General features: G+C 36.6%; 3 protein-coding genes, 1 long non-coding RNA gene and 1 pseudogene across 4 annotated transcripts; 1 reads left to right on the forward strand and 4 right to left on the reverse strand.

Annotated features, from left to right (window-relative positions):
• Positions 1-10,594: 10,594 nt before the first annotated feature.
• Positions 10,595-13,060, reverse strand: LOC115980347. Its single transcript, XM_031102611.1, has one exon. The coding sequence runs from the start codon at positions 13,058-13,060 to the stop codon at positions 10,595-10,597; it is 2,466 nt and encodes an 821-aa protein (XP_030958471.1).
• Positions 13,061-24,516: 11,456 nt separating this feature from the next.
• LOC115982876 (gametogenetin-like) lies at positions 24,517-27,512 on the reverse strand. The gene is made up of 3 exons (XM_031105613.1): positions 27,381-27,512; positions 25,016-25,423; positions 24,517-24,593 (listed from the first exon to the last, which is right to left on the reverse strand). Exons 2-3 carry the CDS (start codon positions 25,392-25,394, stop codon positions 24,544-24,546), a joined length of 429 nt encoding a protein of 142 aa, XP_030961473.1. The 5' UTR covers positions 25,395-25,423; positions 27,381-27,512; the 3' UTR covers positions 24,517-24,543.
• A 5,965-nt stretch (positions 27,513-33,477) lies between these two features.
• On the forward strand, positions 33,478-37,671 carry LOC115982877 (annotated as a pseudogene).
• Positions 37,672-42,137: 4,466 nt separating this feature from the next.
• On the reverse strand, positions 42,138-42,707 carry LOC115980348 (serine/threonine-protein phosphatase 7 long form homolog). The gene has a single exon (XM_031102612.1). It carries the CDS (start codon positions 42,705-42,707, stop codon positions 42,138-42,140), a length of 570 nt encoding a protein of 189 aa, XP_030958472.1.
• Positions 42,708-42,868: 161 nt separating this feature from the next.
• Positions 42,869-48,287, reverse strand: LOC115982878. The gene is made up of 3 exons (XR_004089761.1): positions 48,170-48,287; positions 43,515-43,621; positions 42,869-42,914 (listed from the first exon to the last, which is right to left on the reverse strand). It is a non-coding gene; the product is annotated as an uncharacterized LOC115982878 (long non-coding RNA).
• Between the last annotated feature and the right edge of the window lie 23,802 nt (positions 48,288-72,089).

The following is a 72,089-nucleotide window of genomic DNA, read 5'->3' on the forward strand; positions in this document are numbered from 1 at the left end:
TAAACCTTATTATTGATTGTGAGGACCATGCACATTATTCGTAATCTAGTTTATTCCCACAGAACGCATAAAAGTCAAATATTCCCACACATGATGTTTTTCAATAAGCACCTAGAACATAACAATAAGCACCTACAACATGATACAGAAAACTTAAAGTAACTTACACGATGTCACCAATATGCATGCATTGCATATTGAACACTAATGCTACTAACATTATTGACTTAACCTAGACATAACACACATACCACATAGGCATTCACTCTGACAGGTAGTCCTCGTAGTTAAGGACATTGTTACGTTCCGTCGGAGTGAGTTGCCGGTTCGTGGCGGCGGCCAGCTCTTCCGCTAGCTGTAGCATGTGATACCTGGACCTACGGAGTATCATAAGATTATTCTCTTTTTTTATTTTTGTCACTGCACGCTCATATTGATGCATATTTTGTCGTGATAGTGTGAGTGAGACACGATCAACAAGAGGCGCTCCGATTCGCACGAGATCATCGTGCAGAGCGTTGGACTCGTTCACACGAAAGTCCCACTCCCGCTACAGTCCGGCATAGTATTCCCTCTCGTCGGAATCTCTCTCCCTCCTATAGTTATCTGGAAAACGAGGTAGCATCCAATTGCGCATTGACATTGGAAAATGTGACTTATGATCGGTATCTGTAGATGTTTTGCAAGGATAGATGTAAATGGGAGTGGGACTTTATATAGGAGTTTTGCAATGGTAGATGTAAATGGGACTAGGACTTTATATAGGAGTTTTGCAAGGGTAAATATCCACGTGGATGTGATTATATGTAAGGGTAAGTATTCACGTGAATAAAGATGATATGTCTCGACATTGTATTGTTTAGTGAGGTGTTGAGGAGCACACACTAACTGCGAACCTGACTTGGCTATACAGTGGCACCTGTTGGTGCACGTGGTTCGCTGAGGCAACTGTTTGATATGGCTATAGCTTATGCTACAGTAGAAGGCAGGTGATGTGTACTGCGAAGGAGGTTGTGTGTTTATTCACGTGAAAACTATTCAGCATTCCTATGCTTCATCTGACATGACTTGACGAGACAGTGCCGAGTTGCATTAAATGTTTCATAAACTTTTCAAGGATGCTCTGCATCATTGAAAACGGTGCATTGCAAAAATCTGCATATTTGTGTATTGACGAGCGTGTAGCTGATATGACTGGATAGGGTTCACGTGAAGACTATTCAGCATTCCTGTGCCTTGTCTGACATGACTTGACGAGACAGTGTCGAGCTGTGTTAAATGTATCATAAACTTTGCAGGAATGCTCTGCATCCTTGAAAACGGTGCATTGCAAAAGGATGCATATCTGTGTGCGCATGTGCGTGTAAGTGATATGACTAGACAGGGTTCAACAGTGTGACGCACTGTTGAGTAGCACATGCAGCACTGCAAAGTGTATAAGTAGAAATGGTGGACAGCTCACCCCCAAAATTAATGCATAAACTTTGAAGGGATGCTCTGTATTTTCACGTGAGTGTGGATGGGTACTTGTGGTCAGGGTTCAACAGTGCTGAGCTATCCATGGTAGCTACACTCACTGTTCCCAATGGTGGTATTTGGCAAGTGGGATTGAAGAAAGTTGATAACAAGATTTGGTTTTGTAATGGTTGGCAGGATTTCGTTGAATACCATTCTATCTGTTATGTTTATTTTCTAGTTTTCAGATGTGAAGGAAAATCAAGCTTCCATGTTCTTATATTTGATAAGACTATCACTGAGATTCAATATCCACTCAATAACAACTGTAAATTGGAAGATCATCAGCTAGAAATAATAGACTTATATGAAGATGATAGAAACATATCCCTTAGCTGATTTGCCCATAAAACATGAAGCCAGACAAAAGTTTGTTACGAAAGTAACAAAAAACTTTCTTCTACATAAAGAGGAAGACAGAATGAGTGGTTGGCCTGGTTTGGATGAGTCTGTATGTAATGTATTTATATAAAGTAGGACAGTAGCAGAACTAAGATACACGGATTCGGGTATATGATACAGCAATTGATGGTGTCATATATATGAATTATTTGTATTATTGAATCGTATGTGTGGTTAGTATGTGTGGTTTGGATGAGTCTGTATGTATTGGATCTATTAAATTTTCCTACAAGTAATGTACAATAAATCTAAGTTGGGTGATGAGTGTTATGTGGGTAACATTCCAATTTACACAGAGAGAATATTGGAAACATCAACATATCTAAGCAGAGGACATTTTCCAACCAAAGCACAAGAATCATATGTAGCAACAAAGAACAACAGGGAAAGAATGAATTACGATTTCATATACACTTAGCTAATCCATTGAAAACATTGCAACATACAAACAGAACAATGTAATAAAGTACCAGTTTCATAGAATGCATGTTGGAAGGGAGTATTATCTTGAACAAATGTGTGTTTTTACACCTCGCCGGTGATGGTCTCAGTTGGGCCCCACTCTACTTCGGCGAGTCCTTACTTTAGGAACCATATGGTTTTTCTGTGAAAGAGTGGTTGGTGTGTGTGGTTTGGAAGAGTCTATATTGTAGAATGTATGAAATTTTCAGTTTAAATTTTCATATGTAGCAACAAAGAACAGCAGGTAAAAAATGATAAACTGATTTCATTTAAACTTAGCGAAAACTAATGAACAATTTCTCTTTAGTAATGCAAAATTTGAACGTACATAATCATCATTTGTCAGACGTTAAGAACAACATTTTGTATTGCACAAAATGTGTAGACATTAACAACAACGTCTAATGTTCGTAGGTAGAAATTTCTGGAAGTCATCATTGCTTGAATCTGAGAAGTCTGAAATATCTCTTTCATCATCTAATGCAGTATTTTCATTAATAGACTTCATGGCTCGCTCTTGCGCCTTCCCCTTTAGATGCTTCCTAGCTTTTTGGATTGCGTGAAAACGGTCTAGTCGCCTTTGCATTTGATTGTTCTCTTGTTCAAGACGCGCAAGTATGTTGGCAGGTTCATCTCTAGGTAACTCGGCTGAGCGTGCCTTAGGAACTCGTAACCCGTGCCATCGACAATACACCTCCAACTCACACCTCTTCTCGTATAGGGTTGACCATGGTGGTTCTGCTACGGTGAACGCTATTGCGGTTGTATCTGTACTTAGTTTTGTGGGTTTGCCGACCATGATGTGTCCGACGCTTCCAAGACTCTCGTACGTGTATATTGGCATATTAATAAAATCCCTCTTCTTTCCGACCCATTTCCCTCCATAGTGGTCTGTGTATGTCTGTAGTTGTTGATCTGCTGGAGCTTCTGATGATCCATATGTTGAAGTAGATCCAAACTTGTTTCGCATTTTACGATTTGACATTGAGACGCTGCGACTCATAGTTTACTCAATCTAGGAATTTAGTGGGAGTAGAAAGAAAGTCATTATTGTGGTGCATTTATAACCTTATTTCATGGTTCAAGCATTACAATCAAAATTTAGTAGAGCTTGTCATGTCAATACAGGCTAGAAAAACACTGTATGAAGAGGGTCATAACTGTTACCAATGTCATGTGTCTAGATTCTTGTGGGGACAACACCAATTTAAATATGAAATTGGTGTCTAATTTTCCTCCATCTATCTAAATTTAACTGGGATCAATTGTAATTACGCTACTATTGCTGATAGAAGTTAGGTGAATTTCCACAGTGCTCCTTTTTTATTAATTTTTTTCCCCCACACCCTTGTATTTTCAGGTTAACCTCTCCTTCTACAATAATCAAAACCCAAGATTGTTCCTCTCCTACTCAACTAACGGTGCATGGTCGCAGTTACCACACTGATTAAGCCACCTTAACATACAGCTCCCCTATTTTTCAATGAATGCTATTTATGTATCTTATATAGGAAGAGGTTCTCCATCTATTCCGATTTTACTTTTCTTTACAACTTTAATGGTCTTGGTTTATGCTCTGCAAAACCAATTCCAACCATTCCTAAGGTTTGATTACTCATTTCTTTAATATGCCTAAACTTTTGTTCCTTTTTGTGAAAAAATTTTGTTGTCTAATTATATAATTTGATTGTTTTTCTATGATTGATGTTGTATGTTTATTTTCCGTTTCGTAACAAGTTGTAAGGAAACTGATAATTTTAATGGTCCTGGTTTATGCTTCCTAAGGTTTGATTACTTCTTCCTTTCATCTGCCTATGCTTTCGTTCGCTGTTGTGAAAAAATTACATTGTTTAATTCTATAAATTATTTGTTTTCCTAGCATTGATGTTGCAAGGAAACTTAGAATTTAACTGCTTCTGGTTTATGCTATGCAGAACGAATTCCAACCATTTCTAAGGTTTGATTACTCTTTTCGTTCATCTGCCTATGCTTTCCTTCCTCTTGGTGAAAAATGTTTATTCTGTAATTATATAATTATTTTGTTTCCTATGATTTATGTTGCATGTATATTTTCTGTTTCATAACAAGTTGCGAGGAAACTGTAGTAGTGTTTGAATTGAAATTGAGAGTTCTGATAATGCATTAATATTTCCATGATGTATTTCAAAAAACTTGTTTATGTACCGAAATTTCAAAACAGATTTGGTTCTACATCTTCTTCTTCCCCTGATTGCGTAATAGTATATTTACAGTTTTATGTGTGTACATGCCCGGTAACTTATATGATAAAGGGTCTTTACACAGCTTATTGTCTCAACAAAGGTCATCATCAATGTTTTTACACTTTATGGAAAACTCTGTTGCCAATTAACTGAGGCTTTTTAACTACTTATTTCCTTACCAAAGGCTACCTCTTTGTTATTGGTCAATTAGTCCTATGCCTTATGTGACAAGTAGTTAGTTGTGATTTTCCATAGTACCTGCTTATTTTGTTAACAAAGGTCAATTTTTTCCCCTGTTTATGTTGTGATTGCAGTGTGGTTAGTATTTAACCCTAATAATGTATAACAAATTTCTTATTCTCTTGAAAAAGGTTAGCTACTTTTTTATTGATACTATTGTTATTATTATTGGTAAATTATATGACTTCTTGTTAATATGATTTTCGTTAGAGCTTTTAACATATTCGTTTTTTATGGTATTGACAAAGTAACAGAACTTTGTATTTTCCCAGTTATTTAATTTTCAAGTAACTAACAAATATGGTGAGTGGTTAGCGGTAATGTTGTGTTACTGGTTCGATAATTATGGAACAAGTATATTATTTGAGATAGTTATGGACGAAGCACGAGCTAGAAGGTCAAAAAGGTGTTTGATTTAAAAAAAAGAAAAAAGAAAAAAAAAGAAAAAAAGAAAAAGAGGTATCTGAACTCAAGTAGAGATGTGTTGTAGAAGTGAAGTGGACCCTGGCAACCTATTTGATGGAGGCATTGTGTTCATCATTGGCCAATTTGGTGTTTGGTTTTAAGGGAATTAGGCTGCTTGAAGTGGTAATTTACACTACTTTTTCCCTAAAGTAATTTACTCTACTCTTATTCCATGGGGAATATGTAAACAAGTTTTCCATGTAATTTACGGTATTTTTTCTTAAAATGTAATTCATGCCACTTTATTTTAGAGGGTATTATTATATTATATATTTGAGATTCAATATTATTTTACCCAATTTAACCCTCACCTAAAGTGGTTGTTATCTAAGAAATTGTTGTAAACATATTTCTTTTGTAACATAAATTATATTTATCATTTGTATAATTCTATGTGAAATTCAATTTACATTTCCTCTTTTATAGACCATTACTTTACTGCTCCATTAACCATGTGCATTTTCTCAGTTTTAAGGGTAATTGATATCTTTAAAATCTAATCTCTTTTTAAGTTTTGTTATGGGGGTGTAGTAAGTGGCTAACCATTATTGATTCCTTCACCGGTGAAATAAGTATATTTCGAATTTCAACTCTTTTTCACTTTTGTTATGGATGTGTAGTAAGTGGGATTTGGGTGAAACGTGTAGTTTTCCTTATTTTCATAAACTTTTAAATAAGGATAGGGTCACACGAATTCCCCACTGTAATCTTAAAATTTTCCCTAAATATAAGGATATGGATGGAGAAGTGGAAACACAAAACAAATCAGTGACCGGAAACAGGAAATGTAGGTATTAATTATGAAAAAAAATCTATATAACGTTCATCGAAAAAGTATAAACGTGTATGAGTACGGCATAGGAAATTTAATCAAATACAACTATAAACCCTAACACTTTCAGCACGCGCATGCTCAAAGTCCCTTCAATTTTTTGGGTAAGGGTTAATTTACAGCATTTATTGTAATTTTGGATTATTATATTTTCCAATAAAAAAATAAATAAATAAAAAAGAATGAAACAAATAAAAAAAACGTATGGGTGTGATGAGTATTATGTGCGGTGAATCACAATGCCGTACTTTTTTTTTGTTTGGAAAATGTAGTAATCCCAAATTGTGAACAATGCTTTAAATTAATCCTTATCCATAAAATTAGGACAACCTCTGTGCACGTGCGTGCTCAGAGGCTAGTATGTGTTTAATCTACTTTTATGATCTCTTTTTATTTTTTTGGTGTAGCCATTGCATAACTAATCGATAATGCATATAACGAGGTAGGTTCCTTTCTGTTATCATTTCAATGATTGTAGTTTTTCTTCAAATATGCATATCAACATTCCAGTTGAAGGAAAAAAAGAAAGAAAGCAAATGATCATTCGATATAAAAGTCATCACACATTGTGAATATGGTCATATTATCATAAAATTAAAACCATGTTTGTGGACCTTGAAGAGTACATATAATAATATACAAATACTTGACAATCACATAAAAAAACTTGAATACAATCTATGGAAGCTACAAATTAGCCCTAAAGCTCCTACACTACAATCCCTACTTCCCCTGTCTGTTATGTATTGCCAAAGGCAATCATCAAGAGTCAGACGGTGGCGGAGGTGGAAAAGCACTGCTGTACTCTGAAAAATCTGCTCTCAACGCAGCAACCTCAGCAATAAGGCCATCTAAAAGCTGTCCATGAGCTGCTTGAGTCGTCATAATGGTCTCCATCATAGCACGAAGAGATAGGGGAGGAGGAACGGTGGGGTCTGCAGCTGTGCTGTGAGCATGTACCCCATCGTCACCAATGTCAGCAACGGTACCTGTAGGATCAACAGGACTCTGCTCAGCATGATCGTCTCCAGTGGTGGACTGTACTCGTGGCCTTTTTGATGACCCAACACTCGGTCCAACACTCCTCTTTTGTGCAGTCCGCTGTTTGAGAAAGGTGGCTCCTATAGGGGCTGTGATGTGGATCAACTCTAGGGAAGGAAAATTCTCTACTCCTACATAGCGTAGAATCCTATAGATGAAAACTGGGAAGAATAGACCATGCTTCTTACTCTTACTCCTATGCGCCCGAACAAGCGTTTCATAGAAAACGGAAGCAAAACAAATGGACGCATCAGTGACGAGGGCATACAAAAAGTAACACCTCTCTCTAGGAATAGTATGGACATGGGAGATGGGGAAGATGTTGTGACAAGCTATCCTAAATAAGATATAATTAAGCTCGGTTAAGTCACTCGAGTTAATTCTTGATGTTGTGAAGGCCAATGTCATTGGTCTTCCGCAAAGAAGAGTCATAACATCAGAGATTTCAGGACGGTTCGAGTATGAGTATGGATAAGTAGGTGTTCTAACACGAGGTACATCAAGAGCATTGGATATATCATTCTTAGTTATGACAAAGTATCGACCTCGAATCCAAGTAGCGAAATCATTATCAGAACGAATTTCGAGATTGGCATAGAACTCTCTAATCAGTGCAACTTGAGGGGGTTGTAAACCTTTACATAGAGACAACCAGTTCCTACACTGTAGATTCCTATGGACAGCAAGTGGTAATTCATCTAGATTGATTTCTCGTTCCGGCCAAATTGTCCAATACTGAATTACATTTTCAAACCTTTGCGCCTGCGTAACCGTTTGAAACGTTGTTTCATCAAACACAATTGCAGGCTTAGATGAGGAGGCAGACACTCTTTTGGCAGGCTTAGATGAGGAGGCAGACACTCTTTTGGCAGGCTTAGATGAGGAGGCAAACACTCTTTTGGCTTTGGTTTTAATGGTTTTAGACTTCTTAGGAGCCATAACTAGGTTGTACAGGTGGGAATGAAAGCACAACAGAAAACCAATATTTAGAACTGCGTTAGAGACACATAAACACAATGTACATATGCATGACAAAAAGACTGCATGATATTGATGCACAATAATACCCAATTTCAGGCAATTATACCCAATTCAACAAAACCCCAAATTCCACGAAGAACAAGATTGGCGAATGAACCAACATGTATACCAAGATGTTAAAATTTTGAATATAAACGATAGAGAACATCTCGCCAACATGCATACACAGCAACCCAACCAGTTCAGATGAAATGAAGCAATACATCAAAATCCTGAAATTCCCAATATGAAGACATGAACTCTAATTTTTCATTTCTCACAAATCATGCGTTCTTTGCAATTAAAGGGTAGAAAACGTGTGTACAACATCCATACAAAAAAACCCATTACCTATTTCATGTCAAAACACCAACACCCATGAAAATCCCCAAATTCCATATTAACACATGAACCCTAAATTGAATGGGCTTGTAGAAATCAGCTATGTTTATGTAATTAAAGGCTACAAATCGTATGAACAACATGCATATGTAAAAACCCATGACCCATTTCAGACCACAACACCCAAAATCATGAAAATCCCCACACTTGCATAGTTCGAAATTTCAGCTTTCACAGGGAGATTAATGCAGGATTTGAAATTAATTTCAATGGGAAGCAAGGGTAAAAGAGTCATACTACAGTTGAGGATCGATGTTTGGAACCCGGGAAGTCGCTTAGGAGCTTGAGGAATCGAGAGCAATCGACTGCTGCTACCGTGGGAGTCCAATGCATCCAACAGCTACTATTTTAGTTCTTTTTATGAAACAACAGGTAACACTGAACTGATATGAGAACCACATAACTCGATAATATAAGAATCGAGGTCCATAGTACTCGCTGAACGAAAAACCGAGTTATATAATTTGGACCGATCGTGCACCAATCAAGTAAGAATCGATTCTTCCAGACAACTTTGGCTGGAGTTGTGATGGATCGCAGATGTACTCGCTTTCTAGGATATCGAGTACTATATGTAACTCGATTATTATATTATCGAGTTACTTATTAACTCGCTTTCTTGGAGAGCGAGTACTTCTGGTTAGATTTTTCAGTCACCAGTTAGTACTCGAACATATTAGAATCGAGTTTTATGTTTTGGACCGATCGTCCACCAATCAAGTAAGAATCGATTCTTCCAGACAACTTTGGCTGGAGTTGTGATGGTGCTAAATGTACTCGATAATAAAATTATCGAGTTAATTAAAGTAACTCGCTTTCACGGATAGCGAGTAATTTCTACTCGAAAATAGTATCATCGAGTTTTATGTTTTGGACCGCTCGTGCACCAATCGGACAACAGTCTGTTTTTTCAGACAATCATGGCTGGACTCATGACTTACTCGATTGGTCGTGTAGCAATCGAATGACAATCGATTCTTACAGTCACATATTGCAACACACTCCTATGCATTTCGATGGGTCGCAGCCAGTTCGACTGATCAATTTTTTCTCCAGTAATACTCGATTTTTGTGAAATCGAGTTATTGATGGAACTCGCTTAATAGAAGATCGAGTAACGTGTTCTTGAGAGACGAATACATGATACTCGAATCTTGAGTTCCCGAGTTATTAATTGTACTCGGTTTTAATATAATCGAGTTTTATAGAACAGCCTTCCACTACATATTACAACTCGGCCTGCATGTTTTTTCCTGTTGCAGCTGGGTCAGTTTTTTACACCAGCAGGTATGTTCTGTTTATTACAATGTCCATGGAGCAACAAGTGGCATGCAACACACTCTTATATTGTTGCTTTTGAGATTGCCCCTGCTATATAAATATGAATGCAACAAAGTTGGAGAAGTTGGAAATCATACTAAAATAGCTTAGTGAAACCCCATTGCAATAACTTCGTTTTTAACTGAATTGTTTGCTTGACCGGCTTAGTAAAACCCCCATCAGTACATAACATTAAAGGCACTAACAAAGTGCATGACTACATAAGTACAAACTTTAATATCAACTTCTAAGCAAAAAATGACCAATATCATTTGTCTTCTCATCATGGGCCTGTTCAACTGGTGACGTTCGGTTGCTTCCAATTAAAGAGGTAGGGATCATCCTGGCTGCGCAACGTATGTCCGTTAGCTCCCATCCACCTTGGCTGCCGTACCTACTGTAAATAGTTAAAAAATGTTATGCACACTGGACTTATATAAGTTATTAACACACAACATAGGCAGAAGAGGAAAAATTTTAATGACTTACGTCGAATACTGTAACAAAAACAACTGAACAACCTCATTTGCCTATACATGCATGAACACCAGTGTTTGTTTCATGACTAGTCCATATACTTACGATGGCAATAGAGAACAAAGACACTACTACTGAGTTCTTAATAGTGCCAATTTATATATGACAAAAGTTGTAGGAGATATATGACCTTTACCTATGATGCAGCTCCACCGCTAGTTGACTCCGCATTTCGAGTAGGACATGTTCTACGGTTGTGCCCCTCTTGGCGACAGAACCCACATCTTGACTTGGGTCCATTCTCGATCCATAGGGAGGTCGGCAACTCCCTATCATTCTCGTCCATCTCATTGCGGATTCGTGTGGACTTTGGCCAACCTTTGTTCCGGATCAGGTGCGGATTGGGCATCACTACTCTAGTTTCTTCAGGATCCGGCCATGCTAATCTGTCTTTCAACGGTTGGAATACCGGTTCATAGCTATGGAACCTATGACTCACGCTATAGCAAGGATCAATAAACAGCTGTGCATCATGCTTATACTTAGCACAAATTGCTATTACGTGTGAACACGGCATCTTGTATGCTTCCCATTTTCCACATGTGCATGTCATACCCCGAAGATCAACCCTATGCGTGTGTCGTCCGCCCCCATTACCTAGAGGATTACCTTGTGTGTCAACCTGATATAACTGCGCTTGTGTGCACATCCGTGTCACCATATGGTCCTTTGCCTTCGTTTGGTTTTTTTCGAACTTCTCCATGGCATACTTGCACCATTGTTGACCCGCTTCCAATTGCTCTAGAGTGAGATTACGACGAGCGTCAAAGTAGGAGTTCAGTTTGAAGAAGGTGTACCTCACCATTGCCGTGATTGGCAAGCTGCGTGCACCTTTCAATACTCCATTAAAACACTCCGATAGGTTGGTTGTCATTGCTCCGTATCGACGCCCTCCGTCGTGTGCAAGTGTCCACTTTTCTTTGTTTTCATTTTCCAAGTACCTGTGTGCAGCCGGTTTGACATTGCGAATTAAATCCAGTGTGGCTTGAAACTTTCTAACTTGATTCGCGCTTGCGGCCCTCCATACCATGTTCTTCAACTCCGGAATTTTCCATTTTGTGTTCACATTGCTAACTACATGGCGGAGGCAATACCGGTGATGGGCCTGGGGAGGCTGCAACCAAGTCATCCTTGTGTCATCAAAGCAAGCTTTTATACCCGAATGTCGGTCAGAGATGATGCAAAGATTTGTCCGGTCCGTAACATATCGTTTCAGGCATGCCAAGAACCATCCCCATGTCTCCTTGCTCTCACTCTCAACAACGGCAAACGCGAGTGGATAAACCTCGTTGTTAGCATCCGTTGCCATTGCTATCAACAACTTCCCCTTGTACTTGCCATAGAGGTGCGTTGCATCGATGCTTATCACCGGCCTACAATACTTGAACCCTTCTATACACGGACCAAAAGCCCAAAAGGCACAGTTAAATGTGCAAGTTCCCGGCACACTACGATGGTCGCACTTCAACTGTGTCACTGTGGTTGGATCTGCATCTTTTAACGCTGCCAGGAACCGAGGCAATTCTGCATATGACTCATCGAAACCACCGTAGATGGCTGCAACGGCTTTCTGTTTTGCATCCCAAACCTTATAGTGAGACGCCCAATGGCCGTGCTTCGCATGAAGAACACTACGTAGGGTTGCTACTGTTCTTGAAATGTCTTCCCGTACGTATGACTCAAGTGTGATGGCAATGAACTTTGAATCCATCATCCTTCCATCATGATCCACTTGGAGTGTCGAGCAAGTGTGGGGACCCTTAGATGTTGTGATCATCCACAGCTTGTGCCTTTTGCTGTAGATAGCTCGAATTGACCATAGACATGCATCGTCTACACACGTTACAACCAGTCTCTCGGGGTCTGACTTCATGTACTTAAATTTTTTATTGAGCCCAACGGAGAACATGGTTAGCGCGTGCTGAACCGCAGCTTTATTATTGAATAGCATCCCCTTGCTCGGTTCGTCCCCCGGTCGCCAACTCAGCAGACCTGTTTCCAGGGAAGGTGATGGGTCATTAATGTCATCCCATGTGTTTGACGTGAACCATTCGGGGTTAGGGTTTAGATTATTTTCTGGTTGTAGTTCATCTAACAATTCTGGATTCTCTACCGGTCCATCGTTATCAATGAACTCCTCATACACATCTCGAGTCTCATCCATTTCGGTTGCCTCGTCCAAGTAGGTTTGGATATCTTCATTTCGGTGAGTATATCCTTCATCCTCATGGGTATGGATAGACCCTAACACTTCGGCGTCTTCAGTATTGTCCATAGCAACCCCATTCCATGGTTGACAGTTGTAGGGCAAAGATGTCTCGGGTGTAACTGACGGGTGCACAACGGTTACAGGAACTGATTCTTGCTCTCCAACTCTACTGCCATATTGCGAACCCCCGTCGACATTGAACCCAACAGTGTGGACAGTTACATACAAGTCAGAACCTATGAATTGCCCTGCCCGCTTTATCACTCCCCACATTATATTTGCATCATTGTCGTATTGTAACGGAATTGAATTGTAGAACACTTGGGTACCTACTAGTTGCTGCGGAGCCCGAAATACAATGGAGATGTTGTGGGTATCCTTGTCTAACCCCATAGTTGACATTATCTTCCGTTTAAGTTTTCTCGTGTGTATCCCACGTTTCACTTCGATAAGCGTCTGCTTTTGGTTCGGACCTCGGTATGATAGCCCGTGCAAATCATTAATATATGCCTCCCCGTCGTAGTAAACATAGAAGTAATGTGGACTCATAACGGACCTAAACCACAAATAGTAATAATTGTATCATGCTGCGTAATGCATAGGCTAACTATACATGCCCTATGTTTGGGTGTTCATGGAGGTAAACAAACCTAAGCAAATTGTGCTAAACATGCTAAAAATTACCAATTTAACATTAATTTGTCTACTCCATCAGACTTCATTTCGATAACGAAAATGTTTGCACAATATATGTGTTTTCATGGTGGCTATTGTTCAACAAATGAGAACTCAAAAGCATTGCAAATAAGCATGAATATTCATACCATGCAATATGGACCACATTTTCAGTGATAAATATACCTCCCATTGAAGACCCACAACAGTCAACTAATTTATGTTCTAAAAAATTGTACCAAATTATTATGTTCAAATACCCCCTATTGAATCCCCACAACATTCATATTATTTGTGTTCTCAAAAATTGTATCACATTATTATGTTCAAATACCCCTATTCAAGACCCACAACAGTCATATTATTTGTGTTCTCAAAAATTGTCCACAACAGTATTATGTTCAGATGTCCCCATTCAAGACCCACAACATTGAAAAAATTCGTGTTGCTCTAAGGGAGATAATTCATAACCATTGAAATAATTCCTAGCATGCAAAAGCATTGCAAATATCAGTTATATAATTCCTAGCATGCAACATGTACCACATTATTATATTCAGATACTTAGCATTGAAGACCCACAACATTGAAATAATTTCTGTTCTCAAAATTTGTACTACATAATTTTGTTTAGATACCCCAATTCAACAGCCACAACAGCAATAAAAAAATATGTGTTGCTGTAAAGTGTTATGAAGTAGTATTTACCTATCAACTGAGATGTTGACAGAACAAAAATGAAGTGCACTTTCTTGAATTAGCGTGCTTTTGTACAGATGGTTAACTGAAGGTGAAAGCTCTCACTAGCTGTGACACAATGGTTGCAAGCACAGACCAGTCCACGTCCAGACTTCAGAACGACAGTGTCAAATATAATTGGTAAGTGGTCCCAGAAAGTTGGGCGGGTGGGGGGTGTGCAATGGTTGGACAGTACTCGGCATTACTAATATCGAGTTACATATAACTCGATTATAAAGAAGCCGAGTACTATTAAAACCGTACACGCCATGAATGTAACTCGTCTCTGACAAAATCGAGTTATATTTAACTCGATATTAGAAATGCCGAGTACTATTAAAACCTACACCTACCAGCTGAACGCACAGTGATTCTGAAATGGAGTTAAATAAAACTCGTCTCTGAGGAGAGCGAGTATTATTTACTTCACCAAACTGGTCGTTAGAGCAGTTGTTTATACTCGCCATTGGGAGGGGCGAGTTATATGTTGTACTCGAGTACAACAGGTATTCCACTTTATATAAGATGACAGCTTCCTCCTATCTTTGTGGATTGGAACCTTGGCAGAGGAAAACATTCAGACAGGGAGAAGAGAAGCCTCCTTCGCTTCTACAGGTAACATGCCCTCCTTTTTTTATACTTGTCATTAAATAATTTACTACTGTACAAACCAAATGCTGATTATGCAACTGTTTGTCAGATCTTTTAACAAGAAACGTCAACGTTGCTGCAGTCCATTGGCACCTGTTGGTAGGGCAACATGGTACATTTTTATCTAATACCTCAGTTTCGAAACTTCATAAGTTCTAACCCCAGCACAACAAATATGGGTTTAACATACAGTGTTGTTGTACAAACTCTTTTAGGGTGGCAGATACTATGTTGTTTTCGTTGGTTGTGCTCCTGGCATATACGACAATTGGGCAGAAGCAAGTAGACAAGTTCATAGATTCGCGAACGCTGAACACAAGTCATACAAGGATCGACGGGAAGCAGAATCTGCATACACGGAGTTCATGCAATGTAATGGTAGGAACGTGCAGTATGGTGCTTCCCAATCGTGGAGATCTCCTACCATGTCGCCATCAAGTTCTGGAATGGCATCTCAAAGCGAAGGAACCAGCTATTGCGATGGAGACGTTAGGAACAGATTGTTGAGGTATCAGTTAAACGTTGCCATTGAGGAGCGTGACCACGCAAGGAGGATTGCAACCTTGAGTAGTAACATGCTAAGTGAAGTGGTAGGCCATGTTATGGGGGAGGACGAAGTTCATGATTCGACACGACAAGGAAGCACGAAATGAAGGTGAAACTATGGCTCTTGCTTGTGGCATTTATGAATCTAGTAAGACTAAATATATAACTATATGTGTTTTTATGACCCCTATGGCTCACGTTTGCAGTACAGATGGGCTAAAGTGTTGTTGAATATCTTTTTTTGTTTCCCTTTTGCTTCCAATTTGGAATATGTCTTAGCCTGTTGGCCTGTAATTGCTTGTATTGTTGTTAACATTGGGTATGTTGTTTTGGGAACTGTACTTGGCTTTGGATAGCCAATAAGTATTTTCTCTATATATTTTTTGCGTAGGAAAAACAAAAAAAAACTTGTATATAATTAAGTTGCGAATATAACGAGCAATAGGTTAGTTGTCATAACGCTAATGTAATATACCCCGTGTCGGTTCTGATTTTGCAGCATGACATTGAGCCATATTGGAACATAAAATCCAGATATGCACACCACCTAGCAATGAAACATGTATGGGCATTTGCCAAACCTGTACGTAATATGCAGTTATTCGACCTTAACATATACAAATGTATATTTCCAAATAAATTTAAACATACTTGGGAAGAAAAAGACCATTTCATTCCGGTCTTCGACAGAACTAATCATTTGACTCAGCGTCAAAGAATGTTGACCATTTTTTCTAAGGACATTTTGCAGATGAGACATGAGGATAAGAATGGACAAAGTCAAATAATATTGTAACTGATAGACTGTAATTGTTTCATGATAATGAGAAGTTAAATTTTATTTTCTCTGTTTTATATGAGGAGAGTTTAAACTTGTACGTAGGTAAGAAAGAGTGGATGAATTTTGTGAAGGTTTTTTTATTTATTGTTTTTATTTCTTATGGATTTATTTTATTTTATTTTCTTTGACCCATCTTTTTTTTTGTAATTGTTCAAAACATCATTGTTGTGATAATTGGATTGAGATAAGAATTGTGCTACGATTATTACAAATTTTTATTTTTCTTTAAATAAAGGTAATTGATTTTTATTTTTTTTTCAATAACGGCAGATGTGTGTGTTCTTTTTTGGTACCACATTATTATAAAATTTTTTTTTATCAGTTATCATAGCAGATGTATTCACAAACAAACGTGTTGTTTTAATGAAATTTTTTTTATAAGTGAATAAAGTAATTTGAATACCATCAGGAGAGTAATCCTATTTTGTAGGCAATATTTTGGTGCAAGTTAGACATATATTTTTACCTTTCATTCAATAGTCATCGAGGTTTGTATATAGACGTTAAGGACATTCACTTAATTAATAAATGGGGACTCCAAATAAGAGAAACCCCTAAACTATTTTAATACATAATCTTAAAAAAACCTCAGGTTCAGTACAAAATGATAAAAACTCGACTAAATACGAAATTTTATAATATTTTATGTTCTGAGATTGCCCCTAATGTTCAGGGAAAGCGCTAAACAACTAATGAAAATGATGAAATACCCTTAATGTAATAAACTTATCTTTATCTCTAATTCATACGAAATGGTTTAAACTCTTAAATTGATAAAAATTGAAAGCAAACAATGTAATGAACAAAATTATGACCTTCTATAAAAAAAACATATGTACCACGGTTAGATTTTGAAAAAACAAACAATAAATAAAAACTATCTCGGCCTGTTCTTTGTTGTTTCAAATTCAAAACATAATAATAATAAAAAAATTGCACTTAACACGTTTGAATTCCACTCCCTCATTGTCGAATAACCTGTTATGTTGCCCATGTATGTACATTCAGAATTCAACCATAAATCAAGTAAAAAAAAATCAAAATAACAACAAATGCAAATACTTCGGCAATTCTTCCACTAAAACAACTAGTAGTCCAAAATGTTCCACAGTCCATACTAAGTAAACAACAATACCATGTCAAAGTTCCATAATAAATAACCAAGTATTCTCCTATTAGATGCCATTTTCAGTTCCATATGAAAAACTAAAACACATAACAGATTAAGATAATAAAAACCCAAAATGATTACATGGCATATGAAAATTATCGTTCATGGCAAAATCCAAGTGCCATATCAACAAGCCTTCAGACATCACTAAGAGACTGGATTAGAAGAGCTGTCTTCCTTGTGCTCATCGTTATTGATCTCCATACTCTTTTTATCTTCACTGACCTCCTCCAATTGTGGTTGTACAAGGTCTACATCAAATGAATTGAAAGAAACATTAAAAACGTATCTATGCATTATAAATCTGAAATTTAAAATCTGTGGGTAATGAAGCAATGTAAGCAATGAATCAATTAAACAAAGAAGTCATGCAAATAGTAGTAAGAAAAAAATGACTGGTAAATTTTTTCTAGTGTATTACATTGGTATGCATGAATATAATTTGTATTACATTGGTATCAACCATACCATCATGCATAATTTTTCATCAGATTATTCCATTTAAATTCTCAGCCAAGATTGTGCACATTCTAGATGTTCTATTTTCATAACTCAAATCCTCCGTCCATATAGCAACTTCAATGCCATTTCAACTTTTCTCTACACCACCTCATCATTAATATTTAAAGTAAACATTTTTGTACTATATGGGAAATCCAGAACCTTTTGGACATATATATTAATTGTTTTTTTAAATCATAAACTTATAACTTTGGATAGCCAACATATAAATAAAAAATGCATTACCTGTAGAAACAGGAATGCTCAATGGCAGTTCCAATTTCTTTCGACATAACTCCGAATGGCGCTTCAAATTATACTGTGCAATTGCTCCGGCAGCAATAAATTTCTTTCCACACTGCTTACATTTGCATGAAGGCCGTTCTTTGCCTTTTGTCGGAAGCATCTCAAAGTCACGCCAATGGCCTGAAGTCCTCCTCTTGTAGACTTTGAGCTCAGTCTTTGCCTTCTTTGGCTCGGGAAGGTCAGACACTTCATCAAATTGGGCATCTAAGTCAGGCTATTTTCCTTTTTTCGTCATGTCAGTACGAATCATCTGATCACTTTCCATCTAGACCAATATAAAGAAAAATTAGTGATAACAAATTCAGTAATTTGAAGAAAAAGTAAGGAGTAACAAATTAATTTCAAATCAACAAAAGGAACAAACAATCTACTATTACTACTAAACAGTCAAACTTCTTAACAATTAGACACAACTGATTTAATTGGCCAAATTTGGACTAAATTTAACCCACGTATACCTCAGCCTGAAAAATTGTGCAAGCATACACAAAGGCCACAGGCCCGAGCCCAGAACACTGGGACTATTACAATAAGTATGTAGACATACTAAAATTCATAATAAATTTTACAATTGTATGACGCGGCATATTGTTCATTATGGATAATAAAAGTAATGTCAATATAATAGTCATACATGAGAATCAATAATAACCTACCAATTTAACATGTGTCAAATTTGTTATATTTGTAACATTACTTTTGTAAGTATTGAATCATATAACTTTAGCACCCTCTAAAGACAAAAAGGGTGAAATTTTAGGTATACAATTTCTGTGTCTCCAGACTTTTATTTTGTTTTACATCACATAATTTAACTGTTATGATCTCTTCTAAATCGATTTACTTATAAAAATTTGTAAGTATACAACCATATTATTGTGCACATTTTGTTAACATCTATTAGCATCTATTAGAATCTTGACACTAATAAAGACAACATCGTTTTAGATAAGGAAAAAAAATGTAATTTTTAGTAACATTAATGGTAAACATGTGTCTGACCACAAGAAAAGAAATAAATTGACATCATTATAATTGTCGAGATTTAAAATCCTAAATGACTAAAAATCAAGAGGAACAATTTAAAGGTGATTAAAAGTACATTTTAGGCACACACAGAAAAGAAAAACAGAGTATTTGGTCTACTACTCCCAATAAATTGCATTATGAGTTATTTATAGAATCATAACTTTTGTGCCACAATTTTGATGTAATAGACTGTTATTTCTAGAATCAAACATTGTGTCCCTACATTTTCGCTGTGACTTTTTTCAACTCAAATTATGTTGCATGACAATAAGATACGTTAACTGAAATGACTCATGCAAGACCCAATTATTTTGAAATCAACATACAAAATAAACGACAAAGTCTGCTATAAGTAGTAAAAAATGGACATGATGATGATTAACACAGTAAACGAAATCTACAATTTAATGAAGCAATTTCATTACTAACTAAACAAAACAAACATTATGATGGACACAAACGAACGGATCTACAAATATTTTGTTTGAAGATGACAGATACAAAGAACCACTTGAAAAGAAATCAGACAGCAAGACCCAGTTATTTTAAAATCAACATCACAAATCTATGGACATTACGATAATGAGTAACACAGCAAACGACATCTACACTTAATGAATCAATTTCACTTCTAACGAAACAAAACAAAAATTATAATGTGTGACTACCAGGACATACCTTGCTGGACTGGATTCGGTGGTTCAAAGCTGAAGAAAAATAACCGGTTGGAATACCGGTTGTCAGGACAAGATAAATCAGAGGGGTCGCCTACGGATTTGAGGGGAATAGCGACTTTGAGCGACATTTGCAGACTAGGGTTTTTGTTTTATAGTTAACAAAAAAATCTGTACTGTACTGTGTACATCAAAGAGGGGCGGTTGGAGTTTTGAGGAGATGGGTATGGAAAATTTACAGAGAGTAATGGTTGACGAAAACGAAGAGGCAGTCTTCAGATTCAGAAGTTCAGAGCGGTGTGAGGGTTCAGTTTCTGGGGGGAAGGTACCTAGACATAGTTATCAAATAAACCAGTAACAATACTCGCTATAGGAAAAGCCGAGTATAAAATGTACTCGATAACTGTAAAAGCGAGTTACATCAAAACTGACCAATCAAATACCAATCCAACACCAATCGATTTGTACAGACAATGGCGGATGGACTGATGGAAGTGTTGGTTTTAAATTAGTACTCGCTTACAATATACTCGAGTAGTAACTAGTATGGTACGCAGGAATTTTCTTACAAAGTACTCGGCTAAAGCATATTCGAGTAATATACTCGATAACTTATTAAGCGAGTTACATAATACTCGTCACCAGTAAAACCGAGTTAGGTCAAAACTGACCGATCACACACCAATCCAACAGCAATCGATTTGTACAGAGAAGATTGGATGGACTGATGGAACTTCTTCGTTTTAAATTAGTACTCGATTACAGTATACTCGAGTACTAATTACTATGGTAAGCAGAATTGTAGCAGAAATTACTCGGCTAATTAATATTCGAGTAATAGTACTCGATAATGTTATCAGCGATTTATATTAAAACTGACCGATCACACACCAATCCAACAGCAATCGATTTGTACAGAGAAGTTTGCATGGACTGACGCAGTTCTTGGATCTAAATTAGTACTCGCTTACAAATAGATCGAGTAGATATTGCCCATAATACTCGATGAGTGCATAAGCGAGTTATTTTACTCATAGTCTCTAAAGCCGAGTTGTAGCCATTTTCATTTAGTACTGAGTTATTAATGAAATTGAGTACTTATAAATACTCGACTACTTTTATGTCAAGTTATATAAGTTTTCACTAAGCCAGTTTTTTGTAGGAGATACCAAATTAGTGGGCTTTACCTGCTGCTACCCAAGTTCAATCAGTACATTCACATATATAGTAACCAAAGAACACGACATTTTTTTAGGGTGGCAATTTTCGGTTGTATTATGTATGTGCAGCTAGTGGATATAATTATTACTTCCCCACTCAATGAAGCTTGGTTGTAGGCTTTACCTTCACCCTTGACACTGCCAAGTTCAGTCACTTGCATTCTCACAGCTTGGTGCACATACAATGTCTGACTACCGAATGGAGCTAAGACATGAATTTCGTAAGAATTGACCAAACTTTTAATTAAGCTGTAAACCCTTTCAAACCTTTTAATGAAGAGCATCTTTTCTGTAGGAGATAGCACACCATAATACTGTAAGTATTACAATCGTAATTATTATTAAGATTATGATTACAAATATGTAATAATATTGAATATTGTAATTAAATGAACAAAACAATATAAAGATAGTAGTTCATTAGGGGGGGGATGAATAGACCGAACTGGAATTTTAGGACAAATATCTTCTCGATCTCTTTCCTTTTTTTTACTTCCCCTTTTGTTTGTTGCAGTTCCCGAAGACCGCTAAAATCTGTATTTTCAATATTACTTCTATACTTTATATAGTTTATATTTATATGATTTATGTATTTAGTTTTTATATATTATGCTCATTCAGCAGAGTATCTTGATACGCACATTTTTTGCGTAAGGGTTAAACTTAAAAAATAAATCACCCAACTGTATAAATTTACACTAGAGTCTTTTGCTTATAAAAGAGACCCACATAAAAGGAAAATTTCAAAAAATCTAATGTATAAATTAAAATTTGTCAGTTGTGGGATCTCCATCCATCATCACTATATTGCATTCGTCTAAAGCTACCTTTGTTCAAATATGCAGATACATAGATACAAAAATCTAGAAATGAACTTTTCCATCGCACATGAAAATATCCACCCTTTGCAAATATAATTGGTATAATTGGAACCTAACTCGAAGCTAACTCAAATATTCATGTACGTCATAAACATGCTTAAGTAGCTTCATTAGTTACAAAATTTGTTCCAAAAGCTGTGTCTAACATATCCAAAAAATCAGCTGTTAACATATATGCCCTCCAAAAATATGCTGCCATGTATGCTCTCCAAAAATCTGTCGGTCTTTTATGTCCAAAAAATGTTATCAAAGTTTTATCCGCTAGCTGAACGCTGAACAATAACACGTCGTCCAACTACTGTGCAAAAAACAAAGAAAAAAACAAATTGTGGTCAGCTTTCTGTTAATATCAATAGTACGAACCACTGAAGCCTCCAAAATATGCCACCAAATATGAATCAATAAATAAAAAACAAAAACCAACAACTAAATGAAAATATAAGTTTAAACTATAGAAAAATCCTAAACGTTTGTGTTGTGTTGCTATGTCCAAGCTGAAAGAAGACAGTTGTGTTGTGTTTGTGTCCAAATATCATAGGTCTAATTTGATGTGCAGGGCAGGTTTCAATAATGATAATGTGATGTGCAGGACACCTTTTTTCCATCACTTTCTTGCAAATCAAAGAAAGCGTAAAGCAAGGAAGGAAATTTATAAACAGAAACATAACTAACCAAATTCTGTACGTCATAAACATGCTGGACTTATGTATATCTAGACAGAGGAGAAGCATAAACATAACTAAGCAAATTCAATTTCCAAGCCATGCTGGACTTATGTATATCTAGACAGAGGAGAAGCATAATTAAGTTACTTAAAAGTAAATAGATTTTGGAGACCCTTGACCTTAGGGACTGAGATTTACATTTTGTCTGGTTTTCTATTTGAGTTTTGAATATTATTTTTAGGCCAAACTCATTTTGACAAAATAGAAGTGTTAAGGACTAGGACTTCTAGAGTTTTTAAGTTGACTTGATCATTGAGTTCTTAAAATCTCTTACTAATATACATTTTGTCATGCCATCAATATTTTCTACAAAATGTGAGGAATTCAATAAAACAAAAACCAATAAAATTCCAAAACCAGTCTGAAGTTGCCTGATACTGTCATGAAATCAGCTTTCTCTCAAGCAAAAAGTGGTAAAAGTTACCTATGACACTATGATTCTTAGCTGACCAAATAGAGCCTTTTATAATATGGTTTTTTTGGTTCATGGAGGACCCATTAAACTTATAAAATTACATAAGGAGTGAATGGTTTTCTTTTTCTGTTTCTTTACCTCTACTCTCTTAGAATAGATAAAAACTCAATCTATTAATTACACAAGGAGCTGGCCTATATAGTAGACACAATGACATCCCCAGTTGATGATCACCTACACCATTAAGGAAAACCTTAACTTCGCCAACTAGCATAACTTAATTAGTTTATTGCCAGATTGATAAAGAGGTCTTTCTAGACAGATCACTGCTTTTTTAACTAGATGATTCCTGGTTGTTGAAGGACCACTTGTACAGCATATAATGTGTATAGATTTGAAAGAATTGGCCTTCTTTAATCATTACTCTTGTACGAATGTTTACAGAATTAATATAATAATTAACAGTTTACAATCTTGCATAGGATCTAGATCATAATGTATTACCAACAAAAGACAAACTAAATTGATGGATAGGAATTAGGAAAGAGGTAAGAAACAGAGTTGAATGGCCACTTGATGACAAAAGATTTCACACGATTTAGGTGGCACCTTCATTATCTCTAATATTTGTTTAGATTGCAAGTAATGCTTATTATCATCAAAGGGGTGTAAAGGCACTGGTATGAAAGAGGCAATCACATCAGAGTGATCTGAACTAGAACCTTAATGCAAGTAGTGAGACACTTCCCCATCCTCGCTTTTGCTGGTCCAGCTATAACATTGTTTTCTTTCCTTAGGCAAAAAACAAATTTCCATGCTTGGATATCTTCACAGACCTCTCAAAAGAAGGCTTATTCAAGATTAAATGGAAAACCACACAAAAAGCCAAGTATCATGTAAAGCAGATATTAAGATCCACCAGGTGCATGTGTTACTAATCAAATTATAAGTTAGGAATTAGGAAAGAGGAAAGAAACAGAGTTAATTTCCTTTAAAGCAAAATGCATGAGTTGACTTTAGAGTATTCCGAGAGCTCAAATCTTTATTAGATTTGTAAAGTGTGAACTGCCTTCAGAAAAAAAAATATATATACTAGAAAGAAAAATTAAAATAGAAGTAGAAAGGAGTAGTAATAAAGGGAAGGTTGGTATTGTTGCATGTCTCTTTGGGTCAAGGGGGTTGATTCTTTGATTCTTTAAAAATAATGCAAACCAATCTTTTGCAGTTTTGCCTAACAAGCAAAAGAGAGTTTCATGCTGGACTTATGTATATCTAGACAGAGGAGAAGCAAAATGAAGTTGCTTAAAAGTAACATCTTCCTTTTATAGCCAAGATAAATCCCAACTGTCTAATAATGAGGACATTTATTTTCTCTTTTTCTTTTTGTAACTGTTTTTGTTCTGAATTGTGATTATCAAAATTGAACCTCAAAAACGAAAATAAATTAAAAAGTCCAGATATTGGGCAAGGTTTTACCCCCATAAGCTCCACATCATCAACGGCTCAACGATCTTTTCGTTTCCTCACAACTGCCTTCGCCGGTCTCGTCTTACCTGAAATTCAAAGGGATCACACATTACTTGAATGCACACATTCCCTATGCTTAATTTAATTATCAGAAAATGTTTTATCTGAGTATGATCATCACTTAAAGCACACAACATCATATGCAAGTCCTGTGACATTCTATTAAGGTAAATGATAAATAGTTTACATAGCATGGAGATGCACTGCCTAAATAATAAAATATAATGCAAACTGAGCACAAGATTGTTAATCTGAACAATCTGATGAACATGTAGCAGTTAAGAAAGATGCCTTCATAGCTATGCAAATAATTACTTTATCATTATGAAAATAGAAGACTAGGACATATAATGACATAGTAATAATTCCTTTATGAGTTTTATATGTCTTTTATAATTATGCGCAGTCTATGGATAGCTTCCATGTTTCCATAAATCATGTTATTTACCGTCACCGGTCCCACAACCAGGGGGATGTATGTCAGTGCGGAGTGATCTTCGCAACCCATGTACCGGCACTATATTCTCACCCTGTATCTGTTCGATCTGTGCAGCCGGTTCTTCAGGGTTAGGAAGTGAAGGGTCCTGGGTGGGCTCAGCTTGAACTATAGGTGGTGTCGGTCGGCCAGGGGTGGGTACAAATATACAGCCACCGTCATGGGCAGAGTCGGCAAACAATGGGGGAGACAGCCGAGTGGGTGGTGGGGACCGAGGGCCAGCTTGGGCACAGGATGTGTGTTCTGCACTATTCTCATGGCCAGGGGGGTGGGATGGCTGGGCAGCAGCGTCAGACGTGCATCGCGATGACCCGACACCATCCATGTACATGCCCCAGTCGCCCTCCAACGCCTCATCATCTGCAGAAAAACAGTTGCATTTATTAAGATAACCACAAGGGGATTGAGTCATAAAATGTCTTACTATTTGCAGCGTAGATATGATTCAATGGCATTTGACCCTTTAAACTCGCTTAATTTGGGTGCATGAGACCTCTCATATACACACTCACATGCACACAAATGCAAATACAAAATGAAGCCTCATGGTTGCTTTCTTTTCCGGTCCAGTGTTGTTACTCTGTATTCTGATTAAACCCGTGCCATTTGCAATGGCAGTATCATATTTTGCCCCAAGCTAGAGAAAATGGGCAAATGCCCATTCCAATTCCAACAATCTAGCATTTTGCCGTCTTTCCCAAATTAATTAGGGAAATACCCCTCTTTTTAAACTCGATTTTCTGTAAAAAAAATGAATTAAGCCCTATAGTGACATTTTTAAGGATCCTATAGTGACGTTTTAAGAAACTATAGTGGCATTTTATAATCCAATCTCCATGAAGTCAAGTTACATGCAATTTTTTTCTCTTTTTGTTACCTATAACTCGACTTCATGGAAATCGGATTACAAAACGCCACTATAGGTCCTTAAAACGTCACTATAGAATCCTAAAAAACGTCACTATAGAGCTTAACTTGATTTTCAGAAAATTGAGTTTAAACAGAGGGGCATTTCCTAATTAATTTGGAAAATACGGTAAAATGCTAGATTGTTTTTTTGAAAGGGGCAAAAGCCAATTTTTTCATACAATAATTATTTCAACTTTAACAATAATATTTAAGAAATGAAGTTGCCGTTTTAGGATGAAAAAATTTTCTGACCGAGACTGGAGAAATATTACTTCCACTATCAATTTTTACAAAATGTTCATAAAAATTCTCTCTCACTGTTTTTGTGTTTTTGTTAACTCGATTATTTCAACACTCTGTATTCATTCAACTGAGAATGGAAGACAACAAAGTCCAAAAACAAAGGTAGAGCAGACCTGAAAACACATAGCAGTTACAAAGCTGATACAATAACAATAAAACATTGTTTCTAACAAAAGATTCAAAATGTGAAGTGTAACCAAGGGCCAAGTGAATACGGTGTAAACCCTATTGTAAAGTGTAAACCCTACAAGACAAGGGCCAAATGCGTAAGCAATCGCTTGACCCGCACCTAGTGCATGTCGTTCATAGAATCCAATAACTATTGTCTAGTGTAAACCCTTTCCAATAAAACTAATACTTACGCCACGTAGACGAGTTACATATAAACCTTGTTTTCTTGGTAAAATCTAATAAAACTTTGTTTTTAATTCATTATTGGCATATTAAATTAAGTATAATAAAAAAATTTATAAAACAAAACCTTTGAGTTACAAAGTCCAGCTTTGTTTACTTGTTTATACTCTATTATTGTTATTATTACTATTTTTTAAACTCTAATTTTATGAACCTCATAGTGTGATCACAACTTTGAATTTCCTCATATAATGCTAATTTTATGTTCATGGTCGCGTAGCAATATTTTTAAAAGGAATTACATTGGCATCCATAGTGGTCTGTGCTTTATACGATCAAATTCAATGATTTTGCTGGACTTTTGTTTTCATACATAACCATAATATATTAGCATTGATGTGTATATGTTAAAAGTGGATAATAGTATTGTGATTGTAGTTGATAAGGAATGAATGAAACAAGTTTGCATGTCTTAAACGTCACTACATATATATATCGCTTGGAATAAAAAAATGCTTATTCCCATTGGTTAATATTTAAAGTGCTTAGTCTTAATATTTAAAGTTTGGCAGAACATTGTAACGCTACTAATTATACCATAATTATGACAAGGAAGTGAAAATTAACACTAAAAACTAGTTACCAAACAATATATACTTTACTACTATAATATGTCCTCTAAATAAATTACAACTGAAAGTAGTAGAAGTTAAATTCAGTAAGAATTGAAGGTATTAGAGTTGGAAGTTACCCAAGACATCGTCATCCTCGTGACCACCTCCACGACCTCCACTGTATGCACGACCTCCACTGCGTCCACGCCCTCTAGACCCACGACCTCCCCCACCACGGCCTGTAGCCTGTGTGCTCGCCTCAGTCACCGTGGCACGTGCATTCTCCAATGCCGCTCGGCTCATCTCTCCGACAAGGTCCAGCGTCCTCTTCAGGTGATTGTACACTGCGGAGTTTGGTTCGCATTGCAATAGTAATTCCACAGTGGACTCAACCTGCAAAATAAATGAGTCCCGTTAAAACTTCTTTGTTTAGTTTTGTGTTGTGCAACACTAGGCCTTTAAGTCCACAGCACTAAATCTGTTTTATCTTTATTTTTTTTAACAAATAATTTATATATATATATAATTTTTATTGTCCCCCAAATAGGTTGTCTTTGAAATTATATACTATTAATATTTAATGAGACTAACACGGACCAAATTTGGGGTTATGCATACCCGTGAAAAAAGAAGTACGATCTATAAGATATTGAAAGAGCTAATCCTACTTGCAATTATCATTTTTACAATATTCCAAGGTATCGCACACTATTGCAGTGTCTTTAAAAACTAAATGAAGAAACAAGACAAAAGACAATCTTAAGGAACCAAAGAAGGCTTTACTTGACAAAATTTAAAATGCAACTTTCATTCACTGTTATTTGACAAAATTTAAGTAAATTAACATGACCAAGTAACTTACCACTACACACTCTTGGTGTGATGGTCACTCCACAAATTTACTACACTTAAATTAGGTTCATGTAGAATTTTTATCTCAAAAGAAGGGGGAAAAAAGATTAGGTTACTTTCTTCCTCTTGTGTCTCTCAAGAACTTTTTTAGGAACCCCATTATGATAAAAAAAATTATACAAATTTAGGGTAATTCAATCAACTTTTGCAAGATATGGTCTGGGTTTTCCGAGGAAAACACCAAGCTAGCTAGGGACGGTACTTTAAAGTATCCATAACTAATTGGTACTCATTACCGCATGTTCAAAAACAATTTGTCAAACCTAAAAATAAATAAATATACCCTAATGAATATGAAAATGTTCTCTAAAATGAATATCAAAATATTGATCCAATGGCTCCATAAAACTTAAATTCTCGTAATGCATGCAGCAACACACATATATTGTCAATCCATAAAAGAAGCATCGAATTGTTGCCTTACCATGATTTCCCAATACGCCGAGTCGCGTGTAATGTACCGTCTCGTCGTCTTTCGGTACAACTCCATGTAAGCAGCAAGGTATGTCGTGTCCCCATCCAATGCCGGTGCGTCAGCAATATGTTCCTCTCTATAGGCCCATCGGTCAATGTAGACAGCATGCTCTTGCACCCAATCCTTATCTAGTTTACCTTGGAGGGAGATTTTGTGGAGATGAACGGACGTATCTACAATATCCGGTGGCACTTGCTTCATCCCGAATTGACGAAAGACACGTTCGGGATGATGATCCTCTACTATCCAAAAATAGATCAATGGCACATCGGCCCTCCATATTTGTCGGCCGGCAGTGCAATATGGGGGCAACAACTCTAGGACATCGCTGTAGGGCTCCCAAACAACCTGCAGAAATGGTCAACAATAAGATGCCTGCCAACAATAAGAGAACCTCAGAGTGCTACCGGTGTGGCAGCCACATAATAAAAAGCTATGATGCTTGAATCAGAAAATATGATGAAGGAGAGAATTACTTATTAATTATGGCTGTCACCTTATACCTATGTATGATTTCAGTTCTTTCTTAGATAGAGTTGTTATTTCATGTCATCAAAAACATTTTCTTCTCTGTATACGTATTCCTTTATTGGCTCGAGCTATAACTTGGCATCAGTAATATGTCTACAATTATAGCATGCATGCTTACTTTTTATTATGTATCATTGAATTTCCAATAATTTTATATTTATGGTCATGAATCATGATATGCATGAATGTGGTTCCCCACTAATTATCTCTGACTTTGGCAAAGGTTTGTTTGTCGGATAAAGTGAAGGTGACTTGAGAAAATCCTGATATATAATTTAGACTCTCAGACATTGATTCACAATCAAAATTAAACGTAATTCTTCTCCAAGAATTTCTTATACTGCTGGATTTATGAGTTAACATATTATTCTTTGCACTTCAATTAGAACAAACAGTATCACTTGACGATCATATGTGGACAACGTGAAAAAAGACAAATTAGTTGTACTTGTCATGATGACTACGTTGATAACTCAGCTAGTGTGTCCTACATCTTTATCATGCACTTCAACTTTATGAAAGAATTGATGGTTCTTGCATTTATATGATTGTAACCAAATCTAATCAATATATATATATAAAACCAAAACTTTTGAAGCTTCCACAAATTTCCACGTCAGCACAATATTAAAATAAATTTTCTTTTTCTAAAACTAAAAATAAAACATAAATGCAAAATAAAACTTTTCTAAAAACAAACCCGATAAACGCCTTGCCTTCTCTTTCTCTAAAATGCAAACCTTAAGCTCCTTCTGCCATCTCCCCCAACGCTCCTCCTCTACCAGCTCCCCCAACGCTCAAACCCACTGCAAACCAATGGAGATCTCCTTCCTCAGACCCACAACAAAGCATCCAAAGACACCATACCCACAGATTCCTCAATCAAAACCCACCACACCCACCATACGGCCATACCCACAAACCAATAGAGATCTCCTTCCTCAGACCCACGGCAAAGACCACTTCTCCTTCCTCCAAAATGCATGCCCATCAACAAACCACCACATGCAACCTCAATTGTGTTGGTCGGCGATACACCATCACACCCAGCCCAACCCAGTCGGCGATACACCATCACACCCAACCCAGCCCGTTGAAACTGGTCCACAAAGGTAACTAATATACAAATTTAATTAGGACTCTATAACTATTTTCTTTTTCTTTTTTTCACGGCTGTTCAATTTATAGGTTTCATTCTTAATTTTTGTTCTTCCATTCACTTTTATTTAGATCTAATATTCCTGTTTAATTTATGCTTTTTTATTGCCTTTCTCTTCAGTCTTTTCCTCCATTCAAATCAAGGTCAAAGGTATGGTATTCGTTTGCCTCTATTCTAAATTTCTGAATTTTTTTTAGTATAAGGTTATGGTATTTTTTTTAGTATATTGTCAGTGGTATTTTTTTAGTTTATAATTCTGAATTTTTATTACTCTCTTTATAATTCTGATTTTCTATTCAGTTTATTTTGGATTTAATTTTGTGAATTCTTATCTAGGTTCATGTATGGCTTCCAATCTCTGAATTCTTATTGTAATTTATGCACGATTGGGTGTTGGTTACTTGAGCTTTTAAGTTTATTTTATGTTTCTAATTGTGCTGGGAATGCCCTGTAGATTTTTTGTTTGGGGCAGGGTTGGAGTAGACTATGTGTATCTGTGGTAGTCTTTTTTATATCATTATTGGTTTATTTAAGTTTAATCTAAACTATATATGCAATACCATGGCTCTATTTGGATTTTGAAGTATTATACCAGAAGTATTTGCTATATAAAATCCAAAAATTGCATGTACTGCTCAAACTTATGCTTTAAATTTAATTTTTACTCTTTAGCTTGCTTTACTTTTGTAAATTAAAGGGTTTAGGGGTTTATCTAACAAGCTAAGTCTTGAATCATAAATGATTTTCACAGCAAGTAGGACTTCATTTCTGATTGTAGCTCCTGTTGGATTCATATGTTATTTGTACTGCTCATTTTGCATCTATGTTCATCAAATTTACACTTGCTTTGAAATTCTCCAATCCCAAAACAAAGAGAGAAGGAATGAAAATTCCACTGACATGAGCACCAGCCCAAGCACTATCTTTAACAATTACAACTCTAGCATCCAATTCAATGGCCTTTACAACCAATGTGGCACTTCTCTGCCTTCCAAAGGTGGACCATATCACAAGAAGATTGGCCAAAAAGCTTCACCTACTTTTCTGTACATATCATAATTTTTACTAATTATTTCTTCTTCTTTTTTTTTTTTTCCCTAAAAACTCAAAAGTAAATCTGTATGAAGTGCTTGATCCCCAATTTAAAATTTTCTGATACTGTATCCAACAACAAGTAGTCAACATACTATGGGTATTAGACAAACAGTGTGGGTATGCACACTATGTAATAGATGATGATTATGAGGCAATGTGCCACTTCCATTATAGACTGATATTACGGCTTCCTTCAAATTTATTGCTCATGTAGAAATGAAAGGTTCCCCTGTTACTCTAGAAGATATAACACTTTATTTGATTCGATGATTTTAAAAAATGTTAGTTTAGTGTGGAAGTCAATGAAGCAGGGACTTATGAGACATATGAATAGGCCATCCACAAAATAGCCTTTCTAAGTAATAATTTTTTCACCTTTTTATGATGCGTTTTGCTTGGTTTTGTATTTTGAATTATGTATAATTGGTTGTTGTACATTTGGTTGGAGTCAGTGATATGCTTTTGTTATGAGGAATATTTGTGCATAGTACTTTCAAATGATCATATCGGCAAGTATTCAGCATTCCAAAAAATATAAATTAATGAAACTTTGATTCCACATTTCGTCCGTTAAATTATCTTTCATTTTTTCTTATTTTGGGTTGATGATTTTTTCTTTTGACCAAGATGACGGCTTATAAGTTTTCCTAGCACGATCATACAGACTCATACGGTCAAACTGGGTATTCTGGATGTTCTGACTAACATTCCCGTTGCAGCATATTCCTTCGCCTTCCTTCATCAATATATAGCATCGACTTTTCTTTGTGTTGTAGCTAGGACAAGAATTTCGAACATATGGAAGTCGGAAACCATAAGGAAGGTTTTTTCCATCGAACGAAGGTTTGTCACAATTCACTAGCACTAATATAAATGTCAATAATGTAAATGGTACAATCCATTTATACTCCATATTGGAGACTAGAGAGAGTTGTGTAATGTGTTCCTTCACTTGGAAGAAAAGGAGTGGATGTTAATGTGATTACGAAGAATCAGGAATATTTAGGGATTAGGTTTGCACGACATAATTAGGGGAATGATCGATTCAGTTTTACTTTGAATTAAATTACATATTTTCATTCATTTTTAAGTCATTATACCATCAATCAAAATAAATATATGTAATTTCTTTTGTTCTTTGCTTTCTTTCTTTCTTTCTTTTTTTTCTTTTTTTTTTTTAATATATCTTTCATCCTAATATGTCAATAAGTTTTTAATTTCTATATTACATTGTTCTATTTTTTTTTTTAAGTTCCTCTATTTCAGCACCTGAACATCAATCAAGTTCTATTTCTTGGCTATATCTGTTAGGTATTTGACAAAAGGCCTACAAGAGAACTATTGTACATGTATTAGAATAATAGAATAAATGAACTGACATAAACGATTTGATGATGGCCCATGGTCACTAAGCTGAATCTTGCTGTTTAATGTGTCATTAAGTCATGTATTTCTATTTTATAACTTATATTCATGGGTGCATATTTTTGCTATATGAAAAATGCGGTGTGATGATGGGGTGAACTGACTTGATTGTATTTTTGAAGACTAGGTTTGATTACTGATGTGTGGATTTTTGTTACCTCATTGTTTGATTCTCTGCTGGTAGATGGGTGCTTTGATAAAAATATGTTGAATTGCTTTAATTGGAAATACATACCTACCTTGGTTGACCAGCTCAAATCCTAATGAAATTTGTATATTCCTTTTTGTGTGAGTTATTCCTTAAAATCCAAAGTGAAAATGTCCATTTAAGTTAAATTTCTCTCAACCCAACAAAAAATGCATTTAATTGATTAAAAAAATATTTAGCATTTCTAAGAACTTTCCCGTGCATCGCACGGGTTAGCGACTAGTACTATATATAATAGCAGAAGCCTTTAACCACGTGCTGACACATTAGCAAAAAAGCCTATCTAAAAAACTGACACGTATAGAGTTAAACTTAAAAAAACCCGGACGTTGCAATGTTTAACTTTAAAAAGTGGTACATTGCAATGTTTGGTAACGTTATAACACTGATTAAAAGCCCCTTGGTACAAAAGGAAACTAACCACTTTAAAAAAAAAAAATTGCTACAGGAGAAAGGAGAAAGCGAGGCGATAGATACAGTGATAGAAATAGAGAGGCGATGAGATTTGGAGAAAGAAATAGAGAAAGAGGCAGAGTCATCTCAGGTCAGTACCACCGTCGGACTCTGACCACCAAAATCCTTGCTTCCTTCAACCGGCAATGTACTGTTACAGAATGAGTTTTCTTTTTTTGGCTTTCTTTGTTTTTTGATTTTTTATAAATTTTTATAAGTAACTGGTGCAGAAACTGGAAGTGGTGACACAATCAAAAAGGAGATGGTGTTCCATTGCAGCTTTCAAACAAAGGACTGTGGGTCATGGAGAATTCGCCTCCTCCATGAAGAACTAGAAGAGTGATACACAAGACTTTGAGAAGAAAATTTTAACAATTCGGATGGATTCACTTTTTTATTAGTAGTTCCAAAAAGCTACAGTATGAGAAAAATTATACCTGCTGCAGGTTATACCTTCTCACAAGTCACAATTTGAGGGTCTATAATTGATGAGGGATTTCAGAGAGAAGCTTGAGAAAGAAAACGCGTTATACAGAGTTTTCAAAAGAAAAAAGAAACTAACTGACAACTAGGAACAGCGTACTTTTTCTTTATTTATTTTTACTGTACTTTTTTATTTATTAGTAGTTGAAAGAAGCTAAAATTTGAGAGTTTACATTTGATGAGGAAGATGATTGAGAAAGAGAGCACAAGCGGATTTAATAGTGCACAGATGCCTTATGACATCTCCAAATTATCACATCTTTGGAATTATGAATAAAGAGATGTACAAAATCTAGTAATGTAATGCAATTGATTCCTTTTTGAGCCAATGAGGACAGGTTAGTAGTGAAGAGAAACTTTTGGTTCCAAAAGGCAGGCTATTGTGGATGTAATTTTGATAAGAGGCATACTGACAAGATAGAGTATCCAAAATAAATAGACAAATAGAAATTTCTTAGACTACAAATACAAATACAAAATCTGCTTTTACTAAAAACAAATACAAAATCTGCTACCTGGAAACTACAAATTTTTAGTTTACATTCATTTTGGCATTTGGCAAGGAAGTGCATCATTGATGTTGCTAAAAGCCTAAAACATAAAAAGCATCAACTAGAGTAACCTACCAGGATACCACTTTGACTAGTGCATTACAGAAAGATTAATAGGTAAAAACAAATAAATTTTGAATTTTTTATTTATGGAAAACTTATCATGACAAAGTGCGAGCTAGTGTAGCTTGTCCTAAACAGTCTTTTGAGCTTTGGTTGACCATAAATCATTGCAAACAACCCCTCTATTGTTCTAATTACATCACAGTTGTGAAACTTATACTTGACTTAAAATAAATGGATGTGGATTAGGTTAGTAAATTCTTTGTTTTTAAAAGTTCATAAAATGTCTCATGTGATGAAGTATATCTAGAGGATAGATAGATATAAGTTAACTCTATTTCAATGGCACCAAATAGAACCAAAAAAATACCAATCTCTGATCAAACGAAATTAGCAATACTCATATTCTAAATGGAATGACAAAATATGAGAAACACCACTGTTGGAATGTCAAAGCTGTAAGTGAAGATCACTCCTAGACACAAATGCATCTCGGTTATTTCAAAACTTGTTTACTAACTGCAACTTCATCTTAGGCCCCCAATGAAAATTTCAGTTGAAAAAAAGCACCTGACGAAACACGACTAATACGAGGTGGCATGCACTAGTACAGACCTGTTAGGTTTGAAAGCACTGCCAACCATATTTTGTGCCTTAATTAGCAAGAAACACAATAGAGAAAGACATCTGTTACAAAACTCCTAAGCTACCACCAAAAGGCAAACGTGCTTGGCAAATACCAAATAGATATATGGTGCTCAGAAGCATTGTTATACTGATATTTTTCTTCCCAATGATCCTAAATCATAGAAAAGAAAGGAAAAATATATTCATGCATGCTTGTTCATTCCCTAAATCTTGTGATAGCTATGATTTCATGTTTACTGCAATTTGGGTCGCTCGCCAGACTTAAAACGTCGGAACTGCAAGCATACAGGAAAAAACCGTTACTTTAATTGAGTTTTTTTTTTTGGTTTAATGGGTTTAGATTTGATTCATTTTTCTTTTGGGTTTTTGGGTTTTCTATCCAAATGTTTGTTTGCTCAATTTTAGATATTTTCTTTTGTTTTGTTCTTTGTTTAAAGATTACTGAAATAACTTCATTGAGATTAAATTAAGTGTAAGATTGAAATCATTGGTTATTTCCATTTCTAAAATTTATTTTCCCTTTTCAATCTTATTTGAAATGTGGTATCGTGATTAAATTTGGGCATATTGTTTTATTGTTGTTAATCTTGCTTTTTGGATGTATTTGGGATATCCTTGGTCTACGAAAACCAAATCCTTTGCCAACATCTTTTACTGTTATCCTTGATGATACTTTATCTTTCATTTCTAACATCTTTTTTCTAATTCTGCTAATAGAACAACTTAATTTTTCATATACAATTTGTTTGATAAAATTACTGATTTTTTGTTTTATTCTAGAACTCTTAATACATGGAGGTGGAAACAAAATAAGGAGCATGATCTTGCAGGTTATAATGATATACCATTTTATGGTAGACACTGTACATGTTTGTATTTTAACAGAGAGAGTTTATTTCATTGTATTGTATTATGTTAGACACTATTTAACTAAACAAAAAAGGATTCATTGAGAAAAACAGAGATCAATGGAGAGAGAGAGAGCAATTTGCAGGCAGGCACTACCGTTGCTCTCCATACAACAAAAAAATGGCCTCCCTCCACTGTTTAACTACTATAGGTAAAGGTTTTTTTATTCATTTTTATATTACACCATAACTTGATTTTTATGTTTAGTCATTTGGTTGGATAGGTTTGGATTTATGTATTTGAGTTAGATTTGGATTTGGCTACGGTAATTGGGTTAGAATTGTTTTCTACTTAATTTAATTTTTTTAGATTGATTTTGGTAATTTTTCACAGGGAGTATTTTTGAATTCTTGCCTTTTGGAAATATGAATTCTAATTTGTGATTTCTTTTATTGATTTTTTTTTGGGCAGTAATGAGCATTTTTAAATTTGTGTCTTTGGTTTTTTGTTATATCCTAATTCGAAATCTTGGTTTCTCTATTTGTGTTTGCCTTTTGTTGGAGCCTTCGCACTTGTGGAATTATAAGGGTGTGGACATAAACCTATTAATGTTCCTTTAAAGATTTTTTTTTTGATACCTCATCAGTTCTTTCTTTGTTTTAGAGTTATGATTGAATTTCAACCTATGGTATCTACTGTTTATGTGTTATTAGACAACAAACTTTCTGTTTGTCTTATTAATATTTCATTCTACGCAGAGAGCAAAATACTTTATCGGGGGCAGAGGAACAAAAAAAGGTTTCAGAAATACCAGATTGTAACTGTTAAATGCTGATTGATTTTGAGTAACTTTTATGATATGGGTCTGAATGATTATTGTGTAGTAATTATTATTATTGTTATGGTATCCTTAGCTGTCCCAGTAGACATTCATGATTAAGAAGAAGCTGGCTAAGAAGATGAGGCAGAATAGGCCTATCCCTCACTAGATTCGCATGAGGACTGACAATACCATCAGGTTCTCTCTATTTCCTGCTTCTTCGTCTCTGATTCTTTGTTTAACTCTTACTCTTCCTATTGGTTATGTTTGTTTTTTGTTTCAGGTACAATGCGAAGCACAGGCACTGGCTCCGTATGAAGCTTGGATTCTGACTGAGGTGTTTTTGGTTGTTTTATTGTCATTGCTTCTTTAGCATACTTTCAAAAACAATGTGTTTGCAAACATGTTTATTTACTATTTATAGTGGGCTTTCATGTTTTCCATTTCCTTTGTATGGAATTCATAAGAGTCCCTTCCCTTCCCAGATCTTTATTTACTGTTTTTGACTAGATAGGAATAAGACTGAAACTGAATCCATGCAAGTTGCTGTTATGTAGTATTTTAGGATTATAAATGTTATTTTGAGCTATGAATCTAAATTTGTATGATGTTCAAAGGTATTTGTTTTTCTACTACTGTAAGTTTAATTTTTTCCCCTTATTTAAAGTGTGTTAGTATATGTTACTATGATGAAGTATGATTTGATTTACTTTTGATGATGTTAAATAAGAAAGAAAAATACTTTTGAGATGCTATAAAAATGCAACAAAAAAATTTTAAAAAAATATTTAAATAAAATTCCCGTGCATTTGCACGGGTTAAAAGCTAGTAAAAGATAAAAGACAAGGTATCCATGATGAAATTGGTCATAGGTCGGAGTACAGTTTATCATGAATTAGATTCTGCTGATGTTGTGAGTCCATATGAACTCACCACAGTGATTATGTTATGTTACCAGTCAAGGTTGTAAATTTCTATCAATGACATCCAACTTTTTCAGTGGATAGCAAATACACAGTTATCTAGGTTTCCTATAGAACAAACTGCACTCCTTTTTTCAGAAACTATATTTTTCCTTACACCTTTTTGAAGATTTTGATCATATAAAACTGTGGTTTAAAGCTAGCTAGTAAGGACATCATTCAAAATCTGCACACATAATAACATGAGAAATTTTCTTGAATTTCAATATGACAGGAAGTCGTTTGAGATACTTTGATTATTTTAGAGGAAAATGATTAATGCACTAATTACAACAAGTGACTTGTTTGAAGTTGGGAAGTAAAAAAAGATAGAGGAAGACAAAAATGACATTAATAGAAGTTGTAAACTTTGATATGTCCATTAAGGAAGTAAGGTAACAAATAGTATGATTTCGATTCAATAAAATGACCAGCAAAAAAGAGTTCATATGGTCGACCTGACTAATTTGTTGAGTATATCTAGAACCGACCCAAAAATTTTGAAACTAATGCTTGATTGTTGTTTTTGTAAAAGGAAAAAGGATTAACTATACAGCTAATTCAAAATTTTAATTGTTTCACAAAGTCTAGCTAATTCAGGATGCAGTTGTTTAATTAGTAGCAAATGATCATATGTTAAAGCATATTTGGGTGTGCCGACACTTTTTCTTAACAAGTGAAATACGTACTTATTTGTGTCAATCCTCAATGTGAGCACACATGTATAAGACCATTGAAGAACCACTTCACTAAAAATCGTAAGACATTCTTGACCTATTTCCCCCTCTTATTCTATTTCCCCCTCTTATTGGATTTGACATGGTTAGATGCACCTAGATAGTACTGGTTGCAGTAGCTAAAACCGAGGAAGAAAATTGAAGCGTACACAGCTAAATATATGTGGAATCAAATTAGTGTAAAATTACTAATGAAGGTACTTTATAGTGATTGCCCACCTTCAAATATAATTCGTAACTAATGCCTTGTATATCTATGGTCTAATCGACCAAAGTTACATTATTAACTATACACATGCAGTAGTTGACAACCCTAGAAAGTCAAAACCAAAATAAAATAGAGAATTATATCCTTGTGACATGAAGCGGTAGAATACCTAGTGTGCCCGTATACTCGACAGTGACGCACGATACGCAACTAGCACATGTGTCGCATGCTCTGTCATGCTCTTCGGCCCCTTCCATCTAGTAAACATATAATTTCAAACAATGCTCATTAGTTATCATGCAAATAATATATTCCAAATAATTATCATGCAAATATTCATGCCACTGTAGTACATTTTCAGTGTACTTGGGTTGGCTATTCTTTAATAAAAAGTTCTAACGTTATATATCAAAAAAATAAAAAATAAAAAATATCATGCTAACTTTGGAACTTTTCTTCTCTAGAATGAAAGATAGAAAAAGAGTGGCTCCTTTATTACTACAAGCATTCTTAATATCTTTTTTTTTTTTTCAATCTTGGATTCCCATTGGGTGCACCTATAACTTACCAGTTTAAAAAAATAAAAATAAAAACAAGTCAAAATCAATGAGGGACAAAACAGTTTTGTAAGAAAGACTTATTGAAAGTCCCAGATTGAAATGAAAGGGGATACTATACTTCCTCCTCAATAAATACCTCTCCATCAAGAATTTCAAACATGAATACATTGTTTAGTTTTTGCAAGGGCCTGACATTCTTTAGTTTTTAATGTTGGGCTAGCTTATGTGTAAACCTAACATATAAGGGTTATTTATTTATATATATATATATTTGTTTTCATTAGATTGTTACTTATCAAAAAAATAATATACAAGGTTTTCTTTTGTAAGAGAATAAAAAAATTTAGTAATTAAAAAAGGGGCCAAAACTAATCAAACTCCTCAAAACCAAAACTAATCAACTCGTCACACTGGCCGCTCTGGTCTGCTTCAAAAATTTAAGCTCCTTCAACTTTGCAATGTTGGATAAGTGAATATGGTGTTTTACTCAGGGAAATGACCAATTGTGGAGATGCCTTCTGAGAATTAAATATGAGCAAGATTCCCAGTGGACTACAGACGGAGTAGAATTTCCACACGGAGTGGGACTGTGGAAAGGAATAAGAGCAGGTTTTGGGAGTCCTATAAATTTATTAGATTTAAAATTGGGGATGGCATGAGGGTGAGGGTATATGGCTTGATGCATGGTGTGGGAACAAGTCTTTTAATTGGTTAGCTTACGTTAGTTTATGATCCTTTCCAAATTGCAGCTAACAAACATGCTAGGGTTAGTGATTATTTGGATGTTAGGGGTAAAGTAGTGCATTAGTACCCTATCTATGTTAGGCAATTGCAGGATTGGGAATTATTGTCTCCCTGCCCTGTTTGATTTACTGTATTCTCAATGGGTTCAGCTTTGGACAGAAGACAGCATATTGGAAACTAGATAGAAATGGTGACTAACTCCATGTGAATGTATTTTCAATTTCTTGAATTTTCTTTACCCTTTTCGTTTGTAACATTTTCATTCGACAATGGAACCCCACAATCACAAAACCAACTTGTGATTAGGGAATATGGGTCGTTCACGGTGGTGGATAAAGTTGGGATTTGGATAATTTGGTTGGGGTTGGTCTGGTATTTGTCCTTCACCGGGTAGTAGAGCAATTATAGAAATTGTGGATCATTATAGAGAAATTGGAGAAATTGTCATATTGAATAATATTTTATATTATTTATTGACAAAATATAAATTCTCCAATGACATAACCGTACATAATTTCATTTAGTATAATTACTTTCTAGTAAGTGTTTTAGCATGATACCAAAATTTATTTCTCAAAAGAATGTAGTCAAAAAAATTTATTTGGACTGAATTCATTCTACCAAAGTTTAAAATCTATTTGCAGTTGTCTCCTCAAATGCTGCATTAGAAGCTACAAAAGGCAGATTGAACCTATGGCATTAGTAAGCATCTCATGACCATGGACCCTTTTAGGACAAGAGGACAGTCCCTAAGCTAATAGAGGCAATTTTGATTTGAAACAGGCCTATAGCTTCATTAACATATCAAAGTTACCATCAACCCCAAAAAAATCCAAGACTCTCAAACTTACCAGAACTTCCATTACCTTCATAACCATTTACCAGGCAATGTATGCAACTACCAATCCACATAGAATGTTTATGCTACACATCAAAAGTGATACCAAATAATTCATGAGGTCTTTAACCTTAGACTAAACAACAATGACATACGGCAGAAAAATATTCTACCACCCAATCTAGAGACTGAGATAAAGGAATTCCAATAATAAGAATCATCGATGGAAAAGCTAAGAGGATTTATATTAATTTCTAAGCTCTTACTAACCCACCGTGATGCATATTGGTTAGCCAAGTCCTACAATTAGTGCCAACGAGCTCTTGACTCATGTACATCTCATATATCAATTTATGTATATTCTATGATGAATGATTTTTGAAAACCAAAAAACCAATACTTCATTTCTAAACACAATTATCAAAAACACATTAGATTGAAATTTGAAGGAAGAATATTAAACCCAAACCATCTGAGAAGTGAAAACCCAAGGTTATCTATGATATCGAACACAAGTCATTATGGGTTTCCACCACTTAATTTACTAAAAATTAGAAAGATCTAGAGATAGAGAGATTCTTGACTTGGCAATTTGTTGAAAGTATATGATTTAATCTCTTCTTTCTTCTTCTGTATTAGAGGTGTTATATACATGTAATATATACTTATTTGTCTTACCATATAAAAATAGTTAAGCATAGGGTAAAGTTAAGTTATGGCCCTGATTCTATTTTTTATTTTTTCATAATTTGATAGTTGGAGTGGGGGATTTGAACCCTACATGTCTACGTCAAAAACACTAGGAGGTGCCAATTAAACGACAAGGCTCTTGGCTAGGTTATGGCCCTAATTATCTTGCAAATTCAGAACTACTACCAGGCAGAAAAGGACATTGGCCAAAACAGCAATGCTTTAGCATTGCCAATACATTTTAGCATTTCTAATATTAACTAAATGCAGTAAGATATTGGAATTTAAATTGGAATCAGACTAACCAAAATAATAATCATGCAAATATAATGATTGACATAAGGTGAAGAAATTTGTCTTTCGCAAAATAGCATGCTTTAATCATAAAAGCAAGACAGTCTTACAAATATATGTAGGCACCACAAATCATACCAAACATTTATTGAAAAAAAATAATAGTACTTGACAATTGTATCAAACTACTTAAATAACATACCGACTGGCAAAGGGACCTGCCTCCACTGGCGGTAGTGGCAACCTCATAACAGGGCATATCAGTGGGAACCTCGAATACGCCCACAGCTGCACCAACATCACTGCTCCTCCAATCTGCTTCGCCTTCGACTCCGATGCCTTGCATAAGTGCCTGTACAACCAGGCTAATGCCCCACTACCCCAACTGTACCTCTTCGCGTTGTTGATTGGGTTTAGGAACTGTAGAGGCAGCACCGACACCCGGTCTGCCGACTTATCCATAAACAAAATCGTCCCCAACTGATCGAGTATGTGATAGCGCGCATGTTGCTGCACTACCTCATCAGTAGCATCCGCAGCTAGGGGACCACTAAATAGTGCATCCAGCCACATGAATCTGGGCCTCGCCCCAGCAAGGATAAAGGTGTTCTCATGGGGATGCGGTATCGGGTCTGGTGGACGATGACCCAATAACTCAAGACACAACGTAGGCCACTCCATCTTCACAGCCCCAGTAATTGGCAACCCATCAACAGGAACCCCTAGCATCACCTCAATATCTTGTAAGGTGATGCTCATCTCTCCATGCGGTAGGTGGAATGTGTGCGTCTCCGGACGCCAACGCTCAACTAGTGCTGTGATCAACGCATGATCCACTTCCAAGTTTGGAACCTTGAATAACCCTTCAAAACCCGCCTCATTTATGTACCGAGCAATCCGTGGGTCAAGCCCATGCTCGAGTAACTTGCAACTTCGGCGTCTGCAGTTTAGCACGCCTGGCACTACCTGCACACGAAAGAGCATTGTCTTAGGATAGTGCACACAAAATTACTATAACAATGCTACATAATAATAATATGCAAGAAACAGTAGGCTAACTAGTTAGTCCCGAACATTTTGCAAAACGTTAGTTACAATGTTAATTGCTTATTCGCTCTACCTCAATAGCAGATAGGATCAAATTCAACATGAATGACATTGCTTAAAATTAGCACTAAGGTGATGGGCATTATGTTTTGAAATGAATGAACAAAGTGCCTCACTATGTCAAATGGAGTAGGGAATTAGGAATCAAGGTCGTTAGTTGTCTTATGTGTAGCCACGCGTAATTCTGTGCGCATGTTTGGAAAAAAGAATAGTAGCGGATTCAATTTTTTATTGATTACTATAGCTTCTAAATGACATGTACTGACTTTGAACATTTCTGCTCCATACAATGTTCTTGATTATTTATGCTTCATGCTATTTTCTCTTTGGATTAAATACAATTCTGCGTAAACCAAAACATTCTACCATGTCCAACGTCTATTTGCAAAGAATCAAAGAACCGTACAGAAATAAAATTAAATGATTTCGACATGTCAAAAGTTCAGTACAACTACACACCTGACCGGCTGGCGTCTCCCAAAGCAGCGTGGATCGATGAACCGGCTGCCGCGTCAACTGTGTACCAACCGTCGGTCCAGGATCCACATTTCCCACTTGCTGCATATCTAACACGCATGCAATCATGTTAGACACGTAAACACAGGCAAGTAATAGTGAAGAAAAGCTTGGCTTTTGCAAGTAAACACAGGCAAGTAATTGAATGTTCTACAACAAACTCACAAAAACAAATACAGAGAGACAGAGTGAAAGAGAGATTTGACAGAAAATTGAAAACATATAATTGCTAAACTGAATTATACATCATGCATCTATATACACTGATTTTCAATCGATTTAATCATATCAAGGAAGAGTTAAAGTAAAACACTAAAATATAAACAAGGAATAGTTCGTGAAGCCTAATATGTTGACAGTAACGCAAAAGATTGTTGCTTTCCAAAAATGTTTTCATTGTTTTTATGTGTTTCGTGCAGGTGAATCCTAGTTTTCCTGAAAATATTTTAGGTTGGGTGGGAAAACACAATTAAGAGAGGCCTAAAAGGTTTTAGGCCTGGCCTTAAAACACATAAAACATTTTCAGAGAGCACAACAGAACACCTCCAACCCCCGAGTAAGTAGCCAACTCCCTCCCCCAAGCTAACCACTCCAAACCACAATAGAAACCATTGCACGAGCCCACCAATAAAGCTCTTCCAACACAAAAGATTAGACCAGCAATCCACCAGTTATAGCCAAGATAACACACAGTGAACATTTTTTTTTGTAATTATTTTTGCTGTTTTTCGTTCCCAATCCATTGACCACCCCCATCCCCCCACAGCAACCAACCCACCCTGCCCCACTATCACTGCCAACCTACATGACCTCTCTCTCTCTCAAAATCTCAATTTAATTCCTACTTTTGTTTCTTTATTGCAATTTTCCATCTGCATCAAAAGCCTAGTGGCAATTCATATTCCATTCTTTTCCATTAATTAAATTACATATCAAACCCCATTCAAAAGCCTACACTTTATAGAGTCAAAAATTAATTCCGACACACAGAAATCAATACCCTAGGGAAATAAGTATAGTAGGCCAAACCACCAAAAAAAAAATTAAATAAACAAAGCCCTAGGTCCGTCAGAAGCACCCTAGAGGATGTACTATTTCCATTCCCAATAACGTTTGTGGAGAAGGGAGAAAGCATGGGAACCAAAAAGAGCAGTGAGTTAATTTTCTTGGCTCATGTGGTTAGTACTTAGTAGCTGTAGGATCTTGAATTATGCCTCATGAAGAGTTCTTTTATCCCTTTATTTACACACCTATATTTTATTATGGCAATAACAAAGGAGTCCTCAAGCATAAAACTTCCAAGGGAAAACTTTATTTTAAACCCTATAATTTATACCTAATTTCAAAATAAACCCTGTAGTTTAAAATCTTGTAAATTAGTAGTCAAATATATAGTTTTTTTTTTTGGCTAAATTACAAATTGCGCCTTCTAACTTTGCTTAAAATTCAATTATGATCTCTAACTTCACTTTCATTTATTCAACTTTCAACTTTGTTCAATTTAGCCCTCTCCATTAATCTTTGTCAAAATTTAGCTATTAAGGACCCCCCAAAACAATGTAGTTTTAATGTTTTATATTGAACAAAATTGAAGTTAACAAAATTGAACAAAAATTGAACGTTAGAGTATTGAATTGAACAAAAATAATGAAATAAATTTTAGGCAAAACTAAATGATGCAACTTGTATTTTAACCTATTTTTAAGGGGGGAAAAAACTTGCATGGAGTTCAAGCTCAAATTATTAATGAGCTTGTTGTTGTCTCAATCAATATCAAGCAATAACACCGACTTCGGTATGCCTGTTTCATTTGAATTTGAAATAGGACAACGAAGTGAGGTGATTAGCATATTTTGTTGGTGAATAACATTTCATTAGATAAAAGGGAAGTATTCAATTACTGACTACAGTCTACGACTCTACAGAGAAGAGATGTGACAGAGATAGTTCCTTCCAAATTACAAAAGAGGGCATTTTGCCAACACATGTACAATACATTACCTTCTCTAAATGCATGAAGTGCATCCCAACAAGAGAAAAAAGACAAAGCATTCTTGGCAGCAATGATCAAGAATTCAATGGACAAATGAATTATGCAATGTGGGGATTGAATTACATTTATTGCATTTCCTGGGAGAATGATGCTTACTAAACCAGCATTTCATACTTTGAACACAACCAAACTTGTTGCTTTTGACTCGGCCATGAGAGGATCATTGTTTGATACCAACTCAGTCCAAAGACTCCAAACATGGAGAATTTCTGTCTTAATTATGATTCCTACACACTGTTGCTAGACTTGATCTTTTGCCCTGAGTAGCTGCATCAAAGTTTATTTAATTTAGGGGGACCAAATCTTTATCTCTTTTCATTTTTACTTTGTTAATAAAAAAATAGCTCTTAATTTTTTCAGAGAGAGGGATTAAATTCTTGACAATCTGTTCTGTGTGAAAGAAATTCCAAGCCTACAAGCAATCTAATAGAAAGCATTAATACTTTCAGTTACATGACATTTTTAATGAATCGTGCTACTTATTTAAATATTACATATAGATTGTCTTATAATTCATCACGTAATGGATTAGATAAAATTCCTCAAAATTAGTTTTCAAGCTAACTTCCAAAGAAATAGTTTTAGCCTTTCAATAATCATTAGTTTTCCCAATGATTTTCACTAGGCTTTTGTTAATGAAAAAGCTTAGGGACATAGCTTTTGCCACTACTTGAAGTGGTTGGTTATGAGTGGTGGAAAAAAAAAGTGATGAGTCCATGTAAAGATGTATATCCACAATTCATAGTCAATCACTTCATTAAATTGTGGAAAACGTTGTGGCAAATAGAGTAATTGTAGAAAAACTGTTTGTTTGTTAAAGGGCCTCAATCATTGAAGTTAAACAGTATGTCCATTGCATCTATTCATGGGCATTGCAAATCGTACAGAGCTTGAAGTCCCTTAAAGAGAACCGATTTTCATGTCTCACCCCAATTTTGTTTGTAATAATTTACAAATTATTGTAATTTCTATATTATTTATTTGTATTCTCAACAACAACTTTGAACAAATGAAAGTGCGTTTTTGTTGTAAAAGGGGAAGCTTTGTTAATCAGTCGTTACCACTTTGGTGGGCTAAACTATCATCCATTAGAAAAAAAAAGAAAAGAAAAAGAAAAAGAAAAATGAGATTGTAAAATTTGGTCTTTATAAATGAGGCTAATTTTTTAAAATTCTGGTGGTGATGACCTCCCAAAATTATATGCATAACTGTGTTTGGTTCAACGAAAATTGATTTTTAGATTTTTTTTTTTTTATTATTTTGTATTTACGAATGTTTGGGGCAACAGAAAATGTTGGTCAACCGAAAATATTTTCCGGTTGACCATTAAATAAAGGTAGTTATGGTGAAAGGATTGGGTGACCCTAAAAGGCCACTAGGGCCACTAAGTTCCCTTTTCAACCCCAAATGTAATAGATGATAATAATAATAATTCGATGTACTTAGTCACCAAACATAACCCACAGAAGCTGCTAATCTGACACAAGACAGGAGCTTAAACGGGCTTTAATACCAAATTTGATGTAGCCTTTTTAGGAATTTCAACACTAAACTAGATTCTTGATAACATATTGATTGTGTTGATGGCTGTTTGGTATTTAAACAATAAAAAGAACATCAAATAAACAAAGATAAATCATTGGGCAATCACACCTAGGCCTAGGCTTTCCTAAGCACTCACATTTAGGTACGAGATAGCAATTGCGATTGAAAGATGTTCATTATATAGGCTACTTCTAAATCCTTTCTTACAAAGGCTAGGAATACTAATAACCAAAAAAAAAAAAAGTACTTTAAGAACTTCTAAGACAATTCTAGTCTCTTAAGACAATCAATTATGCATCTGTACACAAAATGTAAGTGACTTTCAACTGATGTGGTAAGTAAGTTTATATGTTCCCGTATGATATTACAAGGATAATGACATGAAAAAAAAAATTACAAACCAAAACTTAGATGTTGAATAAAAACAATATGGCACAGTTAGAGCCCTAAGCAGAGTAAATGGCAGCAAAGGTTTTAGGATGTCCATGGTCTGTGTGTACATATATGCGTGCATATCCATTATACACACATTATATCTATTATAATAAAAACTAAACAGAGTGGAAGCTTGTAAAAGCCAGTAACTTTGAAGCTTGTAAAACCAATAGCTTCCCAACTCAACATCATTCAGCATTGAATTAAAAAGAAATTTTCCCTAATTCAAAATCATGACATAACTTGTGACATAATTTCTGGAAAAAATAGAGATTGATTTGATACACTTTCAAACTATATGAATTACAAACCAATTTCCCCTAACAATGAACACCGTTGTCATGCTAACTGTATTTTACATGAATTCCTGCCCTAGATGTGCGTCATAAAACACTTCAAAACCAAACCCACTTCAAAACCAAACCCAACAAAGCTAAAACAGCAACAATAATTATGAATACAGATAGACAACAATCTAACAGCGAAAAACTTAGGAAGCGACACTCAAATCAGATTACATGCAAAGGGAAAAAATTAAAATTTGAACTCAGCATTTACAAATTACCTTAATACGTTTGCAATCCTTTAACTCCGAAGACAGATTGGGTTGAGCTTCGGCCGTGCTGAGATTGAAAAAGTGTGGGTATGGGTATGGGTTTCGATTTAACTTCGGAAAAGGTCTACTGAACGATTTGGTTTGGGTGCGGGTAGAAATAGGAGAATCTGACGGTGGCTATTGACGGTGGCTACTGAACAGACTGGCGGTGGCTACAACTCGGACTGAGGAAGGGAGAGAGACTGTAGACTGCAGAGGAAGGAAGACAAACAGTTTTAGAGACGTTACATTCAAAAACTGGTTCATATTCCGCATATAACTCGTTTTCCCCATTGACGAGTTCCAAACAGTAACGCGGGAATATTTTATTGCCCAAAAGCCAAGCTGGAACACCAGCGTGGCAAGAACCTGCCTACAACTCGGTTTCTTCATAATCGAGTTACTTAAGTAACTCGCCTTTACGGAGATCGAGTTTTAAAACAGGGGCACGCCCCTATATAGTTTCGAAACAGGGGCATTATGCCAAATATGTTTCGCAAAAAGGGCAAAAGGCCAGAATCCTCGAGCAACTTAAGGTAACAACCAATTGAGTAACAATATTTTTGATTATTTTAGTAATAGTTTAGGTTAGTAGAACTATCTAATCATCTCTTTTATGATATTAAGTTGAGCAACATCAATAAAAAGAAAGATACAAATGTATTTATTATACTATAAAAATAAGAGATGCTTATCCCTATAGGAAAAATTATCAGGTACTCCCAGAGTACTGTAAATGCGTACTCCCTCCTCTCACATAAATGATGGATCCTACCATGAATTTAATTAGTGGGACTCACCATTCATGTGAGAGGAGAGAGTACGCATTTATAATACTCCAGGAGTACACAATAATTTCCCTTCCCTATAGTGAAGCTACCGTAAAATCCATTGAAAAATTTGTTAATCCTCTCTTATTTGGGCCTCCTCAAATTTTAGAATTGATTCATAAATGCCCAAAAAAAATTAACCGAAAGAACAAAATAACTTTGGTTCATCCCTAAGCCCATAATTCCTCTAAATACGAACAACCAAACCATATTTAACAAATCCTCAAATGAGTAATATCCATTTTTTCATTAAAAAAAAAAAAGAGCACAAATCTCTGCCGTTTACTAAACAAAAAATCCAAATGTGAAAAAAAAAAAAAAAAAAAAAAAAAAAACTTCCCTTACACCGCTAAAGTATCCAAACCCAAATGTGAAATGTCCAAATTGCTGCCTAAGCCGTAGCCAGACTTCGATCTAGGCTTAAAGCCTCCACTCGATCACCGTCTCTAGCTCCATCCAGATCAGTCATTTGTTTGCAGTGGTACTAATGTCTTTCTCGCTCTCTCTGTTTATAGTGTTTGAGATTACAAGTTTGTTTTGTGAATAACTATGGCCTATGGGCTATGGCTAATTGTGGGTCTGGGTATATGTGAAACAAAAATAAAGGACGAAACTGTGTAATGTTTTGATTAAGTGTGTATAGTATTGTACAGCTTGCATTTTATGTGTAGGATGTATCACTGTTGTTTGTTTTGCTTTAGTAAATGTTGTGTAAAATGATATTTGCTTAACAAGTTTCATCTTTAAATTTAATGTTTATTATTTTATTTTATATTTATTAATTAGTTTTGAAAACAGTGATTCCTTATTTGTTTTATTTATTTTAACAAGTTTCTTCAACCATTACAATTTTTTTCATGTTGAAGTTGAAATCTTGCTATTTTATCTCTAACACTCACAGTTAATTTTGTTAGAATTTTGAACAAAAATTATGGTACAAAAGTAATGTCCCTCCGCTTTCTCATTTATATTTGACAAAAATTTTTTTTTTTTTGAAAATGGAATCAAATTTCATTCATTAACCGAGGCCAAGAGAGTCAAGGTACAAAGGTTCTAAAGGTGGCTGTGGACACTCTTCCAGCCAAACGAGTTCATCATCAAGTAGTCTAGCATGCTTAGCCAACGCATGAGCCACTGTATTAGTGCTGCGTTTAACAAAACTAACTGCAAAACTACGAAGACCTGCTGATATACACTGTATCTCTTCAAATATATGACCCAAGTGCGACCTGTTAGGCTTTAGAGAAATGAGAGACTTCATGACCGTCAAGTTGTCCCCTTCCAATATCAACTCCAAGAAGCCTGCTTCCACAGCGAACTCCAATGCTCTCTAGCACGCTAGCGTCTTTGCTTCATCACTGTCCCTCACCGGCGGACCTCTGGCAGCTAGAGAAGCCATAACTTCTCCCTTATCGTTACGCACAACCACCCCAACACCCGAAGCTTCCAAGTTCGCAAATACCGCTGCGTCAAAATTCACTTTGTAAATTAACCCCACTGGAGGCTCCCATTTCTGCACCCACCTGGTATTGTGATGAACGGCCAAACGCTCCTGTGCTCCTCTAAACTCCTCCACCATATCAGTTGCACGCTTGACAAGTCGAGCTGGATCTTGGAGCACGCCACCATGCAGAACAGAGTTCCTCTGGTTCCATATAACCCAGCACTGAACCAGAAATATTTCGAACTCTTCCCTTGCTACTTTAGCCATCAGCTCTTCCACCAATTGTACAAAATCAACTTGACCTCCCCCACACTTCTGTAACCGTCTGTGACTGTCAGCCCACACTCCCCGAGCCACCCCACAACCCCACCAAACGTGCAATACTGACTCTGTTTCTTGCTTACAGAAGTCGCACATCCCATCTTTGATGATTCGTCGACGAGCCAAGTTTTCTTTCGTAGGCAGAATATCCTGGCACGCCCTCCATCCAAAAACCTTTATTTTACTTGGCAGATGGAGCTTCCACAGCTTTGACCATAACAATCCCCTGTTCCTCAAGCCCGAACTCTCCACCCTTCCATCCAGCTCACTTTCCAACTCCCTTACAGTGAAGTAACCCGACTTTACCGTGTATTCCCCATCTTTATTAGGCAGCCACACAATCGAATCAGGTATGTTCCTACGACTCAAGGGAATCCGAAGAATGGCTTCCGCATCCTCTCTATGAAACTTGACCCCTACCAATCCACGGTCCCATCCATGCCCATCCCCATCCAGTAACTCACACACACGCCACTCTTCCTCTGCATCCAAAGGTCGATGAAGAACTTGATTAGTGTGGTAATTTGGAATCCACTTATCCTGCATAACCCGGATTGAACGACCATCTCCAACCCTCCAGCAACACCCCTTTTTCAAAATGTTTTTGGCTGCCAGCAAACTCTTCCACACATAAGAACTATTAGGTACGTCAACTGCTTCCAAAAAACAACTACGAGGGAAATACTTAGCCTTGAAGCATCCATACAGAAAGGAATCTTTCTCCTGTAATAATCTCCATCCCTATTTGGCCAACATAGCAAGGTTGAAATTTCTTAAGTCACGAAACCCCATGCCGCCTTCATTCTTTGGTTTAGTTAACACCTTCCAACTTTTCCAATGGATCTTTCTTTCATTACCAATCTGCCCCCACCAAAACCTTGCACACATCGCGTTAAGCTCATCACAAAGCTTCACTGGTAACTAGAATACCCCCATAGTATAAGTTGGAATGGATTGTGCCACTGCTTTGATAAGAATTTCCTTCCTTACTCGAGATAATAATTGGCCCTTCCACCCTTGAATTTTATTCCAAACTCTGTCCTTAAGAAAAGAAAAGGTTTGGTATTTGGCTCGGCCAATCAAAGTCGGTAATCCCAAATAGGAATCAAACCGCTCCACCTCTCTCACTCCCAAAATCTCCTTAATTCTCTCCCTAGATTCCGTTGCTGTGTTGCTACTAAAGAAAACTGAGGACTTCTCAAAATTAATACATTAGCCTGAAGCTGCTGCATATGTCTGCAAGGTATCTGAAATAACCTGCACCTCCTCTTGATTAGCCCTACAAAATAAGAGCGAATCATCTGCAAATAATAAATGGGATATGCATGGTGCTCGTCTACATATAGAAACCCCATGGAGCCACCCACCATCCTGTGCTTTGGCTAACATAGAAAAGAACCCTTCTGCACATAAGAGAAACAGATAAGGTGATAGTGGGTCTCCTTGACGAAGCCCACGGGTAGGTTGAATATTACCAAATGCCTTACCATTAATACGGACAGAAAAAGAAGTGGAAGTCACATAACTCATAACTCGATCAATCCATGTTTCAGGCAAACCCAGCTTAGTCATAATCCCCTTCAAAAAATCCCATTCAACCCTATCATAAGCTTTACTAACATCCAACTTCAACGCTAAAGAACCCCTTCTACCCACTCTCTTACTATGCATAGCATGTAATGTTTCATAAGCAACCAACACATTATTCGTAATCAAACGGCCAGGAACAAAGGCACTCTGTGATGGGGATATCAACTTGGGAAGAATCAGTTTTAATCTGTTAGCCAACACCTTCGAAATAATTTTGTAAATTACATTGCAAAGACTGATAGGCCTAAAATTTGTAATTCTCTCCAGTGACTTTATTTTTGGTATCAGGACAATATGTGTATAGTTTATTTCAGGCAACATCCTACCCGAATTTAAAAATTCTAACACAGCAGCAATCACATCATTCCCAACAATATGCCAAAATTTTTGATAAAAAAGAGCATTCATACCATCAGGTCCAGGCACCTTTGTTGGTCCCATTTGAAACAGGGTTGCTTTAATCTCTTCTGCATCAAACTCCCTAGACAACATTTCCACCATATCCCCAGTCACTTTACAAGGCACTGCATCAATACATTCCTCCAACTGGTCACAGCCACCTGAGCTATAAATAGATTCAGAGTATGAAGTTGCCACCTTAGCAATGTCATTAATCTCCTCCACCCAATTCTGCTGCCCATCTCTTAGGCCATGAAGAAAGTTTCTCCTTCGTCTTTGTGAAGCCTTGGAATGAAAAAACTTGGTGTTTTTGTCACCATGTTTGAGCCAAGAAATCCTGGATCGTTGATGCCAATAAACTTCCTGCTTAAGGAGCAGATCATCTAGCTTCTTGCTTGCCTCCAAAAATTCAGCCTTAGTCTCTTCTGTAGGCACACATATACTTAAATTCTCCACCAACTTTTGTAGTTTTTTAATTTCTTCTGTCTCCGGGTTTGTTCTGGATGTGCCTCATGCAAGGAGTTCTCCCCCACAAGTCAATATCCTCTCCTTAACTCTAGCCATGGCCAAACCTGCTTCCTACCCCTTAGCCTTCCACGCTTCATCAACCATCTTCTCACAATCAGCATTCAATAGCCAAGCCTCCTCAAGCTTAAACCCATGTACACCTCTAGCCCGCAACCCACTATCATTCTTGGTTTGTAAGACAATGGGGCGATGATCTGAAGCATGAGAAAACAAGTGAAATATTGTACTAGCAGGATATTTTTCTCTCCAACCCGAGTTCGCAACCGCCCGATCCAATCGTACCTTAGTGTTGGCCCTCCCTGGACGTTTGTTGTTCCAAGTGAATGGATAGCCGCCAAACCCCAAGTCAATCAGATTACATGACTCCAAAGCCAAGCCAAACTCTTCCATTTGTTTGTATAGTGGTGGGTATGTGCTTTGCTTCTCAGAAGATAGTAATATTGCATTAAAATCCCCTATACAACACCAAGGCCCATCCACTAAGCTTGATAAGTGAGACAATAGAGCCCATGATTTTGGTTTTTGGCTAGCCTCAGCCCACCCATAAAAGCCTGTAAGATACCACTCAAACCCATCTTCTTCAACAACCTTGGCGAAAATATGATGCTCTGTATAGTTAATAACGTCTAAGTGCACTTCTGGCTTCCACAATAGTGCCAATCCCCCTCCTGCATCTGGTTTCTTCACTATCAATTTATTCTTAAAAGGTAGCTTCTTACAATGTTTATCAAACCCTTTCCTGTCCAGCCTAGTTTCCATAAGGAAACACACCATGGGAGCTTAGTCCTTCATAAGCTTGCGAAGGCTTCGAACTGTCCAAGGGTTCCCAAGCCCTTGGCAGTTCCAACTTAACATCCTCATTGTGCTCGACAAGGGTGTTCATGCACCCCTGCCGTTTTGCTTTCAAGACCATCAACCTGCATCTTCTCACGTTTGCTCGTTCTTTCTTCAGTCTCCTCTCCTCTGTTTTCATCACGCTGCTGCGCTTTACGTTTGCCAAGTAAAACATTAGACTCAATTATGCATGAAGAGTCACGCCCATCAGTCATACGGGCTAGCCTAGTCCATTTGGGCCTTGTTTTAATGTCTTTAGGTCCATCACTTACCCCCTCCACGTGCTCAAGGCCCCCATGCATCACTTGCCTCTTACCATGCAACGTTGAATCCTCCTTACTACCACTAAGAGACATGCTTCCCTCCCAATTGCTATTACGTTCACAGCTCTGCTCCAGCCCATCCACGCCCGTTTCAACTTGCACGGAAATTTCGGTATCATTAACTCCATCATCATGACTATTACCAGATTTACCGCCCTGTCCATTTCCGTTACCCTCTTGCACCTTAGGGTTTGCTTGGTTGTAACTATCCGCCGCCTCTGCCCCATCACCATCAAGTTTCTCCCCTCCATCCCCTACCGCCGTAGCACGTCGAGAACTTCTCCCTTGTCCTTGTCCCAAACGACTCCCATTAGCTTTCAACCACTCACCATACTGGAGAGGAGCATCCTTGCCATTCTTCGTTAAGGAGAAGTAGCTCGCACAATGCCTAAGATCGTGTCCCAGCAAGCCACAATGGTGACAAACATCGGTAGTCTCTCATACTTAAAGGTAGTCCAAGCCTTTTCCCCATCTGAGCCAGCAAGAAATCCTCCCCGTCTCAACGGTTTGGATATTGGGATAGCCACCTTCACTCTCATAAAGAAGTTTTGTTGATCCTACCTTCGCCTCCTCTCGACTTCTTCCACTACTCCTAACCTATTCCTAACCTCCTCGGCTACTGTGGGGCAGCCCATATCAAACGGAGCTCCCCATACTGGCACCCACAGCGAGACCGCCTCGAACTGGACATTCTTTGCCGTCATCCCTGACTGCCATCTACGCAGCATTAGGACTTGGTTGTCAAAAGTCCAAGGTCCTCCTTTCCACACTTGCTCTAACTCAAACTCAGATTTAAATTTAAATTGGAACATGTTTGAGCCAACCTCGACAATTTGCAACCCATCACTCAGACCCCACGCTCTTCTCAATGTATTTTGCGCTGCTTTCTTGTTGAATGTTTTGCACGTCAAGAACTTACCAATTAGACTTAAGGAGCAGCTTTCAATCTCTTCCTTTCGCCCCTCATCTGATATAGCAATTACCTCTTCTTCTTCTGTTGTTAGCTTCATATTCTCAAGACTATTTTCCAGACTATTGATTACTTCCTCCACCATAGTAATTGTGGACGTGGAATGTTAAACAAAAAACAAAGGACAAAAGACAAGCCCCCAGGCGACCTGAGGGAGATAGAGAGCTCGTAGTCACACGAGAGAGAGGGCTCCTAATACAGGACAGAAACGATTTTTTATAATCTTCACTTCACTTCCATATTTGACAAAAATTAAGTAATCTTTAAATACTATTTATTATATTTTATATTACTAGCATGTAGGTATTGGGATTAAAAAAAAATTCACTTTCTAAGTGTGTTAGTAATTTATACGGAAACTATACACAATTGATAAATATTTTAAGAGACAAAATGTTCAAGATTAAGAGACTACTCCTCAAATTTTTATTTTTATTTTTTATTTCAAATTTTGAAAAAAGATATAAACATAAAGAAATAGATATTACTTCCTTAGAATTATGAAAGTTAATTTGTGAAATAAAGGTTTTTTTTTTTTTGGGGTGAGGGAGTTTTTTACTTAAGAATTTTTTTATATTTAGTTCAGTCTCCTAGAAAAAATTCCTAACTCCACCACTAATTGTAATTCATTTTGTTTTTTACATTAAAATTTTAACGACAAGACCACTATATACCCTTAGTGTGATAATCACTCTACAAGTATACGTGCTTGTGGGTGTAGAGGGCAAGGACCGAAGCTCAAGTGTTCAGATAACATGTGTGCACATTGAAAGTTTTGATAGCTAGGAAAGATACGTATCATGGTTTCAAGGAAATAAATAACCACGCATAATATATATCAATTTATATATCAAAATCAAATCTTCAAACAAATTCTCAAAAAAAAAAAAAAAAACCTGATAAACATCTTTGAAAAATTAAACCACTAAGCTTTTTAGAAATTTGTTTATATTTTATGATTATCATATATTTGTCCTTGTTGAACTATACCTTATCATATTTCTATTCAAACTTATATGAGAAGTTAAAATTCCCTAAATACTTTCCGAAAGAATCCTCAATTGGGTATTGAGCAAATTACTGAGATTCTCCACTACCATTTTTTCTCAAAAGTTCATGCAATTGTAACATCTGCAATTTTTTGTTTACCAATGCACAAAACATCACAACAATTTTGACGCCCAGAGCTCGAAGATAGTTCGAAATGTATTCTCCGGCTAGAAATCACAACTTCAACATCTACTGGGAAGTCATCCCACTTTGCAATATTTCCATTGCCTTTCTTTGCCATTGGAGTCCTATTTTCTTGACATCCTGGAACGAATATCTTCACATAAATTTGCTTCTTAGACAAGTGTGTAACGCCTTTAGGATACTGTAATGTATTGAGATAATGCGAAGATATAACTTCATTTCTTTTGCTAATATTTGAGATAAATATCCAACGTTTTTGGACAGCTTAGAACTCTATATAGGTAGTAAGAATATAAAAGGTTACAGCTGCACACAAATATCTCATCGTCTTTATTAGAGGAAGAATATTTATTGTAGAGAAAATTCGGGGTATTTAAAGATAAATCATGCTTGATATTTATTTTTTATTGGGTATGGTGCTATGGCGTGATTAGATGGAAGTACTATGGAAGTAATTATCCAAAAAGAGAACATGAAAAAATTATATTAGTTTTTTGATAATTCAAGCTGATCAGTTGGAGATGAGAGGACTTACCTTAGATGTCTCCCTTTAAAATTTTAAAAAGTATCAGTTGAGTTACAAGGTTGTTTGGCAATTTATTATACTAATATTTACTTGAATTTTAATGTTATCCTAGAATAAGAAAGCCTATGAACCATTTGATCAATCGGTTCGCATAGGAATAATAACTACACTTGTGCACTCTAAAATTATTCACCCACTTTAATAATGCTATCCTTTCACTTCCTCTAATAGGGAAAATGATAAAGAAATTACCACTTTTATTACATATAAGTTTACGAGTGTGGATTTAAATTAGGTGCAATACTTAGATTAAGAGTATTGTAATACTTAGGGTATTTTATATGATGCAATTGCTTTTAATGGCTGAGATTGAGAGTTGAAAATTAAAAAGCAACTTTAAATCTCAAAACCATTGAATAAAAAAAATTGGAAGAAGTAAAAAACTGAAAGGCAAAAAGTGAAGAAGTTAAAAAATATGTGAGAGCGAAGGGAGCAATTGCATCAAGTGTAATACCAATATTGATTTCAATCCTAATATCCTACCAACATATTGCAAAATTTTGATACACTATTTTATAATTTAAACATTATACCTACAATTAAACAATGTATCACATTGATTCACATAACAGTTCAAGCTAATAGGATTATCAAAAAAGTTCAAGTTGATAAATCAACGATATTGGCACCCTTTGTTGTGGCTTGTTTTCTCTCTCTCTTAATTTCCTCACTATTTACCCATCAACCAAAAAAAAAAAAATCAACACAATACAAGCAGTATTATCTTTCTGCAAAGTCAATTAAATTAAAAAAAGATGATTTATTGTCTAATGCAACCATATTGTTGGATTTAATGGAAGAACCTAAAGAATTGTACTTAAATTTTACACATAACTATTCTTTCTTAGAAGAAGTTTTACCCATAACTTATGATTTGTGTCATACCAACATAACAAGAGAGCGTACTTTGGTGCAGTGAAATTCAAAACCAAATATTAGAAGTACTTGGGAATACTTTTAATCTTCACTCAAATTCCACTTATGCTCAAGAAGTGTGGTCTCTCAATCAGTTTACAAGTATGTATTCAAGAGAGAATAAGAGAGTGACTTACACTCACATACACACCATTTTATTCAACTCCATAAATCTAAAATTCTATATGTTTCTCTCCTTATATATAACTAATTATCTAATTGGGCTAGCCTTTTGGGCCATTCCAATTGGGTTTTAGCATGTGGCTTAGAGTGGGACCAAAAGGGACAAATAAGACACTAGCTCTAATGGGTTTTGGACTTTTCTATCAACTCTTGACAAGCCCAAAATTACCATTAATTATATTTAATATTATTATATAAATATAATTGCACTTTAGGCCTTATTAATAAAATATATCCCAAGACTTTATTATACATTCAACCCTTTCATTAAAATATTCGTAATAATACAAAGTCATGAATGTTGACTTCCACTTTGAAGATTACTACATCTTAATTCTTGAGTACCCGATTTAATTCTTTAAGTTATTCATCATATATTTATAAAATCTAATTTCATAAATATATATTTTAGTAACTTCTTACTAAAGTGGTTAGGCCTAACACTCTGAATAACCAAACCCATTAAACTTATCTCAAAAGAATATTTTATAACTCCGTTAAGAGATTATGAATTCTATCTTGAGAATATATGTTCCTTCAACATTAAATGTGGCTGCCCAATATACTGAAATTTTGATCGTGACTTTAAATCTCACCCCTGATATATCAAAGCAACATATACTTCATGACCAGGTTCATTATTCTCTCAAGATAGAGAGTTGATGTAAATAGAAGTTGTGAGATTTATCATTCATTTAATATTCGTTAGTAGAATAATAAATCTCATAGCGGTCTAGTTTAATATATTTTAACACTTAAAACATATCAACATATCAACTAGAAGTCTTAACTTCCATGATCAAGACAAATCATCTTAGTTAACATGTTATAGTCTTTGCAATTGAAATGCCCAATTTCATCATTGACTACAAACTAAAATTTTGAGTTTACAAAGAAGTTGTGATTTATATCTTCTATGACTAAATTACATACTATGCATGTCATGGACTATATGATAATATCCAAATATCCATGTTACCATTATTTTAGATAATAAAAAAATAACTTTATTAACCACAACATAATATTATACGTAATGTCATACATAGCATCATACAATAGAATTTAAAGGACACATATCCTAACAAAATATATCCCATAAATAATAAAATATCATATTGGACCACATTATTTTAATGTACAGCAAGGATCATTTCACTTGAAATTTTGACTAGGTAAATTTATCAAGTATGATGTCAAATCTACTTAAATGAAATTAAACACAAAACATTAAAATAAAATAAAGAATAATAATCAAACCCAACAATCAAATCTTTAAATTCTTGATGAAACTCTTTGAAAAAAATCAAACGACTAAACTCTATTCCTATTTTGGCATTTTTGATTTCGGGAGTTTTAGCCCCAATTCGCAAAGGGCCAAAGAAACTTTCTAGTTATAAATCGGGAATAGAACCAATGGGTGATGCTTGGCTCCAATTTCAAATTCGGTATTATATGTTTGCTCCAATTTTTGTTGTTTTTGATGTTGAAACGGTTTTTCTTCTTTCGACCATCTTTCGATTGTTAATACGATATATAAGGACCACTACTACAAATAGTACTACACCCTTGATCGTGAAATATCGATTGCTTGTTGAACCCTGTGAATTGTGTGAAAGTAAGATACTCCAAATTCGGGAGTCCAAGAGTTTTATAAAACGTTCTTGATGGGAAAAAAATTTTGGGAAATTTATTTATTTTATCATTATTTATCTTATATTTATTCTAGTTGAACTGATCATAAAAAATAAAAAAATAAAAAAAATTATCCTGGTTAAACTATACTTTATAACTAATTAAGGACTTGGGAGTTACACTGTTTTATCATGAATTTATAGAATAAATAATTGTATTGAGAAACAATAACTAAATTTAACATAATTTTAGTAACTGCTTTTCAAGAAGTTCATTTGTTTTTATGGGTTCATGTATTCATTCAAATTTCCTAAAGATAAAGTTTCATCATATTGCTGTTAGGGGATTGAAGGTTGGGTGGTTGTCAACCCACAATTTATTTTGACCAATAGTTACTGCATAGCATGCCAATTTGTGTGCTATATCTAGAGTTTGCATGCCTTCTTGCAAAGGTGATCTCACAACATCTAAACTGCCTTTTATTATAGAGAAAATTTAGAGCATTCAAAAATATGATATCTTTTACGATCTATTTGGATTGAGGGGGAGCAAGAGAGAGTAGAGTGAAATTGACCCAAAATTAGCCTATTTTTAGCTAATTCTACTCTACTCCCCACCACTCCTCCTCTATCCCCCCCCCCCCCCCTCAATCCAAACAAACCCTTGGTATTATGCTATGGCGTGACTAGATGGAAGTAATTATTCAAAAGGATACATGAAAATTCTTATTATAGTACTTTTTTTATTTTAGAAACAAACACACACTCTATAGTACCACAAACTCCACTCAAATGAAAAATTAAGATAACTTTTAAATTTTATTACAGTACTTGTGTAATTTAATGTTGGGAAAAGTTAATGAATACCCTAAGACATTAGGTTAAAAAATATTTTTAGAAACATTTTATGAGAAAAGTAAAAGGTAATGATTTTTTTTTTTTTATTCTTCATAAAAGTTAAATCAATATTTTCTTAAAATGGCTCATTAACAAAAAGCTTTAAGGGAACCTTTTAATTAGACCCATTTTATTTTATGCTTTGAGGCTAATAAACAATCCTAGCTTGATTCGTTCCGGCATAATCAAACCGAAAAAAAAAAAAAAAACACAAATTGCACATAGCCCTTAAACTTTCATGTTGTTCCACTAACACCTAGCGATAGACCCAAGTCAATGTTTAGTCTATTTATTAACGGAGATAATATGAGTCACTTGAACCCAAACTCTTGGCCTTCAAAACACATGTTTTTAGTGCCACGATCAAAGCATCAACATCAAACCGCATCAAAGGAATTTGATCTATGTGGTTGGCCAAATAAATATTTCACATTTTTCACCATTTTGTAGAAAAGAAAAAATAAGCAAAGGGATTAGAGGACCATCCAAAACAAAGAAACAAGGACTGAAGCAACATTAAAACCGCATCAAATACAACTTTAACATCAAAATTTAATTAAGATACACTTCAAAATTTGGATGGATGAACATATATATTCTCAAACATCCATATAAACTTTGATTTTCAGACCCAGTGAGTAGCGAGTACAAAAACTGAATCACCAAGATTTCAAATATACAAACTTAAGCAGTCTGAGCAATAAAACATGCCTTTAAGGGAAAATGAAGAAAATTGAAGCTTCCTTCAATGCTCTAGTTAATCAATGGAGACAAATTTCAAATTTTGAGGGCAATATGGAAATGTCATCTTTTGCTGAGTTCTGAATGACTTCTTCTAGAGAAATTGTTGTGAGAAAGCTTTGGTGTGCAATTCTTCTCTGTGAAATCATTTCCTCAATCTAACAATATTTTCTGCTAGGGGCACTTGATCCTAGCAATAGCAGATATCAAAATAAGACATTAGTAGAAACCAAAGGAACTTGATTTCAATAGAAATGAACTAATGCCTCATATTTCTTTATGGGTCATGTTAATGGATGCCTTGAAAAAAATTGTTAATAAACCATAATAGAAAAGTTTTTATACCACTTTCATGGAAAATATAAAAGCTATTGTAGGGGTGATAGGCCTGGGAGTACATATCTATGTATATATTGGGCCAGGGGCCCAATCTGAGGACATTAAGTAGTCCGAGGACAGGTAAACACTTTCCTAAGAATCCATGTTAGTAAGTGAAGAGGTAAATTCTGATCATGATCATCTAAGAGCGCAATTCGAGGAGGAATGCTTCCTCGACTAGGCAAAGCCAAGATTAGAGGGTGCGGTCTGCCATCAAAAGTAACATTCCGAACCATTCCATGAATAAGGATAAGTATCAGGAAGGAATAGGACAGAGGAAAGATACAAAATATCTAAGGGAAAATTGTTACCACCGCATTGAATGTTCTGCAGCTAACCCTCTGGCCGCATTAATGAGGAAGTGATACCTGAACAGTAGTTTTCAGCCTTACAGCTACTACCCAAAGATTTCAAAAAGGTGTTGATGGAATAAGGATCAACACCAACAATCTAATCTACACGTGGAGGGTAGAGATGAAAGGGGAAGATAATATAAAATAGAAGGGAGGCCTTGAGAGAAAGAGATCAGAGAATTAAGAGAGAAACACTGTAGCTATAAGAACTGTACTTGTAACCAATTTCAAGAATTATATACAAGAACTGATCTCCTCAAATTGTGCTGAGGACGATTCTCATCAGATACAACCAGTCCACTTTTACTTTATTGTCATTTGGATCCATTATAATGGTGGCCCAACTCATTAGAGTCTAGTTTTCCAACTCTTTCTCTACAAATTCATTGTATTAGGCTCTTTGGGCCTAGATCCTTTTAACTTCTGGGCTTAGAACACCAAATTGCACCTTTACAATTGGTGCCATCTATGGGAAATCTCATATTTTAGTGAGTTTGACATCCAACTATGGTAGGTTCAGGTTTGAATCTGGAGGAATCTATGAAATCCCAACGTCAAGATCATTTTGTTAATCTTGAGCAGAGAATGGACCAGGAGGTTAGTGTGCATACCATCAATACTAGTGGAAGTCAGTTTCGACGTGGGAGTCACATTTCTCTTGAGAAGGATACCAAGGCCATGCAGCGGGAGATTGATCATTTGCGAAGAAGGCTACGTCGCGATCGACGGGGAATGACTCCTTCTAATTCTGATTCCTCTTCTGGTGATGATAAAGATGGTAGTTACAGAAGCAGATCAAGACCTCCCCCAGTGAATCTTTCTCGTATGATGAGGATAACCATCATGAATGTAGAAATAGGAACTCATCTAGCAAAGGCCTGGGAAATGACGCTATGAGCAAGGCGTTAAATCAAATTTTCAGATCACCTTTCACGCGTAGAATCGAGGGAGGGAGACTTCCTTGACGGTTCACTCAGCCAATGTTCACCATGTATAATGGTCGAACAGATCCTGTGGAGCACGTGAGCTACTTCAATTAGAGAATGGCAGTGCACTCCAAGAATGAGGCATCGATGTGTAAGGTATTCCCATCCAACTTGGGGCCCGTGGCCATGAGGTGGTTTGATGGCTTAGGAACAAGTTCCTTTGATTCCTTTAAGGAACTTACTTAGGCATTTGGATCTCACTTTATTACCTACAGTAGGGTTCCTCATCCCTTAGATTCCCTACTGTCTATGGCCATGCGAGAAGGGGAGACCTCGAAAACGTACTCAGATAGATACTGGGAGATGTTTAATGAGATTGATGGGGATTTTGATGATGTGGCTATAAGGACTTTCAAGGTCGGCCTACCTGCTAAGCATGATTTGAGAAAGACCTTGACCAAGAAGCTGGTAAGGAGTGTGCGTAGGCATATGGAGTGTATTGACGAAAACAAGTAGGTTGAAGAAGACCGGTAGCAAGAGAAAGGAAAGACCAAGGTTATCCCTCAAGACAGGAGGGATTTCAGGTCGGACAGATACAATAATAACAAATCCCGAAGGGATTTTGCTGGGCAATCTGGGTCTATGGCTCCTCAGGTGGTCAACAAGGTGTTTCGAGAGCCAATACATCAAGTCTTAGAGAAGATCAAGAATGAGTCATACTTCAAATGGCCAAACAAGATGGGAGGAGACCCCATGAAGCACAACCAAAATCTTCATTACTAGTACCACCAAGAACAAGGACATACCACCGAGGACTATAGAACTTTATGGAATCATCTGGAGCAACTGGTTAGAGATGAAAGGTTAAAATAGTTTTTATATCAGCACAATAGGCAGGGAGACCAAGCAGGGTCAAGGGCTCAGGGGAATGCTTCTTCAAGACCCCTTTTGGGCATAATTAATGTCATCTTTACTGCTTCTGGGAGAAATGGTTCCCATCCCTCCAGGGTGATGTCTATGGCTTGTCCACCTACCAAGGACTGTTATTCTGAGTCGAAGAGAGCCAAAGTGGAGATTTGACCGGCGTTGAGTTTTTCAGACAATGACAAAATTGGAACCGTACAGCCACATGATGATACTTTAATGTTTACGCTTAGGATAGGAGGGTATGATGTCAAAAGGTGTTGGTAGACCAGGGCAGTGGTGTAGAGATTATGTACCCTGACTTGTACAAGGGGCTAAACTTTAACCCTGAGGATTTGAGAGCCTATGATTCACCTTTGGTAAGCTTTGATGGGAAATTTGTCATTCCAAGGGGTCAGATTAGACTACCCATGCAAGCAAGTTTGGAGGTAGTAGAGGTGGACTTCATTTTGGTGGATATTTACTCTCCCTACACAGCCATTTTGGCAAGACCCTGACTTCACGCCCTAGGGGTCGTTTCTTCAACTCTGCATTTGAATGTGAAGTATCCATCAGGGGACCAAGTTGAAGAGCTTGTTAGGAGTTAATCCATGGCTAGGCAGTGCCTCGTGGCTGCAATTATGCATCAACCTGAAGCTGAGTCCTTTGCCTTTGCTCAGTCCTCTGCTTCTGTTGAAGAGGGCTCATGGCAATCAAGGATTCTAGTCCTATCTACGGGTGCAGCGTCGGAAGAGGCAAAGTGTGAGAGGTTGGAAGAAATCATTATTGATGGTGATTCGGGATTTCGAAGAAGTTTTTTCAGGTTAAAGCTCAATTGCCTCCTCAGGAGAAGGAAGAACTCTTAGCATTTCTAAGGAGGAATATTGATGTGTTCGTATGGAATGCTTTCAAAGCTCCTAGGGTGGATCCAGACTTCATTTGCCATCATCTGAATGTTAACCCAACTATCCTCCGTAAGAAACAACCACATCGGCGCTCATCTAAAGAGCATTTTGATGTTGTCAAGGAAGAGGTAAACAAGCTTAAGCAAGCTGGGGCTATTAAGGAAGTGTTCTACCCTGACTGGTTGGCCAATATAGTAGTAGTGAAAAATAAGAATGGGAAGTGGTAGGTATGTGTGGACTTTACAGATCTGAATAAAGTTTACCTAAATGATTTTTTTTCCATGCCTCGAATAGACCAGTTAGTGGATGCCACTGTAGGCTATCCCCGGATGAGCTTCCTGGACACCTTTTAAGGGTACCATCAGATAACTTTAGCTTTGGATGATTAGGAGAAGACAACTTTTGTCACCTCTACTGGGAATTACCACTACAAGGTGATGCCCTTTGGTCTAAAGAATGAAGATTCTACTTATTAGAGGACGATGACCAGGATGTTTAAGCCATAGCTAGGAAAAAACATTGAGATTTATATAGATGACATGGTAGTTAAGAGCAAGTTGGAATCTGAGCATATTAACGATCTCGGGAATATCTTTGAGATCCTGAAGAGACACAAGTTGTGACTTAATGCTCCTAAGTACTCTTTTGGAGTCGGATCAGGGAAGTTCTTTGGGTACGTGGTTACTCACCACGGAATTGAAGTCAACCCTGATCAAATTAAAGCAATTAACAATTTACAGACACCTCGGAATTCCAAAGAGGTCCAAATGTTGATAGGAATGACTGCTGCTCTAAACCGATTCATTTCTTGGTCAGCAGACAGGTGTAGGCTTTTCTTCCAGTTGTTAAACAAATAGAAGGGATTTGAATGGACCGAGAAGTGTGTCTTGGCCTTCCACTAGTTGAAGGAATACCTATCTCGGCCACCCATTATGTCTAGACCCGAGGTGGATGAGGTTTTGTTTGCTTACATTGCGATGGCTTCCAATGCAGTGAGCCTAGTGCTTGAATAGCTTAATAGTGGTGTATAGAGGCCGGTTTATTATGTGAGTAAGTCATTATATGAGGCCGAGGTCCGTTACCTACCATTGGAGAAGTCTATTTTGGCAATGGTGCATGCTACGCGTAAACTTTCCTATTACTTCCAATCACACACAGTTGTTGTCCTAACCTAACTTCTACTTAGATCTCTACTTCAGAGTGCCGATTACACAGGGAGGATTGCTAAGTAGGGTACGATCCTAAAGGATTTTAATATCAAGTACATGCCTCGCATCTCTGTCAAGGGTCAGGTCCTCGCTGATCTGGTGGCCAAGTTTGCTGAAACCCCATTTGAAGAAAAAGTTGAGAAGTAGAACATGGATGGAAAATCAGTTGGCATGGTCTGCTTGCAAGAGCCTTTATCCTGGAGAGTGCACATTGATGGTGCAGTGAATCAAAGAGGATCTGGGGTGGGGCTAGTTATAATTTCTCCTGAGAAGATCATTATTGAAAAATCCTTAAGGTTGGGCTTCTCAGCCACCAATAATGAGGCCAAGTATGAGGCTCTATTGGTAAGGATGACTATAGTTCAAAGAATGGGAGGAAAGGCAGTAAAGATGTTTTCAAATTTGAGATTGGTTGTAGGCCAGGTAGGGGGAGAGTTGGAAGCTAGAGATCCCAGAATGCAGGAATATTTGAACCAAGTTAGACACTTAAAGTTAGGATTTGAGTCTTTCATTTTATTGCAAATCCCTAGAAGTAGAAATACATATGCTGACTCTCTTGCCATGCTCACAACCTCCTCGGCACAAAGTTTACCACAGGTGAACCTTGTGGAAGACTTGTGTAAACCTACTGAAATAAGGAGAAACGTGATTCATATTCATCAAATTAGGGTGGGTCCTAACTGAATGGACTCTATCGTGCTATTCCTTAAGGAAGACATCTTGCCCGAGGGTAAGTCTGAGGCTAACAAGGTATGGAGAAAGGCTCATCAGTTTTAGCTGTCCGATAACCAAAAGTTGTACAAGTGCTCTTTTTCTGGACCATATTTGCTATGCATACACCCTGAAATAGTTGAACTACTCCTAGAATAGTTACATGAAGGGATTTGTGGAAGCCACACAGGAGGCAGATCTTTATCCCATAAGGTCCTCACTTAGGGATATTGGTGGCCAGATATGCAGAGGGAAGCACAAGAGTATGTGAAGAAATGCGACCAATGCCAAATATTTGCCCCAAACATTCACCAACCAAGAGGTGTCCTTAATCCTCTATCCAGCCTATCACCTTTTGCTCAATGGGGTTTGGATATTATAGGACCCTTTCCTAAAGCAGTAGGGAATAAAAGATGGTTGCTGGTCGACGCAGATTACTTCACCAAATGGGTTGAAGCTAAACCACTAGCAAGTATTAGGGATATGGATGCTAAGAGGTTTATCTGGAAAAATATTGTCACTCGGTTTGGAATCCCTCGTACACTCATCTTGGACAATGGTTTTCAATTTGATAGCAAAGCCTTCAGGAGGTATTGCTGTGACCTGGGCATAACAAATAGATATTCCACCCCGACATATCCACAAGGGAATGGACAGGCCAAGGCCGTTAATAAGGTCATAGTAAATGGACTCAAAAAAAGATTGGATGATGGAAAGGGAAAATGGGTGGAAGAGTTGTCACACGTCCTTTGGACATATCAAACCACCCCTCGTAGGTCAATAGGAGAGACACCATTTTCAATGACTTATGGAACCGAGACTGTTATCCCTCTGGAGATTGGATTCCCAACGCTGAGAATGAGTTCTTTCACTCCAAGCAAAAATGATGGACTATTAGGGAAGAGCTTAGACTTAATTGAAGAGCAAAGAGAAAATGTCATGGTCCAATTGGCGTATTATCAATACAAGCTTAAGCAAGGGTATGATGCCAACGTGAAGCTAAGGTCATTAGCGCCTGGAGACTTGGTATTAAGAAAAGTTTTAGGTATTGCAAAGAACCCAGCATGGGGAAAGTTCGGGCCCAACTAAGAAGGGTCATATCACATCACCTTGATGGTTGGGATAGGTGCATATTATCTTGAAGATCTAGATAAAAATGTTGTACTACACCCCTAGAATATAAACAACCTGAGAAGGTATTATTATTAATGAAAGTTTTCCTTGTCATATTCTCGTTTATTACATTGTACATTGTGCTTCCTATTATATATTTGAATATCCAACAGAACATTAGTCATACTTGGCTCCTTAGACCATATACCTTGGATAAATCGATATTTTCAATCATCTTTCTTAGTGTTAAATAGAATCTTAGTCATGCTTGGCTCCTCGAACCATATGCTTTGGGTAAATTAACACTCTGTGACATTCTTCTAAGTGTTAAACAGAACCTTAGTTATACTTGATTCCTCGGACCACATACTTTGGGTAAATTAATACTTAATGACATCTTTCTCAGTGTTAAACAGAACCTTAGTCATGCCTGGCTCCTCAGACCACATGTTTTGGGTAAATTAACACTCTGTGACATTCTTCTAAGTGTTAAACAGAACCTTAGTCATGCTTGGCTCCTCGGACCACATGCTTTGGGTACATTAACACTCTATGATATTCTTCTAAGTGTCAAAAAGAACCTTAGTCATGCCTGGTTCCTTGGACCACATACTTTGGGTAAATTAATACTTAATGACATTTTTCTAAATGTTAAACAGAACCTTAGTCATGCTTGGCTCCTCGAACCACATGTTTTGGGTAAATTAACACTCTGTGACATTCTTCTAAATGTTAAACAGAATCTTAGTCAAACCTAGTTCCTCGGATCATACACTTTGGGTAAATTAATACTTAATGACATTTTTCTAAGTGTTAAACAGAACCTTAGTCATGTCTGGCTCCTCAGACCACATGCTTTGGGTAAATTAACATTCTGTGACATTCTTTTAAGTGTTAAATAAAACCTTAGTCATAACTGGTTCCTCGGATCACATACTTTCGGTAAATTAATACTTCCTATCATTCTGTCAAGTACCAAACGAAGCCTTAGTCATTTCTGGCTTCTCGGACCACATGCCTGAGGTAAATTAGTACCTCTTATTAATTATTTAAATGTTAAATAGAATCAGCCACTCCAAATGGTAGAAATCTTCACTATAGTAACATGCTCAAATATATGCTCATGAGCATCACTTAAAGCATTTGCAGGAATACCTGTATCTGTTTGAGAATCAATTGTCCATCTAGTCCTTTAGACTTACTAATAAGTAGGGGATTAAATGGAGTTAGACATGTATGGATACTACATCATTGTGTGTTTTTAAGGTTAAAGTTATACTTTGTCGAGATGGTGGACTTAGTAGGTTTAACCTGTCTTGCAGCTGATCATATGAGGTATGACAACTATGCCGCCACTAATACAGATAAATAAGTGGAGTTAAATCTCATTGTCACATTGATTAAGTGTTAAATGAAACAGAGATTATATTTGGATCTATATAAACACCACAAGTATAAAAGAAAAGGTTGCAATTATCATTAAACCAAGCCTTTGAGAAAGGCAAATAGATTACAAAAGGTTGAATGAATTACAGAGTTAGGGAACAAAAACAATAGATAAAAAATAATAATAATAATAAAATATAATTAAAAAAAAAAAAAAAAGAAAGACGATAGCATAAGGCTTCATCTTTATTACAAGCTTATCCTTTTGAGTCTTGGGAGGCTGGGTGGAGGTCGCCGTGGTGGATGCAGATCCTTTTCCTTTGAGGTCTTCCTTGGAGGGTATGGGGAGAGTTACCAGCACGATCTCCATGTTATGGGAAGCCTCTTTCTCCTCAGGGGGCTCTTTGGGGGCGTCTGGAGGCAGGTGGGCATCTTGGGCCACTTCCTTGGTGGTGTCTGCTGCCTTCTCAACATCCTCAGGTTGCTCTACCACCACGAAGGAGATGTTGGCTGTGGAAAGAGCTTTGTTTGGGCTTTCCTTACCTTCATCTGCCTCCTTGGAAACCGAGTCAGCCTCGGAGCCCAAGGCGTGAATGGCTAGAAGGTAGTACACATTCTCTGCTCTACTAAAGGCAGAGAAGGCCTCAACACCAGCTCGGTCGAGGGCCTCGTTCCACACTTGGAGGCAATAGAATCTGCACACCTCCGAAACCTTAGCCCTGAAGGCATCCTTGGTCTCTACCACACCCACGTCATAGCCGTCTTGCTCGGCCTGCTCTTTGGCCTTCCTGGCCTCCTCTAACTTCTTCATTAGGACTTTGATTTGGATTCTGGCAGCGGAGAGATTGTCCTTGGCTTGGTGGAGCTGCTTGAGATGAGCCTTTGCCCGCCTCTCCACCACGTCCACAACGGCCTCAACGCTTTTTTTTTGTCCCAATTAGCTTCAATTAACTTGGCATTAAGGTCTTGTGACTTCTTCTCTGCTAATTCGAAAGCTTTCACGACGGCAACGCGCCTACCCTTCTCCTTCTTCATTAATCTGTGAGAGCTGATGACTATTTCTTTAGCTTTGTAGGTAGCCTAGACAACCTATATTAAAAAAAAAAAAAAACAACAAGAAAATACATATGTTAAGGAAATCAAGTGTGAGTATAAGTATAGGAGAAATTATCTCTATGAGAATAAGGTGAGAAGGGTTGTTGGTGGACTTACCAAAGCAATGTCCCTCTTCAAACCGAGGAACACTTCATGCTTCCTCATGGTCCCCAAGTCGACCATATCTGCGGGGAGTAGTAACACCTGCTCCACGGCATCAGCAATGTACCCTGCTGGAAATCCTTGATGGATGCATCAGCAGGCAGGGCAGCTCTGTCCAGTATCAAAGCGGGCGTCCAGGCGGGGGCCCTAACTTGAGATTGAGCTCTTTTATCCACCAAGGTTTGTCCTACCCTAGCTTGTTTAGCTCCTCTCTGGAGCTCGGTCTCCTTGGGTAAGGGGCCCTTCGCCCCTTCCACTACTACGGGGCCCTTCTAATCCCTCTTCCTCTTGTGGATTAGTAAGGCCAGGTCGGAGAGTTTGACTGTATGGAAGGGGAGGGAGCTTGGCTTGGGTGGTCTTTTCAAGCACCTTGCCCCCAGTTGAAGACTTCATCACCTCCCAAAGGCCAGTCCACTTGTTGCGTTGGATCCCCATAGCTTCTGGAAGGGGGAGGTCTCCTTGCGTTTGGCTTAGTTCGGCCGAAGGTAAGTGGCTGAAATCACCGGCGGGGACTTCTGGGGACTCAGTTCAGTTGAAGACTCAAAATCGTCCTCGGATTTATCTTTGAAATTGAGCACTTCAACTACTTGCTCATTTTCTTCTTCTTTTTCTTCCTTTTCCTCCTTGATGATTGGCTGAGAAGGAGTGGCCTCATCCTCAACTTTGTACGAAAGGATTTGTTTTACCTTTAGTACACCTTGAGGTATAGGGCCCGGATTTAGGAAGCCCGGCGTAGCTACTTTAATTATGTGTAGGCTAGGATCCTTTGCTCTTATTACAGACTTTGGCACCTGAAAACTTAATGAAAGTGGGGCGTATTCAAGGATCAGGTGGGCCACTCAGAGTTGACCGTCTTTGTGTACAAACACCTCGGCTTGAAGTATTTTATCTAAACTTTGCTTGTTGACAAGACTGAGGTTAGGAATGGCAGCGTGATGATCTGCAAAACCATTAAGAAACACAATATTTAAAAAAAAAAAAAATGGAACGGCACAAATCAAAAAATTTCAAGTATTAACACAAAAAGAAGAAAATAGGTACATAATGTGTCAAAGTAAGGAAAGGGTAATTTTGAAGAAATAAACCTATACCTAAAGCCCACCTGGTTGCCCCTCTCTCGTCGGGCAGGGGAGGCCATCGTGCCACTCCCTTGAGATAATCAAGAAATCCTTGTTCATGCCCTTGTTGGAATTAGGGAGGCAAGAGATAAGTCTAACCTCGGGGTGCCTAGTTTTTAGGTAGTACCCCTGCCCTTTCAGGTGATGAAGGTTATAGACCCAGTTGACATCGTGGTGGGTGAGGTTAAGGCCCATTTTCTTATGTAGGGCGTCAACGCTACCTAATATTCTAAACATGTTGGG

Source organism: Quercus lobata, chromosome 3, assembly GCF_001633185.2.
Source record: "Quercus lobata isolate SW786 chromosome 3, ValleyOak3.0 Primary Assembly, whole genome shotgun sequence".
Taxonomy (NCBI): Eukaryota; Viridiplantae; Streptophyta; class Magnoliopsida; order Fagales; family Fagaceae; genus Quercus; species Quercus lobata.

What these genes read in the sequence shown, in the direction of transcription:
- LOC115980347 (XM_031102611.1), bottom strand. Translation starts at nt 13,060, where the DNA reads ATGGGGTTAGACAAGGATACCCACAACATCTCCATTGTATTTCGGGCT.
- LOC115982876 (XM_031105613.1), bottom strand. Translation starts at nt 25,394, where the DNA reads ATGTACATGGATGGTGTCGGGTCATCGCGATGCACGTCTGACGCTGCT. An exon ending in TGGTTGTGGGACCGGTGACG is followed by an intron (nt 24,594 to 25,015) that starts GTAAATAACATG and finishes TTTGAATTTCAG; the next exon opens with GTAAGACGAGACCGGCGAAG.
- LOC115980348 (XM_031102612.1), bottom strand. Translation starts at nt 42,707, where the DNA reads ATGAGCATCACCTTACAAGATATTGAGGTGATGCTAGGGGTTCCTGTT.